Consider the following 64376-nt stretch of genomic DNA (forward strand, 5'->3'; position numbering starts at 1 on the left):
CCAAGGCGTTGACCTGACTCAACCCGTTAGTGCTCCAGCGCAACTTATAATGACACTTCTTTAACGCCTTTCGTCGAGCATTTTCTGGTCTTAATAAAGAGCACCGACAGATTGCTTCTCTTTCATGCAACACTTGTTAACGAAATGTTGGCCGTATACTGATCGAGCATAATACTTTACGGTAGAATGCAGTGACGTGCATGTTTTTTTTGTTTCCCCTGTGCGAGCTTTGCCTGCGTAAGTCAACGTGTTTCACCTCAGTCTGGCGATACCGTCTATCCTATCCTAAGAAATCGTGCTTAGAGTTTAATAAATTGCGCAAATCATGGCTCCTTTTCATACCCACCTCTGTACCTACATTTCGTGGTGCCATCATCAAATTTTCGCACCAGGAGCTCCAAATGCAGGAAGCACTCAATAAAACCTTTCGTAAGGACAAGTCGCTTGCTTTAAAATGCATTCTCTTTTCTTTTACAGTCGAAAAGAGCAAGCCTGTTTTTACGTTCCGACTGAGGATCTCACCACCGCTGAGTAACTCATGTGTCTCTCACGCGAATGCGACACCGCGCGCGAGGAAAACCTAAAGGAGATACGAGAGGTTTGGAGAAAAAAAAATGAGAGGAGATTTGCTTTGCGACGTCGCGTAAGACACACAGTGAGGTCATAGTCCTCAGAGCCGAGGTGAGGCGACGTCTAAAAAGCAGCTTAATGGATCAACGCGCCGTGGAGTGTTCCATTCCTTAGAAGGCAAAGCCAGTTCTAGCAGTCGACCATGCGATACGCCCGTCGCTCCGAATAGCCGGGCCGACTTCAAATAAATTAGGTAGAAGCAAGCGCGAAGATCTGGGAGGGAATGAAAGTACGGCTACACACACGGCGTCGCTTCGCAACAAGCAGCGAGTGAGGCGGTGTCTGAGCCGATTCTGCGCGTAGTTCTTTTCAGAGAATAAAGTCTCTCTATGTGCACGGTGAGTGGATTTGAAAGAGCTCTTTTCGCGATACCATTCAAGCCGCACCGACCCCGTTGTCTGCTCTCTTTCTGCTGCCGTCCTCGTATCTGTCATCAATGCTTGGCTACTCGGCCAGCTTTAGACTTAATGCCAAAGCAGCTCAAGTGTATAAAGAAACAAAAAATTATGTTGTACCCCTTCGAAGGTTTCAACGGGCTGCAAAGCAGCATTAAATGAGGAAGGAGTAGAATTGCGCAGCAACTGCAATCTTGTTTTCATTCCTTTTACTTTCTTTCTTTGTTTTCTTCTCTTTTTGTGTCCCTTCAAGGCTTACAATGTCGGAATCAGAAGCAAAAGCAATATCGGGTTCAAAAAATAACGAAACTGACAGTCCACTCGAGGAAATACGTGAAGTAGTGGGGAGTGCGTGTGTGAGGGCAAACTTTGCAGTTTTGAGAAGCTGACGACAAACTTCCAGAGTCACTGCTACACTTTAAGCGTCAAGCGAAGGTAAAAGCATACAATAGGAAACAGCCGAAGGGGTAGCAAGCGGAAATAATGAGAAGAGCGTCAGTCTGAATTGCGCGGTGTAATACGAAAGAGCGTCAAGGTTGCGCTTGAGGTCATGGCAGGCGGTGTATAGTTATAATGCGGACGCTACAAATGTGCTCATCCGAGGGAAACAACGTTCTCATTTTTTTATTTCACGCAGCGCTAGAAAAAAAAATTACAGACGATAAATGATTAAGCCGTCTTACGGCTCAAACTGTTTGGAAAGCATGCGAGATGAATTATTTCCAGTCTTCGGAGATATTGGCTGAATCTGACCTTTCTTCACATCGTGTTATCATCATTTGCGTCCACAGTATTTTTACGCGCTCAGTCAGCAGTTTACTTTATATAACCGAAATGTTCAGTTTCATCGTCCGCCCGAACTCACACCTGCCCTTTTTTTTCTTTTTTTTTTTGTCCGGTGACACGATCTGGCACGTTCATCTTTAGTCGCCAATGCCAAAATAGCTACTGGGCTGTAGAAACCGGGGTTCTGCCGCCAGCAATTCCCATTCTGGCGTGAGCTCCTCGGAACATTAGTGTTGCTCGCTGGGCATGGGCTCACTGGGCGTTAGCGCTGCAACACTTATGCTTCAAGACACGATTGTTAGTATTGTTCTTTATTCAAATTTTGTCCTGTTCACCGACAAGCCGCAGCGAGTTCTTCGAGGAAAGCACTTCGCCACTAACACCAGCGCAACACACTGAAGTTTGCGCAGATTCAGGAAATCCACGAAACCGTACAGGCGAGAAGCAATCGCTTCCACATTTTTTCGGCTGTAAACACACCTTCCAAAACGTCGTCACTTAGCTAAGCTTTTCATTTGCTATTTCAGGCTCAAGCCTATGGGCCTTCAGAATTAAATTCCTTACGTAAGCTTCAAGGCGACCACCGAAAAGGACCGCGACTCATTGGCGTGCCACTATAATATGTAAAGTGCAAGTTCACCTTTTGTTGAAGTGGTTCGCAAGAAGAGGGAAGTTTCAAGACCTCCTCATCCGCGATTGGAGAGCGATCATCATGCGTGGACCTTGTCAAAGAAAGCAACATTGTCTCTGAAGGAGGCACGTCCCCTTGTCGAAACGTTGTCTACAAGCTAACAGCTTCGCTATATACAGCTAATAAAACTCACCTTTAAATGACTTGTCTAAACTATCATCGGACACGGCTTCGTTCCGGTTGTGTTGGCCTCTGTCAACAGTTCACAGAGCGCTCTAGATCGCAATATTTGAGCGAGCCTAAAACTATGGTTCTCTTGCAAAGTGAATGTGTTTTGAAAGCAGCTTTCAAATCTTTACTTTTATTTCGACAGAAACAAGCACAAATGTCCACCGTAGTTGGATCACGACGCAAGTGAAACTCTTCGACGATGACTCTTAGGAGTGTGGTACATCATGCCTAAGTTTCTGTAAATAATGCCCCACAATACATCCTCCGCAGTGTGAGCTCCTCCGATGTCATTTAAGCGTTAGCAAAACCGCGCCAGGTTACGACAAGTTTACGCATGAACTTGTAGAACACGGAAACACTTTCTCGAAAAGTGTCGAAGCACGTCTTGCCATGTGCCTTTGTCTGCTTCATCCGACAGACAAAATGATAAGCGGGCAGTCGACACTGGACGAGTGTGAAGACTGCTACCAGGGTCACACGCAGTCACTTGAAGCGTTGACACCTCGTTGGCACCGCTCTGTCAAACATCCCCACAGTGGTGTCTCGTTGGCGCTGCAGAGTACCTGTGTACGTTCACGCCATGTTGGCGGTGATTTCGTTCATCTCGAACGGGCACCTTGTCCTCGAACCTTGATTCCACTATGCGCGAAAAACACGCATTTACCGACTGTCGCACGTTGCAACAACGCTTACTATGTGTCGTCTTCTTTGTTTTGGAAGTCCTCGGTGATGTGATGCTTGTCGTCATTGCCACCTGTAAAATATTCAAAAATATGAAGTTTTAATTTTTCCACGCATTCGAGACGTTGGCTCAGAAGAACTTTCGGGTTAACTTGTACTTCTACGGCTGTCTCTAAATACTCGTTTGTTCGAGGAAGGCAAAAAAAGCTTTAAAAATGCACGTCGTAGAGAACTGAAGCCTTAACAGGGCCAACAACAAAGAACCAAGAAAAGCGTTGAAGTGTCATGCATTATTTAAAGAAAAAAATTTAAATAATCCCTACGATATATTTAACATAATAATAAAAGTCAACAAGCAGCGACTCCTCTAGAACCAACAGCCGACATCAGTCATAAATGCCGCTATCACTGAATAAATGAGAGAAAAGGATTGCCAATGTCAAAGACAAAAGAAGTACTATGCCGGTAAAATCTTCATATCTAATGTTTTTACTGAAGAATGTACACGCATCTTTGGTTCTTGCAGCATGGTATGCATTCTTCTTCTTTCTTTATTATTTTGTTTTATTTTGCAAGACTGCTGCGTGTTCCTATACGCTGTGCTTCTATAGCGCAAATACACCGAAGAGGTACGCCGAGTGAGGGTGACGTTGAGCTGCCGCAAAAGAAAGAAATGTAACAAAATCGTAATTTGACCACTTGACAACACCTCCTTGCCCTGCAACAATAAGTTTACTTCATATTATTTTTATTCGGTGGGGCGGGGGGGGGGGGGGGATACGGAAACAAAAAAATGCACAGGAAGGAATGCGGCATTGACCACGAGCACGATTATACTTTGGGTGACTGATGCCGCGACCGAAGGACCAACAGAATAAGAAAAGAAAGTAAGATATACGCGTCACCATGTGGAAAAGGCAAGACGTAAAAAAAAACGGAAGTACGTTGTCCATCAGCCCACAAACCATGCACGCGGTAAACCATAAGATGTGGTAGACTTAATAAAACTCCATTCCATCGTGTTGTACGTCTTCTTCGCTTTTTATCCTATGACGGAACAAAGCGCAATCAGTCAATTACGCCACTTGAAAAGTGTACCGGGTCGCCGAGGTTGTCGAATGATACAGGTGCCGAGCTGAACGGCTGTGCTCATTTGCTAACGGCCGAACCATATATACCATTGCTAGTTTCAGCGCCACCTTTGTACCGCAACACGAAGTTAGTATTTTCCTCTCGAATATGCTCCCGCATGCGACCTTGTTAAGATTAAGGCTGACCAAGCCATGTCTTTATTTGATGCCCTGTGTTATAATGTGCACCATACTCCCTACGAAACCTTAAAAATGTCAGCACTTCTTCATACTTCTATAATTAATGGGCAGTAATAACGCAGTAATAAAATCACCGCCCTTCGTTCTGTGATAACAATAGGAAAGCCGAAATCAATGATTTACTGCACCGATCTTTACTTATGGAACTGCTTAGTAAACATTTGATATTACCAGTCATTTCATCCTACGGCTACTGCTACGGCCCTAGCAAAGGCCATCACTCAGGATGCAAGTTTGCTACCCAGTAAGACACAACAAAAGAATTAGTTACAAATATAACAAATTTTAGTTTACAGCAGAACTGAAGACTTTATGTTATTAGAAACGAGAAGACACACAATGGCTGTAGACACATAATAGGCACATCGATCAAGGTTAGCGCTCACCGTTTCTATGTGGCGTGGAAACGATATAGATGCTTAAGGTCAAGGCAACGAAGTATAGGGACAGTATGGGCACGCAAGACGCTCCAGAAGAACCTGCACACATTGCAATCCCATTGTCACACACCATTCTAGAGACTACAACCATAAATACGTTAAGAATGTCCATAGGTTCCTTTACGGCAAGTGTCAGGCACGCAATGCTCTCCAGCAGGATAGCGATAGCGATAGCCATCTTCCCAGCAGCAGCCGGGTGAGAGAAATTTTTCACCACAACCAAACTGATTTGGTTTTCAGAGTGATTCAGTTCGCGCTACACACGAACGTTCATTGTTGCGAAAGGGAGGGGAGGAGGGAAAGATATAAGTAGAAGGCAGGGAGGTTAACCAGAATAACACCCGGTTGGCTACCCTACACCGGGGGAATGGGAAAGAGGGAAAACAAAGATAACAGGGAGAGAGAGGAAGGAAGGAAAGAAGGGAATTGCGGTGAGTTCGCTGACATGTGTGGCCTTACAGAAATTGCATTAATAGTCACAGATGGTCGCACAAGCCCGTCGTCCTTAAGAAGCACAAAAGCGCCTTCACCGCTTTATGGGGCGATGGGCGATGGGGGCGGTGTTTCAGCAGCACCTGCATAGAAAGCGGCCGATTGTCCAGTTTTCGGAAAGCTTTGGCAAGTTCTTTACTCTCTGGGGTGTATCGTGGACAGTGGCACAGCAGGTGGTCGATCTTTTCTTCGGTGCCAGAGACCTCGCATGCTGCACTGTCAGTCACTCCAATTAATGTAGAGTATGCCTTTGTGAAGGCAACTCCTAACCAAAGACGACAGAGAAACGTAGCTTCACGTCGAGGAAGTCCGAGTGGAGGCCGGAGTTGCAGGTAGGGGTTTAGTCGATGCAGTCGTGTAAGTCGTAAGTTTGGCGAGTTCCACTCGGTCAGTGTGAGACTGCGTGCCAGGTTTGTTGCGAGAGTATGAAACATTAATCAAACAAGGTAATGTGGGACTGCGGTATGTGATGCCTCGGGGTTGTTTTGGCGCAGTTATGGTGGACAAAATAGAAACAATTGGCGGTGAACATCGAAAATCAAGCACAAAGGCAAGCTCTCGCGCACGGCACAAATCACGAAAGTCGACAGCGCAATGTGCGCTGTCACCTGTACGGATAGCATTCACCAGAGAGAAAGGAAAAGTGACGCACTATGGGGAGAGCGAAGGATAAGATAATCTTTTACATAGTCTCTTATTTCCGGTATCATAGCATAGAATTAGCAAAACGCACTCGAGCAGATACCGAAGTGAATTCATGTGATTTTCCTCGCAGTGAATGTATACCTATTTCAAGAAGAGGGAGGGGGGTAATTCTTAAGATTGTGATAGCTGCTAGCTGCAGTCTTCTGCGGGCGCTAGAAAGCAACTATCTGGTTGTACTTGCTTTAATGAATTGCATCTTATTATTAACCTTTCTCGCACTTTAGGACATAAAAGTAGGAAGCAGCCACCGAGCTAAGGTCGCGACTCATCGCTTCTTCCAAAATTAAAATTTTAAATGCCACTGGCAAACCAGACATCTGCTTACCAGGGCACTCTACGGACTGTTGCCACATGGCTAAGCACAACAGCGGCTCCATGAAACTTGTTGAGACTCCATAAAGCCACGATTGTTCAATAGTGGGACTCCATGGCGGGTGTTCTGGTATACCAGAAATGCTAAGCAGGCATCGCATGCTGTCAAGCACGACCACGCAGAAAAACTACGCCGGAACCCGAAGGGGTTCCCAAACGTCATTTTTGCATTTTTGACGTGGTCACTGACTGCATTTTTTTCTGTCCAACATGTTTCCTGGCCAAACGGATTTCCATCGAACGGTTGACTACAGTCATTGGCTGTTTATTATTTTTTTTCTTCGTATAAACACTGCAGAGGCGGCGCACAAGAAAGAAGGTTGGAAAGTTTAAAATCCTGTGAATTTTGAAGGTTTCGCTTTGCGAGTACGATTTATTTATACTTCCTAAGCATTCTGGTGGCCATAGGCTGGCGTTAGTACACTCGTCTTCCTGGCACAGTGAGCTCAGCAGAACTTGTCTTAGAACAGGGACCAATGTCTGCGCTGCTTTTGTTCTCAAGTTATGGGGAGTGCACCTTCAAATATTTCAAGAAGCAAACAGATTCTCTAACGTCAATAAAAACAAAGCGATAGCATCACACTCCTCAATTGCTTAGTCCCGAGGAACGCCACTTGTGTGGGGACATCTTAACACGGACGTTTTTCGCCGAAAACTGGATGTCCAAGTTGTTTACCCGCTAAGCTTGCAAGCGATGAAGTCCTATACAGCCCTACAGAAGCATAAAAATGGCGACTCACCGTAAGCTCCCCACGTGAGTTCTGCAAATGACAGAAGGAGTGTGAGACAATTGTGGCATGGCAACAAACATGTGCTGTTTTCAGTGAAATCAACAAAATATTGTATCAATTATTGCTCTAAGCACACACAGGCTCAGCATACGCAAGCAAAGAAGAAAGTAGTGGAAAGTCTGCAACCTCTTCAGCGCCTCAAGCAGTCGGCAAGCCTCCAAGAGCATTCACGAGATTAGAATTTATTCACAAAGAAATATAAAGAATTATTTTGACATTTAGTACAAATATATTGCTCCATGGCAAAGTGTTTTGCCGAACATTGTCATTTTTCTTTCTCCTCCATAATTAAAACAGAATTATGAAATCCGCAGTGATACAGAAAAATCCCGAACACCACAGAGCAATGTTTCACATGTGCAAGCATTATATTCAACTACTACTTCAGCATTGAATCTCGCCGAAGAGCCGAGTGCGTATTCACAAAACTGCGCTTATGTAAAAGGTCTTCCCAATTAACCGGCGTTCAGGCGTCCGCCACGCACAAGAGAGACCGGTGAGATAATCAGACGACGATTCGGTGACGGCAAATTCGCTTGGCCGCCACGGAATGGGTATATCATGCGGCATTTTGCCCTGCTACGGTACAACTATATTAAACTGGCCATATCAGTGGGCTGAAGTTCACAGCACTTTTCTTGGTAGAGTGAACTTTATTATCGACGTCGAATTCGTGGCCTGATCTTAAAGCCAAGAATGTATACACGTTTTATTCTACTTGTTTATAAATTCTGCGAAGCATAATTGGGCCCATGTGTATTATTCTGAATCAGGAAAATAAAGAACGCAACATTGCTACACCTAGAAAGAATAACGTACAATTTATTACTATTGCTGTATTGCTGTTATATAATTATAATGCACTCCCACATGCTGTATGAGTGGAATATAATTATTTCATGTTCTGTCAGGATATAGCCTGTACAAATAATTACTTCGCCGATTCGGTTTTAATGGTTTTCCAGCAGCACTGAAGACAGAATCTGTTGTTTCCAGCTGTCCACGAAAGTGTTGCCAAACTTTAAAAGGAATATTTAAGGTGGTTTTGATGGTCTGTAAATGCTACAATTAAATCCTAAGAAAGTGTGAACGTTGTTTACCCAGCTGGTACGCATACCAGCATAAAAATTCACTTCCTTTAATCAACACCCACTAGCCCATATAGGGACAGTGTAAAAAATACAAGGCACAGTTAGGGCATGTCAGCCCCGATAGAATGCAATGATAGTACACTTTTATTTTCAACGAGAGTGGTAAGCTGCCAGTCAGGATTTGGTATGCCTGCCGTATGCAGTCCAAATCACCCGTGTACTTAGATTTGAGATGTTTTAAATGAAGCCTAAGAAAGCCTGAACGTAGATTACTCAGCCAATGCGTAAACCAGCATAAAAATTCACTTCCATTAAAGGGACACTAAAGGCAAATGTTAAGTCAAGCTATAGTGATATATTAGTGCTCTAAAATCTCTAAGGCGTCAATATTATCCCGAACAAAGCCTTAATAATTGAGAAATTGAGGTAAGTGCAGGACATGATTAGAGACACCCCCGGAACATTCGAGTACTTGCCCGATGACGAAAGCACTCCTCAGTTTAATTCAGTCACTAGCACTGAAGCACTCGTTCCAACAACATCCTTGTATTGTATTGTAAACAAAATTCTAATTGCCCACTTCTATTTTTTTAGAAAAATAAGTCATTGAAATTACCCTTGACAAAGGCGCGGGTGGTCGAAAGGTTTCGTTTTCGCACGACTCCGCGTCGCCCACGCTTTCGCGTTTCAGCAGTTTCGTTGTCGCATAGTGCTGCGCTGGTTTTGCCGGCTCGCGAAACTCGCACAAACTGCAAGTAGCAGATAATCCAGCTTCCATGTGGTGTCGCGGTATACCCGCACGGTCTACGCCACTTGACCAAAAACCAGCCGCAGCGGCGGATCCACCGCTGTGTCTTGGCTCGGTACCGCCGTCTGTCGGGCGCCGTTTTACTCACCAGCGGCAATAAAGGATGCTGATGGCGCACGGAACGTCACCATTTCCCCGGTTAGGTGGTGGGAGATTTGAATTTCGAAAAAGGTGTTCGGACGTTTCGAATGCAATTTTCTCGTAAACTAAGTCTTTTCTTGGGAAGAAACAAGCGTTTCGAGATTTCTGGAATATTATTTAAACAGTCCACATCGACTTAGTATTTGCCTTTAGTGTCCCTTTAATCAGCACCCGCAAGCCCGTATGAGGACAGTGTAAAGAATACATGGAAATAAAAAAATACTCTCTGAGACCTCTGATTTTCTCACTGTTCTGTAGTCTTGCAGACATCATCAACAATTTCTTTACGGCTAAGCTGTTAACCTCTCGTTGGTCAGCATTTTTCGTGCCATTGTCTGTGGACAGAAGTGTGGGCACATCCTGGAGGTAGTGCAGTACTACTAGGCCGACCCGCGGCAGACGTGAAAAGCACTCAGCTAAGTGAAGCGAAAGTTCCTAGATTCTTTCGAATCACGCATACAACATACAGAACAGCATTCGTTCCAATAAGGAACAGGCGGAAAACAAGTATCCGAACCACATAATTCCTGACAAGGCGCTCATGATAAAAATGCGAAGCACGTAGCGCTCCCCGCATACGTTTCGCGGTAAAGGTTAGTATTGCGCAAGCAGCCGCGGCGACGACAGCTTGCGACTTGGGGAGTGACGTCACTAGCCTTTCCTATATAAAATAACCAGCCTAGCATCTGACTTCATTGTTGTTGCAGCGCTGCTATGAGCAGGCAACGCATAGCTAGGACTTCCGATGAGCAGCTTGAATACGAGGAGCGGCAAGAGGAACGATAAACGGCGATACTACGAGCGGTGGTGTGCTGTCAGAATTACCGTTAGTCCCATTACTACCATTACTCAATATTACCATTAATAGGATTACTCCAAGCATTAGAGCACTGCACAACCCGCTCAGCAGTTGTAGTGGTAGTTTTCAACAGCTTCGCTGGACATCCACATTCCGAGGGCCAGGATGGCGGGTCGCTAACTTCATTGTGCGAAATCGGCTGGCGTCCTTGCAAAGTGAGTGAAAAAGCCAAAGAAATGTATTGGTTTATTTATTGTCATCATCACCATCAGCCTATATTTAAGTCCACTGCAGGACGAAGGTATATATATCCCTGTGGTCTCGAATTACCCATGTCTTGCGCTAGTTGATTCCAACTTGCGCCTGCAAATTTCCTAATATCACTTACGCCCCCCCCCCCCTCTAGTTTTTTTGTCGCTCTCGACGGCGATTCTCTTCCCTTGACCCCCATTTTCTAACCCTAATGGTCTACCGGTTACCTGCCCTACGCATTACATAGCCTGCCCAGCTCCATTTTTTTCTCTTAACGTGAACTACAATATCGGCGATCCCGTTTGCTCTCTGATCCACAGCGCTCTCCTCCTCTTCCTTAATTTTACGCCTGACATATTTCGTTTCATCGCTCTTTGCGCGGTCCTTAACTTGTTCTATAGCTTTTATGTTAACCTCCAAGTTCCTACCCCATATGTCAGCACCGGTAGAATGCAATGATTGTACACTTTTCAACGAGAATTGTAAGCTCCCAGTCAGGATTCGGTAATGACTGCCGTATGCACTCCAAAGCATCCGTGTCCTTAGATTTAGGTGCACGTTAAGGAACCCCAAGTGGTCCGAATTTTCGGAGATCCCAATTACGGCGTGCCTCCTAATCAGATCGTGGTTTTGGCTCGTAAAATACCATAATTTCCTTTTAATTTAGGGCATTTTTATTCTTATATAAATTTCCTGCTCACGATCAAAGTCCCCTATAAGTAATTGTCCTATAGATAAAACACCTATGTACAGACCCTCGAGGCTGACGGGCGATCCTGAATTCTCCTTCCCTCGCCAGGCTACTGATCATATCTTTGTCTTCTGCATATTAATCGTCAATCCCACTCTTATACTTTTTCAGTGAAGGTCCTCATTCATATGTTGCAATTCGTCCCTGATGTTGCTGAACAAGGCAATGCCATCTGCAAACCGTAGCTCGCTGCGATATTCCCCGCCGATCCTCCCTCTCCTACCTCTCTCCACTCTAATAGCTTGAACATTGGTTTAATACAGTGTAGTAAAGATTGTACGCAGGCTCTCACCATGCGCGATGCTCATCCTGCGTGTCAGCGCGTAGTTGCTGTGCGGAATTTCCAGTATGCACTCAAAGAGATCCGCCAGCGAAGAAACCTGCGTGTCCGGCATGTCGGCATGCAGGACCACGTCGAACAGCCCCTCCTCGACTGTGGTTGTCGTGAAAGTTCGAAACCCCGCTTCGTCGGCCGACCTCCTCTTGGCTCCCTTGATCAGAAACAGGCTCAGCTCCGGCCTCGGGTAGGTGCCCCGTGCTACGCACAGCAGTCTTAAGGCGTTCTCCGCAGAGTGCGACCGGGACTGATGAGCAGAGCCTGGAGTCGAGCTGCTGTAGTTGAAGGAAAACGACTTGGTGGGCACTGCGGATTGTGGTACAGAGGCCAAGGGCGAAGGGACCGTGCAGATAGAAAAGAACATATTTTGCTTGCTGTATCCTTACGCAATAAATAAATAATATGGTGTGTCTCGGCCATATAGTAATTAATAATTACTGTTATACTAACCTGCTGTACGTAGCTTCGAAATATGTGATAAACAGATCTCTGCAGCCCCACTCCACACAAGGACGCGCCACTAAAATATAATTTAAGAAACAGTACGCAATCCCTAAAACGAGTAATGTATGCGAAAATTAAAAATTTTGATTCTAACGCGGTACTGATATCACGATTTACTTTATAACAACTTGTTTTTTATTTATTCTTGACATGCCCCACCAGCTGCGAAGCTGAAAGCAATGATTCGCCAGAGTATATATAGACTCCGGAAGACACCCGGACGAATTATAGCGAAGTACTTATGTTTAGCCCTATTGCGGCACCCTCCGCGAGCCATTAAACTAGACCGCGTTTTCCAGCACTGTTAACATTGCGGGTATATCGGGCGAGTGTTGTGTGAGCTCGGCTAAATTAGCGGAATCACTGCCTCAAAACGCACACACAAAAACCACCCGGCGTCATTCTCAACCTTAGGCCAAGCTCAGCAAGTTTTACCAATGCCACTAGGTTAAAAGCACATTGAAAATGTGCTTGCCCATGCAGTGTTACGTCATTACCACAAGCACGCCGGTCAAGAGGCGCGGGTCAGTGAATAGAAGAATAAACAGATGAGTGCAATGCGTAGCGAATATCTCAACAACATTGTCACGATTGACGGCGTTGTAGAGAAATTTTCACAGAACTGAACAACTACAGAAAGTCGCTTCAGCTACTTTCGGGAAACGAGCCCTACCGAAAGCCAGTACAAACTTTCTCTGCTCTCGTGTGCCGTGCATCGGTGCGCAGTAAAAAATCGCTGGCGGTGAAAGTTAATCCGGAGTCCCCCACTCCCATCCAACCCCAAAATTTAAACATTTTTTAGCTTTTAATGTTCTTTTTAGGCAGAACAAGTTACTTCACGGCTCGAGTGAAAATTTGGGCCTTTTATCGCGGCTAGCTCACCCATATGTGCGTCACGCACTTCTTATACGAACAACCTGTTTTTCATACGTTTGTCAAGCTTCCTCTTCCCTAGAGGTACTTGGCCGAGCTTGCGCCCTCCCTAACGGTACTACAGTTCATGCGCTTATAATTTCTGTAGCAAATGAAGAATAACAAAGAACGATGCTCAATATGCAAGAGAAGCCGGTTTCAGATACTATTTGCGGACCATCGTTGCAGGCCGCGCCTTATCCGGCTCGCAATAGAAGGACCCCTTGCCAATAAAGTGTAAAAGGCAATAACACCTTCCTTGTTCAATCTGTCTATTTCACGGTATTTAGTGAACCGCGATGGACATCTAGCCTACCCACGCAACTCGTCCGCGGGACGACGCTTGGCCCCGTAGCGGGCATGACAGGGACGCCGCTCACCAAAGATGGTCATGTCCTGATGGCGGACGTCCTGGCCGGCCAGCGAAGTAACCATGCAGGTGTACTTCCCGCTGAGCTCCCACGTGGGCCTGAGGATGCGGATGGCGCGATACTGGGAGTAGACGTCGCGCGAGTTCACGGAGAACGCTTCGTCCAGGCGACCCTGCAGCACACCGAACGCCTCCCGGAGCCTCATCTCGGGTATCCACTGGTACACGGGCTCGGGTCCGTCGTTGAAGAACCACTTGACCACCAGCTTCAAGTCGTTCTCGTTGTACACGTACTCGCAGTCCAGCACCGCGGGCGTCTCGGTTCCGTTCTGCACCCATCGCGGCACCAGCAGGCGTCGGATGGTCACGGCACAGCAGAAGCCTGCGCATAGTCCCGGAAAGATTTAAAAAATAAATAAATGAAATTGATTTTTCATTTCAATGTGCACCCCTGCCGACTACAAAGAGGAAGTATATTTCTGTAGAAGTGACGGTATTTGGGCAGCGTTTGTTGTTTCATTGCGCAACTTTGTAGAGAACACAGCTGGTGACCGGGCGCGTCTATTAGCGGTAGTACAGACGGCTGTATAAGTACATACGTCAACTCGCTACGGTGGACCAGTTGCCGGCAGCAACTGCAAGGCTAATCCCACCAGTAGCCTACAACCACTCAACTCAACTCAACTCAACTCAACTCAACTTGAGCCACGTCTGGTGAAGACGTTGTTTCCGTCAAACAGAAGCCGGCGGGAGACATCGAGGAAAATACTGCTTCTAAACTAAAAACTTTATTCACGACAACGCCTGGTTTGAGACGTTCATTTTATAGAATGAAACACTAGATCCTCCTATCCCGGAAGAGTCAGGTGGTTGTCGCGTGAAGAGGGGGACATAGCGACAAGTGCATTTCTATCATCTGTAAGCCAGGAAATGGGCGAACATGAAAGTGGTCTTTGTACGCATGAATAGCGTTAACTGTAGCTTTTATTATAAAAATGAATCAGATAGGTGATAACGTGGGAAATTTCGTACTATGCCGCTTCATCCCGCGCATTGTTGGAGCAATATAACTGCAAGTGGCCGCCAGCCTGCAGTATATTTAATTCTCTTCACTTAACAACTATATTTGTGCCAAGCAGTGGTCGCCTCTCCTGTTCGTATTTACAGAACGGGCGCCTTAATTTTGCGTAATATTTCATGTTTTTATTCTCAGATTATTAAGGACACAGAGAAGAAGGGAAATATACTAGAATTGCACTGTTCCTTTTCATAAGCTTACACCCGGAAATAGACTGGTGGGTAGTGTTGAATTTATTAATATTTGTTTTGAAAGCGTCTATAAGTTTGACTGGAAAGGGAAAGCGAGGCTTGCAGCTGCCACCGGAAGGAGCACAACGCCTGTCGAATTTTGCAAGCAATGTGAAAATAATACTTAGATTGCTTTCCTGCACGCTTACATGATGGCACCGAATAATTGCACATTGTTTTCCAAGGACAGTTTCTTTGTTCTGAAAAATCGTTCCTCAGCTAAGCGCGTCCTAAGAAGAAGCAGTTGGCGTTCAGTTGGCATCTTACTTTGGCACTAGAAAAAGATGTCATTTCAAGTTATTAACGCAAGTTCGTTTTAGTTTCCAAGGCCTGGAAATGACCCAGTGCTCTTGCTCTTACGTGCACCTACGTGCTTTGTCTGACTGATCCCGAAGACCATATAATTGGCTCCTTCGCTGGGTCAAGCTGCAATCGCGGTTTTAGCACAGCAGGTCATGCAATATACACATGGTCCATTAATTGATTGATTGATTGATTGATTGATTGATTGATTGATTGATTGATTGATTGATTGATTGATTGATTGATTGATTGATTGATTGATTGATTGAACTGAATTGTAAGGAATGAGTAAACTTTTACGGCACATCTGAACTCCGTAAACGTCCTCAAATCACCACAAAAGCTAATATAAGCAGAAAAAAGCACTTTACTGCAAGTAGTGTGTTTTTGTCCTTTAGTCTACATTCGCATCTAATTTTGACGGCTCAGCAATTTACCAGCTTTAAAATGCTATCTCTATCTCTATCTCTATCTCTCCTTTTTTTTCAGGCTTCCGATTGCCTTTCTCAAGGGCCTGTAGCCGGGATTCTGGGAGCAACTCAGAAAGGCCACGAGCGTTTCCGACAACAACGCGAGAAGGTAGGCTCTCGGCACCCACGCGTAAGGCGTGGAGCCATACATTGTCTCTCTTCGTTTCTTCCTTCATTTCTTTCTTTCTTTCTTTCTTTCTTTCTCCTCCTTTCTTGTTTTCCTGCGAGGTCGGGCCCAATATTCGCCACCCTTTTCGGCGAACGCGCGACAACGAAAGACAAACAACCCGGCACGACACCGCGGTCGTGCCTCCGCCCTGCCCGCGCCCGAAGCCCATTCAATATCCGCTCCCTCGGTGGCTTTTGTTGCGTTTGTGTTCGGAGCGGCCGTCTGCTTTTCGGCGTGCAGCGATCGCTACGCCGGCTCAGCTTCCTGTATTCGCACTTTGGTCCTCGCTCCGCATGCCTCAGGGTAAAAAGCCGTGCGAATGGAGAGTTTCAGCCTTGTCCGTAAACTAATGTGACCAGATCCTTCGGACGCCAAAGCGGGACGGCAGGAGTGGGGGGTCGTCGGAAATAGAAACGCTATTGAAAATTTATTCCTAGTTTTGTTCATTTCATATGGAGCATGGGCCGCGTTCTTGCAGTAGAGTGCACTTCTAACGGCCTGGGAATATTGCACAGCTGACTGTATCCTATTTACCACGTTTTTTTTTAATTTTTTCTAATATACGGGAAGCACTCCTCCTAGCACGTCATGTGCACATCTACTTTTTACATGAGCACTGTTTTCAGTGTCGCCAGTTAAAGCTGTGCCTTCTCTATGCCCATACATTCAGAAGCCCATCCGTATGGAAAAAAAAGTTCACCAAGGATTACGATACTCCCTAATGCGAAATTTAAGGGCAGCTCTTTACGTGTTTTCATTTCGCTTGCCAATATTTTGTACTATGATTACATAGGTACATGGTTTATATCAGGAGGAGAACGCTGTGAGTAGCGCAGATGGCGCAGACAATCTGCCTCGTACGGCACATTGCAAAGTGTGGGGCGACTGCCTCGCAATCAAGAGATCACGAGAGGTAGCGCGTGGTTGACGCGTGGGTGCGATTCACAGCAGCCACCGCAGACAGACCTCCGATAATGCAGCGCTTTGTTTCCGTAAAGTCGACGTGCGCTACTCTGGTGCCACATCGTAGCTATCCTCGCCGCACAGTTCGTCTTGCACGGAACTACGCTTTTCTTCTCAGGCTTTCGTTCCACCGACGACGAGAGCGGCCCTTCGTCGCAGGGAAATCGTGCCACCAGTGTCAGCGGCGACAAACCCAAGGGCTCGTCACATCGAGCCTTACTCGTAGCCGCTCACCATCGCCCCTTGCAGGAACAGTGACACCCGACACACGCTGGTACCGCGGATTGACCTCAGCAGCAGAGGCCGCGGACGAGCGTAGCCCTCCTCACCTCACGCCACCTTGCCCCCCTTCGGAAGCGCAGATGACATCGCCCACGAGTCTGCGGATGCTTTGGCCGCCGACAGCTGAGCGCATGCGCATGCGCACGCCGTTACCGGTCCCTCATCCTCCACTTTCCTTCTCGTGCTCTCTTCTTTCGTCTCCCCGCTGCGCTCCGCGTTCGCTTTCATCTTTCGCTGTGCTCGTTCGCTCGGTTACGAGGTACGACGCCGAGGCACGCCGACGCTCAACGCAGGAACGGGCGCCTAAGAGTTGCGCTCTAAAATGTGCAAGTCGCAAGTGGTCATACGTTTTAGGAGGCCAACGATGTCTGTTCGATCTCGAGATCGTTGTTCGGCGCGTTCGTAAGGTTACCGCCGCGCGCGATTGGCCTACTCCGCTCCGACGTCGCCAACCACGGAGAGCGGCCCCGTTTTTGGTGACGTCAAAATGACGATACTCTCCCGTCACTCATCTTGCAACGAAGCAAGTCGTCTGCTAGGCGCCAAACACGGCAGGAGTTGGGAAGTTTGGAGCGATCATACGCTCGTTAAGAGACCGGCTACGCAGAGTACGTCTGGTGGATTGGATCCGAAGGGCTGCTTCGGCCGCGGAATGGCACGTTCGTATCAAATCCCTTGTTTAATTCGGGAAAATGCCGCTTGCGATGGGAACTTCGATTGTTGTATTGGCGTTGCTTGAGAAGGAACGAGAGCAGTGGAGGTGCGAAACGCGTTTGAAGAAATGGGAGAAAGTTAATTCCGGCACCCCTTTCGTTCCTCGAAACAAATAGTCTGTTGGTTGTGCGGCGAACTCGACCCAATCATCGCTGCCAGCGAGCTACTGGAACGTTACTGTCTCTTGAGAAATGCGCCACTGTTCCCGTCGTTTCTTTATTATTTTATTTTTCTTCGCTGTGAGCGACACCACCTAGGTACGACGCAGAGAAGCTAATAGGTATAAATTGTAGTAGTCACACGTATTACTATTTGAAAACGTGTTTAAGCTTGAGAAGCAAAAATAGATTTTTAGATACAGACTTTATTCATTGAAAGACGAGAAACATTTCGTTTTCTAGTATACTGCCTGCAAGCAGACGACGAATGAGGGATGTAAACTTCGGTGGAGTTCACCAATTGCCGATTGGATGCTCTCTCCACCCCGTTCTCACAAATTTTGCATGCTGCCACTTTGTGAAGTTGCAGCAACCGGACAGAATGCGTATCGAACAAAGATCTCCGATTGCGCTCCAGGTACAGGTGACGCTGCCTGACTTCCGACATTGTTTTGCTTTGCCGCTATGCCTCTCGAGTCTCTTTGAAGAAGGCACCACCACAACCCAGAAACTGAAACGCCGATAGGGCACCACGTGGCAGGCATTTCGGTATAACTCTGGTTCCAGAAAGCCATATCGAGACAAAGCACCGACCCACATGTGCTTCGTAAAACACTGAGACCATGACGGTAAAAGCGGCGCGTGTCTCGGACGTCTGGTGACCTTACCGTGAACATATTGCAGTTTACGTATACTTGGTTACCGGAGGTGTTTGCGTGAGTGGCCGCGTGGGTGGAGCCATCTTGTGGTACAGATTTTAACCACAGATGGAGTTATTATTACAGTGACCAAGCGCATTCCAGTTAACTGTTGTTTTAAAACACGGCGGCGACGCAATGGTTAACTCGCAGTCTGTCCTTTTTTTTTTTTCAGTCAGAAAGAATAATCATGTAACAAACTTATTTCTAACACGTTGTGGTTCAACAAAACCTCACAAGATGTCGTAACCAGCGTTGATACTAGCGTTCACTGCTCCCATTATTATCATCGTAAACGGTGCCCAAAAGATCGTAAACACGAGCAAAGAACGACACAGCCACACTCGTAACAAACTTATTTCTAACACGTCGTGGTTCAACAAAACCTCACAATATGTCGTAACCAGCGTTGATACTAGCGTTCACTGCTCCCATTATTATCATCATAAACGGTGCTCAAAAGATCGCAAACACAAGCAAAGAACGACACAGCCACACTCACGTTCACAAGGACGTGTCCATGTTCTCTTTCTCATCGTCTATAATGAATATGTCCCGACTAGCCCAACTTGCAGTCGTTCTCCACAATTACGTACTCTGTAAACACAATGCGTTTGCCGACAAACTAAAGCTCTTTAATAATAGCACCAGTACGACAAGGGGTGTGTGACCACTTTGTTGTGTCTTGACATGAGATGATCACTTCGCGACTATGTTGTTGTTGTTGTTGTTGTTGTTGTTGTTGTTGTTGTTGTTGTTGTTGGTGGTGGTGGTGGTGGTGGTGGTGGTGGTGGTGGTGGTGGTGGTGGTGGTGGTGGTGGTGGTGGTGGTGGTGGTGTTTATTGAATTCGACAGTATGGCTGCTATTCACGAAACCGCTGTATTAGAATCACGTCGAATCACAATGGAAGGTAGTCCAGTATGCTGACCCTTAATTATTTCCACGCTATAAAACAGAAAAACTGAGCAAACATCGAGGCATACAGCGCACGGTCGGTTCAAACAAGCGCCTAGTTTTGCCTTTATTTCTTTAAGCACCAAATTTCATTACGTGCACGTGCTACCGCCCCTTTTCGCATGACAAATAGCAGCGGGCTACGTTTTCAGCAAACATGCGAGGCGCAGAAGCAAGAGAACACGCGCGTGCTACGAGGAACGGCACAGCGGGAGATTAATCACTTAGAGAGGGTCGCCAGCAGTCACGTAAAAGGCACGACCTAAATAATCTACATAACGTATCCCGCAGAAACAACACACTAAGTCGATAATGATAAAAACAATCACCAGTAATCAAAACGCGCCGGTCTTTCAGGCTTCTACCTGGTGGTGGGCACGCATAGAACTTCCTGTCAGTCACCGATTGCCGTTATTGTTTGTTTGCTTTCTTGTTAATATGCGGTCAAAATTTAGAAACCAAGGACAAAATTACTTCCTACAATGAAATTGTGAAATGGTACCGACTAGAGCGAAGGACTATGCCGCCACCTCATCCGGGCTTGACCCGTAAGGAGGCGGTTTTATATCGACAACTTCAAACAGGGTCGTTATTCACCCCTGTGCTGATGAGGCACGTGTGTCCAAGTGTTTATGAAAGTGATCTGTGTTGTGTGTGCCGAAAGGAAAGAGCCACTGCAGCTCACATCCTTTGGGACTGTGCTAAGAATCCGCATGAAGCTGCAACGATGACAACGATCCCGCCGCGGCTCGACGCCGCAACGAGGTGCTATGACCAAGATGTCCAAACCCAGGCCGTCCAGCAGATCTCGGCGGCCCTCGAAAGGCAACGACCGAGCGAAACGGGAGGGAGGCTGCCACCCCAAAAGAGGGGCAGGCGCGGTCGACCGAAGGGAGTAGTGCGGCCGCGGCCGAAGTAGAGGCGCCACACGCCGCGAAGACGTCATGGCCGCGTCACGGTAACGCCTCCCTAACAGGGGAAGGCTAACCGTTCTGCAGGCGTTCACAACAAAGTTTCTTCACTCACTCACTCACCGGTACACCCGGGAACGAAATCCTAGTGTCACGAAGTGTGTACAAAATAGCACAATTTCCACAATAAACAACAACAATCAAAAACCATTCGTATCGTAAGACGAGGCTCGTCAAGCCAGAAAAGAGCAAGAAACAAAAGGTGAGTGGCGACGCAGCCCTAAAGTTCGCGCACTATCTCCCCGTGACGTAACAGATTCTGACGGCATTCTGTTGGATTATTGATCCATACAAATTGACTGCGTTGTGTCATGAAAGAGCCACAGAGTGAATGTGGCAAGCTTCGAGAACTTTTACCGAGCCACAATCAAAGAGTCTCCTACAATAATAACTGTACGGAACTCTGGCGCCGCGACCCATTCAGCCATTAGGCAATGATTGTTAGTACGTAGAGTTACCTGATCTTCGTGCTTGTGACTCCAGACATTCTTGTGGCTTTGTTTGCTTTGCTTTACCTGCTTTTATTTTCGCAAATTTCTAAGCCATCTATACTTTAAATGCAGTATGCAATAAGACTACGTTCACGCATAATCACTGCTGATTGCAGTGGTTCAGCTTCTCCGAGAGGCCGTGGCGTGATGGTTTCAAAATTGGGATTCTGCGCTAGAGCTCCTGCGTTCAAAATTCCTGCCGTCGGACGATTGTAATAACATTTATTTCGTTATTTAAAACGTAATACCATCTCGAAACTGGTCAGTTTACAAAGTCACGATGCCATTTTACACCCGGAAGGACGAAGTTTAGGCAAATACATGCACCACCCATCATTGCCATGCTGGCTGAACCACCCTTCTTGCAGCTCTCGTAGACACTAGAGCCAAGGTTCCCTGTAGTAATTGTATGACACTGTACGGCCACAGTGACCCAAATGTGCGAAAATACATTGAAATTCAAGACCCCACGCTGACGCACAGGCGTTAGGGTTCCGGTACGAATTTCAATGCATGGAACCTTGGCCCTCACTTTATCTTCTCATAATCAACTCATTATGCCGAAATTAATAAGGAAGTAGAGTTTTTAAAGAATACTTTATTAGTCTAAACAAATTTAGCGCTCCTTTTCAGTGTCGCCTTGGGAACAAAGGCAGTGACGGCAACTCCTTTTCGCAAGAGTGAATACTCGTTCTGTAATTAGCTTTTTCGTTGCTTCTTTCTTTTTCTTGCTCGAAAATTCTCGTCTTTCCTCGTGCAGTAGATTCACTACACTTAGGCAGAAAAGCAAGTACGCATCACGGAGACACTGATGCAGGCCTGCAATTGCAACGACCGCAGCCGCATACGAAAATGCGATAAATGACGCTGCCGTAATGTGTTGCCCTCCTCGGAACACAAAGGGTAATTCCCTGGAATGACGCTCAAACTCTTGGAGTGCTCTTGCCGTCTTCCTCTTAAACATTTAGCAAAAAACTGAATGGCATAGGACTGAATCACGGTTCATCAGAATGGAAATATTTCCTCTTTCTTATTCTTCACGCTAGTTCAGGGTAAGCGGCAAGCGTTTCGGACCACGCGTACGCGACGAAGAAAATCAGATAATTTTTTTTTATGTTTTACACCAAAAAGTGAAAAAAAAACTGTTTTTCGAATGCGGAAAACGTAACAATTGACTCGGTCAAAAGAAGAGCGGGAACTGGTTGTCGTGGCTGGTTGTCTCCACCGTTTTGCCGAGTGTCGTGGAGCTCCGAGGAGCATTTTATTCAGCAGAAGTGTTTTTCTTCTGCTTCCTTTCTGGTGAATAAGCATATTAAACGCTATCTTTCACGAGAGAACTGTCTCCTACGACAGCGCCATGGCGACGAAAGAGTTAGAAATGAACTCAAGAGACAGAGTCGTCGCACTGCAGTCTCCCATCAGAATATTAAATTGATACTGCAAACCCTTTCTCGCCTGAAAAAGTCCTCGGCGGTTATTTTGTCTTCTCTGTGTATGTGCGAGAGAGAGAGAGGGAGGGTGTGTGCGTGCGTGCGTGCGTGCGTGCGTGCGTGCATGCGTGCGTGCGTGCGTGCGTGAGTGCGTGCGTGCGTGCGTGCGTGCGTGCGCGTACCAAACCAATCATGATAAGATTATCAATGCCGTACCCTCCGTGTCGGGCAATATTCTTTTTAATTGTCCTGATTTTCCTGATTTCACAAGAAAGTATTCCGAATCACAAATATTTAATGCGGTGGTGACGGTGCCCATCGTTCTGGTGAAGCATGGCCCAACAATCAAAAATTTTGTTGTTATGATCTTTATCTGTCGAGCGCTTCATTATAGCATCGACTCACAGAATAGTGCTGTAGACTTAGTTTCACTTGAATTTCTCATAAATTGTACGTCTATTAAAACGGCTCGTGCTTTACTATTGTCGAACAGCTACTAAGTGACAGTTCAGAGACGCCCTAGCGAGCATGGCTTTATTTGAATTAATGTTTGCTTGCTTCAAACGATACCTTCACAAATACGCTAATCGCAGCTTTTTTGACAAAAAGAAATATTTCGTAATATTTCTTTCTAATGAATTATTCCAGTATTCACTATTACAGATTTCGGAAAAATGAATATCATGCCTTAACATCTTTATGACAAGTATTGCCGCTGTGTTATTGCATTTCATCAACAATCTTAACAAATGGACAAAAGAAATGGAGATAGCAACATGGTGCCTGCCGAATTCCTGATTGCCGTCGAAAAACGGCATAAGTGAGTTGAAAGATTGATTTGATCCCGATCTATGCAATGATCAAAACTCGATCCTCGTCGATTTCATTACTCAGCACATGACGTTTGATTCCAAGCCGCCTACAGCTGTGGCTGCCAGACTACAGGCCGAATCGCCTTCCACGCTAATATATAAAATTCGAGGATTCAACATATTATGTTTGCTTATGAGGTTCAAGAGGCTGCCGGCCTAATGGCATGGATGCATGGATGCTGGCACGGAGCAACTATAACATAGGCCCGTGATTTCATTGTTTCGCGAACGAGTTCGAGCCTTGTCGGGCATTGAGGTAGTCTCGCAAATCCATCACACTTTAAATGTGTTTATATCCAGTTGATCAATCCTTTCTTGCTCCTTGGCACTCAGGTACCACGCCCAAGGAGCCGAATACACATAGATCTTTTTCTTATAAGTGCTCCTTGCCACTGGCCGACCATATTCGTGTAACAGTATGACCTTGATCACGATTGCCTGGCATTAGTTCTCATAAATAATTCTAGGGTGATTACGTTTTTCGAAATTCGGGCACAGGTGCTTACGTCGCCAGAATGAAGTAAAAAAAATTCAACTGAGAATGAATGCAATCGGAAACGCCTCATGTGTATAGCTTAATGGTTCCACTGCATGCACTGAGGATCTGAATAACAATTGTGGGCGTCTATCGCAGCCTAGGAGTGGTGATGGCAGGACGATGTGCTTTTCCTGACGACGTATAGAAAGGACATTGCCCTCTTAAACTTACATTTGCGAGTCAATTGGGAGACATCTAGTGGAGTGGGCGTCAGACTACGGTAAAACGATCGCTAGCCGAGAGACTTGCAGCTTACCCACCCATTAATTCAGGGACGTGAAATTTGTGTGATTTTATTTGTTCTAATCTCTGAGCGGGGAGCTTTGCCTTCAGTACTACCACTGTAACATGGACTTATTAACATGTCGACGCATCACGTTGGCTAGCTGGCAACAGCCCATATCTTCGACCATGGCCTCTTTTACAGCTACAGACTATCGGGCGTGAATATATATATATATATAAAAAAATCAATATATATATATATATATATATATATATAAATAAAAACAATCAGTGTCATTCCACTCTGTGACGGTGGATGACCAGCGAAGCTGTGTAGGTGAGCCCCTTAATGTCGAACAGTCCATTTCCGCGCTTCAAACGTCGTATGCACATAAATGGAAGGCGAGGCGCGACTAGTCGCTCCTCCACAATGCTGAGCCTCGGAGGATGACGAGGCACTGTGGGGCATACATACCCATGTATTGTTGCAAAACGCGGCGACAACACCTTTTAGGAACGAATACCTACCTGCACGTATAGAACAGACACGCTCCTCACCGCACTCCGAGGGCACACATATCTTCACCACAGCCAAAGCGATCATGCTTTGGTCGGCGTCCGGCATTGCTGCAATGGTTGTGAGGTCACTCGAAAAGCACAAGCGGTTACACACAGCACAGGCCACACAAAGTTGGTTCCCCACAGACTCCCTCTGAAACCTGGCCGTTGCTCCGGTGGAACATTTCAAGTTTACAGGATCGGGGCCACATGGACAGTTCGCATTTCTTTCCGCCTCGCGGCCCTGGCCGGCAGCACACCTACGGGACCGCTATCACGGCGGAGCGGAAGGAAAGGAGCGGAGATGCGCAAGCGCTTGGAACGCCGACAATGAGAGGGCCGTGTGGACGTAGACATGGCCGACACGGGTCTAAGTGTAGTATCTTTTTTTATCAGCTTAATATCTGATACGGGTTGTATTTGGACCTAAGATATTAAACTTATTTTTGCAAGTTGGCGGAGTGCTCAAAGCATGCTTCATCTCCGTCGCGGGTAAGCCCGGTATTGCACTATCTTCCGAATCGGCCCAAGTATGGGGAGAAATTCTGGATCTACACGATTCGATAGACGCACGCAATCTTTTCCAGAACCTAGACATATACAGTTTCGCCATAAAACTTATGCTGAATGTACATGACTTTAATGCGGGCGGTATTCAATATCAGAATTGCTACGCAAGGCATAAAAAAACTCATAAAAAAAACCACTGATGCAACCTCGGTAATTGACAAAGAGAACATTTCGATTTTTCGTACAACTTATGCCCGCCTCTTCAAGTAATCCAGGTGGTGAGGCAGGATCTCGCTACTTGCCACAGCCTATCTTCTTACGTTCGACGTAAAAACAAAACCTGGTACATGTTTATCGAGTATAAATCATTCATTAGTTTGTTCCTTCTTTCATTCTAGTTGCTCCTACTCGCAAGAGGCCCCTGTGCTGCGGTTACTTTCACTGCACTTCTGCAGATAACATTTTACTGGAAGGAATAAATAGGATATAGAAAAGCAATAACTTCGATTGGCAGAAAAGTGCACTCCACTTCTGTCCTTGGAGGTAAATAAAAACAGTAGGGCGAAATTATGCGGCACTTACCATTAGTCTTTCACATAGAACGTTGTTTAGCTCACACTACAAAAAGCTTCCCGGCTTGTGCATCCATCTTGTCATATACACAGATATATCTTAAAAATAACTAAAATCAAATTTCACAGCGCGATACCGAGAGCACGGTCACGGGCAATTTCGGGCAGCATTATTTACGTCTGCAGACAATGAGGGAAAAACATCAAGTTATGTTCAGCAGTGCGTAAAAAAAAAGAAAAGCGGACGTATTGTGCAACGGAATGGGCGAGGAATAAACTGCTAGCAAAGCGCCCAGATAAGGGAAACACGCACTAGGAAGTGGCACAGAGGGGAAACTCAATAACGCGGAAGAGAAATGTGTCTCAGTAATTCGTAAGAGTGGTGAAATCAAACGAAGAAGGAGTAAAAAATATACCGCATTTGCTCCATTATAACGCACCTTTGATTCTTCCACACAGCCCGATTTCCATTGATCCTGACTATGAATTGGTCACTTGAAATTACCTAAAATATCGAGAGGAGGAATTTGAAACTTCGAAAGAAGTGCGAAATGCACTACCCTTGATTGTTTCTGTGTCACATTTTTATTGTAAAAAAAATAAGAGAAATATCGATTTGTTATCGCTTGTAAACAAAAATGTATTATTGCATAAGAGCCACAGTAGACCTTGAATCACTCGTCGGGCGCCAGCTATAGGTAGTCTCCGATGATGACAAACTACCGGCGATAGCAGGAGCTTCTTCTCAAAGCTGCTGTACGACAAGACACGGCCTTCAAAATCGGATAGATTCGAGATAGGGGTATGGGATTTCAACGCCAACTATAGCAGTTTTCATTTCGTACTCGACTGTAATGCGCATGTCATATTTGAGTGAATCTCACCGGAAACAAAGTGAGTCTTAAAATCGAGCAAATACGGTACACAGTGAGCCGCAATTACAACTATCGATCAAAAAAAAAAAAAAAAAAAAGCTGCTAGGGAAAGACTAACCGTGGCAGGCTGCTCCACTTCTTTTTCTGGCTGCAATGTTCGTATAGTTTCGCGATGTGCTATTGTTGATCACATTACATTAAGACTGGTGACAGCTGATCTTTGTGCTCTAAAACAAAGCCATAAAGAAAGGACCCTCACGACGCCCAGCAATAGCTGAAACTCGTCACTCTAGCAAAGAACACACGATGAAATCGATTTCGTTATTGACTCTCCCTTTTCGTGCGATGTGCCAATTGTGTAAGTACATTATTTAACGGCAGAAGATTAGATATTTCTATTATGACCCACAGCGAAGAGTGCCGCGGAAGCCGGGAATCAGATATTCTTAAATGTGCATTACAGAAAGAGGGAGAAAAAGAAGCAATAGAAATGCAGGGAGGTTAAATAGACTCGCGTCCTTTTTTTGCTACCCTGGGTAAGAGGGAACAAATGGGTGAAAAAGAGAGAGAGAGAAGGGAAGAGAGGTAGAGAACACTATTAGCACGCACACTCGGAAGTGTACCCCAAGTTATGAATGACCTCAGATACCTGTTGACTTCAGGTACTATAGCTATGCCTTCTCTGCTTTCAGCACAAACGACGCGCACGGCCACACCTCAATAATCTTGGCTTCTAAAAACCGTTTTGAGTCCAGCCGGTTTAATGATGTTCGCAGACGATAGCGCTGCACGTTTTACGGAGAACAAAAGCACAGGACGCGTTCAGTGGTTTCTTCGGTCCCGCAGGAGTCGCACGCAGATCTGTCAGCACATTCAAATGCGGAACGAGTAAGTTTTCGTGGATGCCACCCCAGAGGGACATTGAATCTATTTAGATGGCTTGAGTATCCTTTCGAAGTTAGCCGTGTGGGTCGACGTGGAATGAATGACGCTCAGCCTGTTGCGCTCCATATCAAGTTCCTCGTGTCACCAAGTGCTATTGTGTTACCAGGCTAAATGTGGCGAGCTTTAAAACGCTACCGCGTTTGCTGGGTGGTGCTTGCGCGGAGGAAATTGGAAGCGATCGATGAACGACAGACAGCATCACAAGAGCCTAGGCAGGCAAAAAACGGCGCAGTTGCCGCAAGATAAGGTAGGTAGGAAATTGGAAATATACCGGGAGAACAAAATCTATGATTCATATACTGGTTCAAGCAAAGATTAAAGTTTTTAGTGGGACGCCTCGCACTGGGCGCTCATAGGAAGACTACAAATGTGCCTAGTTTGACAAGTATTGAAGTGAGGGAAACTCAGAATAAAATCGATTTCGAAGAACGACAAAGAAATGTGAAAGAAAGCAAGTGGGTTGCACGAGTGCTTAAGTATTTTTACAGGAAAAATATTGACTCACAGTGTAGGAAAAGAACTTGGACGCTTACCAAAAAGTATGCGACCGGTTTAGTAATCAGCATGGCAACAAAGAAAGTCAAACGCAAAGTCAGACAGGCTGACAAAATCTCCTGGATGGTGGCAATAGAAAAGAAACCTGCTATAGGCAGCCACCTAAATGGTAAAAACGAATTCAGGAAAAAAAACAAGTTGTGCTAACTCACATGGAAGCTCTTTATTTGTCGAAGCGAGATCAGGATGCCTTAGAACGGATAGTTATAAAGCGACGTACACCTAGAAAGAAGAAGAATGCGCTTGCTGCGACAAAGTTAAGGAAACTATGGAACATGTTTTATTTGAATGTTAAGATATCTAGCCAGCTGTCTGTTTAGGTTTCGCTCGTCTCCTTAGACCCATTGGTTTGGTGGCAGTAAAAGTAGGAAGACCACAACCAATGGAGATGTATGAAAAGAAAGTTCCTAATAGTGGTCCAGAAAGTTTCATGCTGGGAATTCTTGGTGCGTTTTAAAGAAGAAAAGATAGGTAGGACATTAGGCAAAATAAGAACAACAGCTTGGTGGTGCAACCCACCGCCCCATTTCAATGGGGACGCTCATAGCATCCATCCATCCATCCATGGCCTGTAGCAAGCAACACTTCTGCTCCTCTTCCACCTCCTTTCCGAAAGGTGTCTTAGGCGCCAAGAAAGAACACGTGCGAAGAGGGCCATCGTCAGTTTTATCATGTGCAGACCACGGCGAGAAAGTAGGCGCTCCCTTTTTGCAAAACTAACGTGTTTTTACTCGTTCATCTAGAAGACAGCTACTGATTGGAACCACCTGCCCACCTCTTTCATCAATGTCATTAATATTTCTTGTTTAAAAATGCCATTGATGACTTATGTACTATAGCTACTTCATCGTGTACCCATGTACTTTTGATCTTTAGTCACCACTAACTTCTGTAACGCCTTCCGGAACTGCAGGCATTTTAATAAGGTAAATAGGCAAATAAATAACTAAATAACTTCATGCTGCTCCGTTCTCATTCATGTCTCAGGTGTTCGTCCCAGTGGTCCGTGCTCTGCCTTCTAATAGAACGACTAACTTCGGCTTCTAATGTATTTTTCCTGGCAGCTGGACGCGATCCAATTTACGATTGAAAAGAGAAAACTAAACAATAAAAATCTAAGATGGTGTACATTTTGCGCATTCCTTCCTCCTTTTTTTGTTCTGCAGTAAGGGGACGGTCAATAGAACGACAGTGCCAGTCAGGCCCAAGCAAGGAGAGATGTCCTCCGGGGAATCACTGAGATTTCCCTCCGGTTCCCACTGTTTACACCTGTGTGCCAGAGCTATCGTAGCTGCAACACCGCATTAAAGCAGTGTGTTAGTTCTCTCGGCGCACGTTCGCTCTGTTCCGAGCAACTTAGAAATAGAGCTGCTCCCGGTGTTTCGAAGGAATTCGCAACGTGTTCCTCGTTTGTCACGATGTTCAGTAGAAAAAAGTGATCAAGCCATCGCAAATAGAAATAGTTTGCGCTAACTCCGTAATTTAGCAACCCTCTGTTGGAGTCGCGTAGCTCGCCTTTTTCTTGTTGTTTTGTTTGTTGGTTTATTTGTTCTTCTGTCCGTCTGTCTGTCTGTTTGTTTGTTTGTTTGTTTGTTTGTTTGTTTGTTTGTTTGTTTGTTTGTTTGTTTGTTTGTTTGTTTGTTTGTTTGTTTGTTTGTTTGTTTGTTTGTTTGTTTGCTTGTTTGTTTGTTCGGGAAGAACGAGGGAAAAACATTTAATACTTTCCTCAGAACTAAGGCCCCAGTCCCGACCTCATTTAAGCTTATGAATGCCGAAACGTTGCTGACCGTGGGCTGTGGTAGCGGTGCCTCTGCTGCTGGTGTCTTGCCTAATCGCTTAAACACAGGACAGCGCTCGAGGAAAATTGGCTTATATATATATATATATATATATAGTCATATCATAAGAAGCCAACAAACACTGACACCAAGGACAACATAGGGGAAATTACTTGTAATAAATGAAAATAAAGAAACGATAAATTAATGGAAAAAAAGTGGATGGAAAAACAACTTGCCGCAGATGGGAACCGAACACACAACCTTCGCATTTCGCGTGCGATGCTCTACCAATTTATCGTGTATTTATTTTCATTTATTACAAGCAATTTCCCCTATGTTGTCCTTGGTGTCAGTGTTTGTTGGCTTCTTATGATATGACTAATAAAAATCGGGCCCCTCGGTTAACCCCCTTTCTTCTCGTTGATATATATATATATATATATATATATATATATATATATATATATATATATATGTGTGTGTGTGTGTGTGTGTGTGTGTGTGTGTGTGTTATTGTACTACCGCTGAAAATGTGCTGTAGCCTGGCGTTGTCTTCTACGGAACGAAGCAGTAAAACAACAAACGGTATCTACTTAAATATTGTATCTGCGACAAATAAACGTACTGAAGCGCATCATTCCTTTATATATAAAAAAATATAAAGATGTTTTTCCGGCGTAGATTTGGTGCATCTGCTTGCTCGGCTTCTTGTTGGGCATAGTGGGCTGGACCTAGCGATTATGCAATAGTAAACAAGGCTGATCTCGAAAAATGCGTGATGAAAAGTGGGAATACTCTAGAGCCAGTGCAATCCGCGATCATGTGGAACCCGTAGGTCACGTGGTGCGGGTTTCCGCATCTCGCTGACTAGCGGGTAAGGGGGCGTAATCCCTAACGCTGTAACATGCCCTGCTGAATATTGTAACGCTTACAGTTTAAAACCGTCTACGTAATCCTTTCACGAAAGTATCGCGTCACACAGAATGCAAAATGTGCTTTTGATCTGTGTAATATGTTTTTAAATGTTCTGACAGCCATTCCTTTCATTTCTGCATGCGCAGCTTTCTTTCCCGAAGGCTTAGTGCAAGCTAGATGAAATCCTCGCCCACTCCTCCGAGTAATTCAATAGATTTTTACGGATCTCAAGCAGCGTTTTGTATCATGTACCTGATTTCTAGTCAAGCCTGCCGTATGGTTATTCCTTTTAAAACTCCAGTTCAGTTGAAGAACATAGTCACCTTTAATGAATCCCTGTATCTACACAACACGATGCAATGAATACTGGCGTTTGCCACCTCCTCGAACCAATTACGGCCCTCAATCCCTGTGTGTGTGTGTGTGTATGTGTGTGTGTGTGTGTGTGTGTGTGTGTGTGTGTGTGTGTGTGTGTGTGTGTGTGTGTGAGTGCGCGTGTGTGCGTGTGTGCGTGTGTGCGTGTGTGCGTGTGTGTGTGTGTGTGTGTGTGTGTGTGTGTGTGTGTGTGTGTGTGTGTGTGTGTGTGTGTGTGTGTGTGTGTGTGTGTGTGTGTGTGTGTGTGTGTGTGTGTGTGTGTGTGTGTGTGTGTGTGTGTGTGTGTGTCTCTCTCTGTGTGTGTATGTGTGGTTGGGTGGGTGAACGGATAAGCCCATATGAACACGATGGCTGTGTGTGTGTGTAGTCAAATAATGCTAATGCCACTAAGAAATGGAGCTGGGCAGGCCGTGCAATGAGTTGGACCGATAGCAGGTGGATAATTATAGAAGTTGTTTTGGTCAAATAAAGAAATAAAGAATAAATAAAGAGTAAGAATGGGTGACAAGGAAAGGGATGCGCGGTCGAGGACGGCACAAAATTACGACAGCATGACGAGAGGCGATCTACGAAGCTGTAACGATGATGTTGAAACGACCACACCGGAATCACCACCCCGAAAATATACCTAGTGACCCGAGCTATCAGACAACTTGTGCCACAGGGTCGCCATAGTAGGCGTGAAGACAACGGCATGACGAGAGACAGGTGACGAAGATGCAATTACAAGGGTGGATGACCATGACGCTATCACGACTACAAAGAAATACCTAGTAGTCGAAGCTGTTAGGCAACCTTGCCCACACGGTTGGCGTAGAAGGCGTGACGACGACGGTATGACGAGATTCAAGTGACAAAGCTCGAATGACGACATTGGAACGATCATGACGACCTCATAAGCACAGTGGGCCAAGCTGGTAGGTAGTTTGGGCCCCGAGGTCGGCGTAAGAGGCTAGACAGATAAATAGTATGGCTATAGATAGGTTCAAAACACCTCAAGTAGGCAAAGAATGCTAATGCCACTAAGAAATGGAGCTGGGCAGGCCGTGCAATGAGTTGGGCCGATAGCAGGTGGATAATTATAGTAGTTGTTTTGGTCAAATAAAGAAATAAAGAATAAATAAAGAATAAGAATGAGTGCCAAGGAAAGGGAAGCGCGGTCGAGGACGGCACAAAACTATGTCATCATCACCATCATCAGCCTATTTATGTCCACTACAGGTCGAAGGCTTCTCCCTTCAATCTCCAATTACCCCTGTCCTGCGCCAACCGATTCCAACTTGCACCTGCCAATTTCCTAATTTCACCACCCCACCTAGTTTTCTGCTATGCTCGACTGTACTTCCGTTCTTCCTGGCACCCATTCTGCAAGCATAATGGTCCACCGATTATCTAAGCTACGCATGACATGACCTGCCCAGCTCCATTTATTTCTCTTAATGGTCTGGTTGACCATCTGCCAGCAGCGATCGAGATATCAATGTACGCCGAAGACATATGTATAGGGACCTCAGGTGGGACACGTCCTCAGATACGTGCAAGACGACTTCAAAAAGCTGCTACTCTAACAGATATATACCTCCGCAACCAAGGTCTTGAAATCTCGTCAGACAAATGTGCACTGATGGCGTTCACTCGCAAACCAATGACACCCTACGCCATCTCAATAAATGGCCAGATAATTTCTTATGAGAAGACTCACAAATTTTTTGGCATAATCATTGATAGAGATCTCTCATGGAGCCCGCATGTGACCTACTTGAAACAGCGTCTGACAGCAATCTCCCAACTTTTCAAGTTTCTGGGAGGAAAGACTTGGGGAATGTCAGTGCATGCGATGTTGGAATTGTACAGGGCTCTTTTTCTGGGCTGCTTGACATACAGTTTGCCCGTACTGACCAACACCTGCCAGACAAATCTTCGTGCTCTACAGGCTATTCAAGCTCCGGCTCTCAGGGTTTGTCTTGGTTTGCCAAAATGCACATCGACAGCAGCGACTATTGCGATTGCCCGGGACCAACCTATACAAACACATATTGCGGTAGAAGTGTTGAGAGTGCATATTAGGCACGTTGCCCGTGCCCGTTCCCACCATCTGGCAACACTACCGTCAGAAAGGCCGCAGGCATCATTTTGTACTACGATTTCGGAGTGTTACACCTCCCTTCCATCAGGCTTCACCCCCGCAGCTAAGCCATCGATTCCTCCATGGTGTTGGCTCGACCCGCAGTGCACCTCACCGTACCAGGAATCAGGAAAAAATCTGAGCTGTCATCACCTGCTCTTAAACAACTAACTCTGCTCCTTTTGCACGAGAGGTACGCCGAGCACGTACATATCTATACTGATGGATCGGCAACTCTCCAGCGTTCCTCTGGAGCCGTGGTCTTCCCAACGAAAGCCACCACCATCAGTTTCAAGACATGTCACCCAACGACACCGATGGCTGCGGAACTTGCAACTCTTCGCGCTGCACTTCGTCTCGTCAGCCAAGAACAACCTCGAAGATGGTCAATATTCAGTGACTCGAAGACAGCAATGCAATCTTTGCTATCGGCCCTGCGGCGCGGACCACACGAACAACTGGTATTTGAGATTAGAGAAATAATTCATACCTTAACTGAGAAATAACACCACGTGACATTTCAGTGGCTTCCAAGTCACTGCGGAGTCATAGGGAACGAACACGCTGATAACGCTGCTTGGTCGGCTCTTCAAGGGGATGAAGAGGAGCCGATACCGTTATCAAGGACAGATGCCGCTAGAAAACTTCGAATGCTCAGCCGTGACATCACGTTCTCGTTGTGGAACGCTGGAAGTTGTCACGACTACCGACTCCACAATCTTGACTCCTCTCTACGCCTTTGCATTCCAGCTGGATTCTGCCGTCGCGAAGCTACCCTGCTTTGTCGATTATGGCTAGGAGTGGCTTTCACCAGGTCTTTTCCTTACCGAATTGGATGGGCCGACGACGCCTCGTGTGAGGACTGTGGTAATGAGGAGACTTTTCAACGCTTTCTTTGTGACTGTCCTCGCTATCATTTACAGAGACAATCACTCGCAATCGCGATAGCGCACTTTGACCGAAGACCTCTCACAGAGGAACGTATTTTAAAATGGCGCCATCACAAGCCATCGCAGCAGAGGGCGACGAGGGCACTGTTGCGGTTTTTGAGGCCAACAGGATTGGACAAGCGGCTGTAGCCTGAACATATGTTGATAGTGCTGCAAGTGTTACTGTGCTTTGCGTTGACAGTATGCGGTGGCAGTGACCGATTGTGATTGTGTGGCTATGCTCCTTTCTTTCTTTATCTCTACTTTGTTACCACTTTACCTCCCCCTCCCCTCTCTCCCCAGCGTAGGGTGGCAAACCGGATCTTTTTCTCTGGTTAACCTCTCTGCCTTTCCCCTTTTTTCTGTCTCTCTTAATGTCAATTAGAGTATCAGCTACCCCCTTGTGCACTCTTATCCACACCGCTCTCTTCCTGTCTCTTAACGTCACATCTAACAATTTTCGTTCCATAACCCTTTGCACGGTTGTTAAACTGTTCTCGAGCTTCTTTGTCAACATCCACGTTTCTTCCCCGTATGTAAACACTGGTAGAATGCAGTGATTGTACACTTTTCTTTTCAATGATAGTGGTAAGCTCCCAGTCAGGATCCCAATCAGGAGTGAGTAATTGGCCTAGCTGAACGTACTTCTTCACAGACTCGAGAGGCTGACTGGCGATCCTGAACTCTTGTTCCCTTGCCCGGCTATTCATCATTGTCTTTGTCTTCTGCATATTAATCTTTAACCCCACTCTTACACTCTCTGCTAAAGTCCTCAATCATTTGTTGTAACTCGTCCCCAATGTTGCTGAACAGCACAGTGTCATCTGCAAATCGAAGGTTGCTGAGATATTCGCTGTTTATCCTTACTCCTAAGCCTTCCCAATTTAGTTCCTTGAATACTTATTGCAAACACGCAATGAATATTATTGGAAGATTGTGTCTCCTTGTCTGACCCTTTTTTGATAGGTAACCTTCTACTTCTTTTGTGTAAAACCAAGGTCGCTGTGGAATTTTTCCAGTCATTTTCCGAGATATTCATGCATGTCTAATGTACTCCTTGATTACGTAAGGCCTCTATGACTGCTGGTATCTCTTACTGAATCAAGTGCCTTTTCATAATCTATGAAAAAGAATGTACATAGATTGTACTCTGCAGATTTCTCGATTACCTGATTCATGCCTTGGATTTGATCCATTGTAGAATATCTCTTCCTGAAGCCAGCCTGTTCTCTTGGTTCGCTGAAGTCAAGTGTTACTCTTATTCTATTGGAAATTATCTTGGTGAATATTTTATACAATGATGAAACCAAGCTAATGGGCCTATAATTTTACAGCGATGCTGGTAGCCTCTAGTTGGTCGGGATTTTTCGTATCCGGCAGCGAAAAAAGAATTTACCAAAAAAGGTGCATATCTCCTTTGCAAACAGGCATAGAACACACGGTTCAGTATTCATTTCAATAAAGAAAAGCACAAAACAAACATCAAAACCGCATGGTGAATGATAAGGAGCGTATGAACAATGCGAGGTACGTTCCTTCCCCCCGCGTGTGTTTCCCGATAAACATCACGGTTACATAAGCTGCTCCGGGGGGAAACGGGCAACAGCAGCATACGAATCAGGGAGTGACGTCACCAAACTTCATATATAACAGGGAGTGACTGCCTGCCTAGCAACTCATTACCGCTATGGGTAGACCATGCAAATACTCCCGAAGAGCAGCGCGAACACGATGAGCGTCGAAGAGTGCAAAATCGTAATGCTCAACAACGGTGTCATGCTGAGACTAGGCAGAACAGTAAAACGTTTCATATCTCCATCGACGGCATTTGAGTGGCTTTCTAATAGCTTCGCTTGCCATCCACTTTCACGAGGTCGGGATGGTGAGTCAATCTTTTTTAATTCTTTAACGTCTCTTTTCTTATGGATTAGTATATTGTTGGCATTATTCCAGTTCTCTTATACACTTGAAAGCGTGAAGCATTGTGTATAAAGGGCCGCAAGGTTTTCAAGCATGATATCTCCTCCATCTTTGATTAATTCGACTGTTATTCCACATTCTCCTACCGCCTTCCCCGGGTCATGTCTTGCAAGGCTCTTCTAACTACATTGTTATTTATAGAAGGACCTTCGGTATTCTGTTCATTACTACTTCGAATGAAGGTAGCGTGGCTGCTCTGAGTACTGCACAGGTTAATATAGAATTCTTCCGCTGCTTTTACTATATCTTCTAAATTTCTTATGGCACTACCATGCCTATCTTTCAGTGCATACATCTTGCCTTCTCCTATGCCTAGTTTTCTTCTCGCTGATTCCAAGCTGCGTGTATTTTTTACTGCTTCCCTTCATCACGTTATAATTTCAAATATCCCTTACTTCAAATTAAATTATGGGGTTTTACGTGCCAAAACTACGATTTGATTATGAATCACTCCGTAGTAGGGCCTCCGGAAATATGGACCACCTGGGGTTCTTTAACGTGCACATAAATCTAAGTACACGAGTATTTTCGCATTTCGCCCCCATCTAAATGCTGCCGCCGTGGCCGGAATTAATATCCCTTACTTTCTCCTTGCTGATCATTTTTGAAATTTCCGCGAACTTGATCTGATCTTTTGAATTGGACACTTTCATGCTTTGTCGTTTCTTTATTAGGCCCTTTGTTACATGGGAGCGCTTACCGACTGGTTGGCCTTGTGCCAAACCTCCCACTTCAAATGCTGCTTCTTAAACCAGCCTAGTTACGGTTTCATTCATTATCTCTAAGTCATCTTCATCTCTCTGTTCTAAAACTGCACATTTGTCTACAAGCACCAGCCTGAATTAGTCTGCTTTTACCTTTATTGCGTCTAATGTTGGACTGTTTCTTCGTAACTAATTTTGCTGTTTCGCTCTTCATATTGAGTGAAATCCTGCACTTCACTAACCTATGAAGAAGAAGAAGAAGTCCCTCCGAGCGGCCGCTGCTTCTTCGGTGAGATATTGTTTTCTGTTTTCTTCAAGAATTAGTGCTGTGTTGAGACTTCGCTGTTGTCTAGAGAGAACGGACATCCCGTGGGATACCTGTGTGCTGGAGATCGCGCACAGTATCGCGTGGTTTTGCTGCGCTCCGCAGCCCATCTACGCCTGCCACGGCGGTGGGTGGCAAAGAACACCGGCACGAGCCATATGTCTGACAGCGCATTCCTAGGCGCATGAGTGCCGCAGAATCGGCGCCGCACTCGGAAGTGCCACACCACGCGCCTAATGTCATCAAGCCGGTGACGCTAGTTTTCAACGCTGCCCTACCTTCCAGCGCACCTTCAGTGAATATGGCTGAGACAAGCGAAAGTGAAGCCAAGAAACCACGGGTTGACGACGACAAGACATCTACCTATGAGCTAAGTGAAGATGAAGACATAGACTGCGATGACACACCGTTCTCCTTGGTATCGTATAAAAAGAAGCGGCCTGAGGGAATTCCAGTTGTTTTTCGACCCTCACAGGAAGGGCGCAACTTCTGGCAAGTGAATCCAAACCGCGCTGCGTCGGAAATTGTCTCCACGGCAAAGGAAAAAGTACAGTCATTCCGTGTGAACAGAGATGGAAGTTTTGCTGTCAACGTTACTTCAATCTCATCTGCAAGACATCTTCTGTCGATGAGCGAAGTGGCTGGCTTGGGAGTCAAACCATTCATTCCGGCATCTTATACCAAGAATGTCGGCAAGATACGCCATGTGCCAGTTGAGTATACAGAAGAACAACTGGTTGACTTCCTGAAGGACTTTGGCGTGACATCTGCCCGTCGTCAGGCACGCTACAATCGCCAAGAAGATGGAGCGGTAGAATCACGCCGTCTGAGATCTGTCATTCTCCATTTCAGAGAAGATAAACCAATGCCGCAACGAGTGCATCTAGGTTTTACGAGTCATCCCGTAGAAGAATATCACGGCCCTGCTCTGAGATGCTACAACTGCCAGAGATTTGGACATCTATCGAAGAACTGCCGCAGTCCACGTCGCTGCAAGATATGCTCAGAAGACCACGACCATTCAGAGTGCAAGTCTGTGTGTCAGCCAAAGTGTGCCAACTGTGACGGAACCCATACAGCTTCCTTCTCCGGGTGCCCTCAGAGCAGAGCTGCCTCAAGGTTGCGCAGACATGAGTTGAAATACGGAAGGCTGCCTCCTCGAAATGCGCCCCCACCCAACCTTGATGCGGTAAGATGCGCGCCTACAACTGCCAACAAAGAGAAAGAGCAAGTGGTCAATATGAACTATTCTGCAGCTCTAAAGCACTCAGGTCGACAACATTCTGACAGCGAGCGACACGATCCACCTCCAGGGAACACTACTCATCTTGCCCAGGCTTCGAGTGAACTTAGCCGACCTTCTAAACAACGCCCTGTGCCATTGACACAGCAGCCTCACCTAACATCTGAGCGACTACCTCAACATTCGCCTCAACCACATCTGTCATCCCAGCGACCATCTCAGTCAGCTCTTCAGCGACCTGCTTCGAGCACACATGGAGCTTCAGCGTCGTTTGGTGATTACGCGTCTTTACCCGTGGCACAGATGATCCCGCCCGTGCTATTCACAGCTCTGCGTGCAATTCTCAGTGCCATTCCACACGCAAACAACCTTCCAGAGGTAAAAGCACTGCTTTCTATGGAATCGTTGGTGCTTCCACAACCACCAACAGCTCCACTGCAGGCTTACAATGAATAATCGTTATAACAATGTTTTCATATTTCAGTGGAATGCTAATAGCCTTCGAAATAAGTCAGCTGATTTTCGCAAACTACTAGCTCAACATAACTTTCCTGTTCTATGCATACAGGAAGCAGGCGTACGAGATGACTTTCGTCTTTCGAACTATGTTATATATAAATCATCGCGCATTGCTGGAAGTAGTAGAGCGATGTTATGCGTGAGAAAAGACCTGCCGTCCTATTTAATACAGTCGAGCGATTCAAACATACCAGAGTTCGTAGCATGCAAGATATCTTTTAGAAATACAAGCGTCACAGTGATCAGTATTTATCTACAATGTTCTAGCAAAATATCAGTAGACAGCTTGGTGAATGTGTTTGATATCGCAAACTCACATGTGCTGGTTTGTGGGGACTTCAACGCACATAACGTTATCTGGGGCAGTGAATATAATGATTCCCGTGGAAGCATTATAGAGTCTGCCGCAGAAAAAAGTAATCAGATTGTGTTAAATGACAGCTCTCCAACGTTCTTGCGGGGGTTTCGTTACTCAAGCTGTATAGATGTTACGCTCTGCTCCCAAGACCTTCTTGATGGTGTTGAATGGTCAACGGACATAGAAACGCACGGTAGTGATCATTTTCCGATCCTGGTTAAACATCGCCTCATACGGAGTGAAGGGACCCGCCGCTACTCAAAGTATACTAATTGGCAAAGTTTTCGGCACCATTTAAGTAATTCATTGGGTGAAAATCCGAACTTTCAAAGTTTTGAAAATACATTGTGTGAGTCCTACAAGAACTGCACAAAGCAAGTCATTGTTCCAAATGAATACGCTGCAGTCGACGGCGAATATGAATGCCTAAGAGCAATTAGAAGGCGCGCAGAACGGGCTTACCGCCGCAGTGGAAAGCTGGACGACTACAAAATGGCACAGAAAGTTCAGTCAACTTCGCGCAGACGCTTACGAAAATTAGGTACAAGAAAATGGCGAGAATACTGCGCGTCGTTGTCTCCGTTTACTCCAGTTCCCAGAATATGGTCCGTTGTCCGATCTTTTAGTGGTCCAGTTACCCAGAGCCATCCCTTTCGAGCCCTTGCCGTAGCTCGAAGCACTCCGGAAACATCTGTTGCTGATGAATTTTGTCAACTTATATCCAGACCAGGAATTCCGTTTACTTGCCTACAATTTGCAAGTTCGACAACACTAGCAGAACAGAAGCTTCGTGCGTGCTTTATGTCACAACATCCACAACTTGATTGTGAGTTTAGTTTAAATGAATTGAAAAGTGCTCTTTCGTCATGCCGTACAAAGACAACCGCAGGCCCAGATGGTGTTACGTATGTGATGTTAAAGAACCTAGGTCCAGTAGGAAGAATGACTCTTTTGGAGATATTTAATGATATCTGGATAAGAGAGACTCTACCGGATTCATGGAAATTAGCTCGGGTAACTCCAGTGCTAAAACCAGGAAAGACTCCACTTTGTCTTGACTCCTACCAACCCGTCAGTCTCACAAGCTGTTTTTCCAAGCTAATGGAGAAGATGATAGACAGTCGACTGCAATGGTGGTGTGAACACACACATGTGTTTTCCGACCACATGACCGGTTTTCGACAAAATCGTTGTACAATGGATGCAGTATTAGATATTGCCACATACGTCGAACATGAACGAAGCTGCGGAAATGTGACAGTAGCAGTATTCTTAGACATTCAAAGAGCATTCGACACTGTAAGTAACATACACGTCCTTGCTGGTATGTTAGAGCTTGGCCTACACGGTCGAACGCTGCGATGGGTGTCAAACTTCTTGAAAGATAGAAAAATATTTATGGAAACAATAGAAGGAGAAAGTAATTATCACAGCATCACGCAGGGCGTTCCGCAGGGCAGTGTTCTTAGTCCGTTTTTATTCAATTGTGTCATGGCAGCCTTGCCACAAAAGCTCCCGTCTGGTCTACGGTATTCTCTGTACGCAGATGACATCTGCATATGGGCCTCTGGTTCTAATATACAAGACATTCAAACAACGCTGCAAGAGGGCCTTGATAGCATCGACACCTTTTTAAAAGAAAGAGGCATGAGTCTTTCATACGCAAAGACAGCCGTACTTCCTTTCACTAGACGACAGTTGATTAATTTCCAACTTAGGCTTAACGGGCAAGCTTTGATGTTTGTGAAAGAGCATAAATTTCTTGGAGTTATTCTTGACCGCCAACTTACATGGGCTTCACACATCCGCGCAATTGAAAAACAGACTAATGCAGTAATAAACGTACTTCGGCGACTCGCAGGCACAACGTGGGGGGGATCAGTCTCTTCGCTACTACAAGTTCATAACGCACTCATAAAACAAAAAATTGCTTACTCGGCACCTATTCTCCATGGTTTATCGCAAACTTCCAAGGAACGTCTTCAACGTTTACTAGCAAGGGGGCTGCGAGTGTGTCTCGGGGTTCCGCAGGCTACCTCGAGTTCTTTAGTAATTGATGAAGCTCGTCACCCCCCATTTCCAGTTATACGAACGGTTGAAACATGCCGACATATTTATCGCATCTTAACCCAACACGAGAAGCATCCATTAAACCTCGCGCTCACCGAAAGAAACAAAAGCAAAATTCACGATGTTGTTCGAGAACATAAAACATTATTACCAAGATTTGAATTATGCAAAGTGGATGTTAGTTACCCTCCCTGGATGTTAACATACTCTAAATCAGAGTTATCGGTTGACGGGATTATATCTAAGAGAGACATGTTCATAGTAGCCGCACAGCAACTGGCACTCTACCAAATTTACTCATTATATCCCCAGTACATCCACGTTTATACAGATGGTTCGTGTCATAAAAATTCCTCGACTTCAGCATTCGTCATTCCACATTTAGCGCTAGAGCAAACATTTAAATTATCCCGGGAGACATCTTCCACCATGGCAGAACTATTTGCAATCCTGTGTGCTTTGCGTTTCATAACTTTAGAAAAACATTCGCATAAATGGGTTATCTTTAGCGATTCGCAAGCCGCTCTCACATTACTACAGAGCAATAAGAAAAATTCTTTGAACACTTCGATATTGTATGAGACGCTCAAAGAACTTACAAAAGCAAGCGCAATGAACCACGTAATTGCATTTCAGTGGATTCCTGGGCACTGCAATATTCCTGGTAATACTGCAGCGGACGCAGCTGCGAATCGAGCGCACAATAATGCAGAGACAACCAATCTTCCCCTATTGCGTAGTGAAGTCCGTCTGATCCTGAGACAGATTTCTTGTCGTCTCAGCCAAACTACGTGGTTTGACCAGCAAACTAAGAACTCGGAGTTATACTCAATAGACCCATATATAAACTTATCAATGCCGGAAACTCTAAGAGACAACAGAAAATTTGAAACTTTGGTACACCGGCTGCGTCTTGGTACTGCATTTACGAGACACTTCTTGTACAGAATAAAACGTGTCTCTAGTCCGCAGTGTTCTTGTGGCCATCCAGACGAAGATGTGCATCATCTTCTTCTCGAGTGCTCGAAATACGATACACAAAGAGCGGCACTGCAAGCTAATTTGTTTATATTAGACAGAAGACCATTCACTCTAAAAAAGATACTTGGCCCATGGCCAACTGCAAGCCTTCAAAAAAGAGCGCTTCTTCCTCTGAAAAAGTTTTTAGAGGAGACCAACATTTTGGGAAAATATTAAGTATTGGATGATCCGAATACGCTAAATGAGTTACATAAACGTTGTTCGTGGTGCATAGTTGGTTTATGTGGTGTTCGCAACTTTTACGCAATACGTATAATTCTGTCCTGTACTTTGAGTGTATTACAAGTGTTGTTGTGTATTTTGGCTGTTCAAAACATCGGACTTCATATATGCGTACGTGGACTGAACTCACGCACAGAACTTTGCGACTCATGTACTGTTGGACTGTATATTTTTTACTGATCCGGTGTTCTATATTTAGTGTCGCTATCTCCCTTTTTGCGCAAATTTGTTTCGTCTGCCAAGTGACAAGGAGTAGCCGGTGTCACCACATAAAGGCGCCAACCTCTCCTAACATTCACTTCAATAAAAAAAAAAAAACTATGATCACTGCACTTTACCCTAGCTAACACTTCTACATCCTACACTGTGCTGGGATTGGCAGAGAGTATGAAATCTATTTAATTTCTTGTTTCTCCATTATGGATTTTGCAGCTCTACTTCTTGTTGCTACGTTCACGCAAGAAGGTATTCATTATTCAGAGCTTATTCCTTTCCTCAAGTTCTACCGGCATCTCTCCTCTAGCGTTCCTAGAATCGATGCCGTAGTTGCGAATTGCTGGTTCACCAGCCTGCTTTTTCTCCATTTTTGCATTGAAGTCGGCAATAACTACAGTATACTAAGTTTTCACTTTTTTCATCCCTTATCCCTTATTAAACATCTTCATAAAACTGTTCTATTTCTTCACCGTCGTGACTGGAGGTTGGAGCGCTTGCTTTTACTGCCTTTATTCTGTACCTCCTATTCAGTTTTATTACGACTGCTGTTACGCTCTCATCAATGCTGCGCACAAGGTCGCGGGATCGAATCCCGGCCACGGCGGCCGCATTTCGATGGGGGTGAAATGCGAAAACACCCGTGTACTTAGATTTAGGTGCACGTTAAAGAACCCCAGGTGGTCGAAATTTCCGGAGTCCCCCACTACGGCGTGCCTCATAATCAGAAAGTGGTTTTGGCACGTAAAACCCCATATTTAAATTCTTTTCATCAATGCTGCAGAATTCGTCAATGTTGACCGCTATGCCCTTATGGATTAGAAGTCCTACTCCGTATTGACTCTTATCTGCAAGTCATCTTTAGCAGATGACGTGGCTGTTAGTCAATACTGTATAAGCCTCGCCAGTTTTTCTAACCTCGCTAAGGCCAATAATCTCCCACGCAGTGCCTGGAAATTCCTCCAAGAGTCCTGCTAAGCTAGCTTCACTTTAGAGGGTTCGTGTGTTGAACCTTGCCAGGTTCCGTTTCCAGTGATTTAGAGATTCTTAGCCCCCTTTTTCCACGTCGAAGGTCTAATTGCTGCCTTGTTTGCCTAGTTCAGGTGCTCCGCAGCCGCTGGAGACTGATGTCCATGGGTGAATTGCAGGGGTCGTGAGGGATGTATAGTGGCCGAATATTGCACAAGGAAGGTCAAATTCTAATCTGGTGAGGGAGTGTCTTTGTTGAACCTTAGTGGGCCTTCCTAATTTGGTTGCACCTAGTAGCCCAACTGGCTCTCGGCATTTTTGTTCCTTTTCCTTTTTTTTTTTTTCGGTGACAGGCGTCACTCCATGCCCCAAGGTCACGAGCCATGTACGCAGGGAGCCACATCCAGCTGCTTACCGGCGACGTGGTATCAATTCAACCGGGAGTCATACCCACAGTCAAGCAGTATAAATGCCTCGGCATATACATAAAGGTAGGGAATACTTACGCAAGATAATCTGGAGATAATCTGAAAATAATGGGGAAGCGGAATAGAGTCATAATCAAATACAGAGCACTTCGGGGCCACAGTAAATACGAAGTGGTGCGTGGATTCTCAAAACGAGTAATGATGCCAGCGCTAATGTACGCAAATGACATTATGTGCCTAAAATCGGATATATTGTCGGGGTTGGAAGTTAACCAAAGTTCGGTAGGCTGGTTGGCTTTAGAAACCCGCGGTAAAACCACAGCTGAGGCAGTGCAGGGGGACATGTGTTGGGCCCCTTTTGACGTCAGAGGAGCGCAGAGCAAAATTAGTTTTGAAGAAAGACTCAGGAACGTGGATGACAATAAATGGGCGGCTAAAGTGCTCAAGTATCTTTACCTGAAAAGCATGAACACAGAATGGAGGAAGAGTTCAACAAAGTTGGCAACTAAGTACAGGTTAAGTGAAAGGGCTAAAACTGTGACCTCGCGCTATTGCAATGTCGTCAGAACGACGCCGTCATACGGTCGTCGTCATTCCTTCGCGGTTATTAAGGCGGAATCCTTAGATGGTTCCTGGGTCGAAAAATCCGATGTCTGGCGTTACGGCGCGAAAATTGTTGGCCCATGAATTCATAGGCAGTCAAACCCTCGACCTTTGGTGGGAGCGGAACCCACGATCTTTGGTGATAATTAGGGCGAATTATGCGGCCGATTTCTTCGCAAGAAAGCGTGAAGCCTAGGCGAAGAAACGTCAGCACGACCTGTGGCGTTAATTAAAGCACAGGTAATTAAGATGTAGTTAAGGCACTCGAACCCACGACACTTTTGTGGGAAAGTCGAACCCACTTCCGAGATGTGGGCGAACCGGCCATATCTTCTATCTTGATACCCACTGACATCGTGAAGATCGAGAGTCGAACCTACTGCCTGTGGTATTAAGGCACAGTTAAGTTAGTTATGACACTCGAGCCCATGATCTTTGGTGGGCGAAAACAGATAATAGGGAGCGACAACGCATTCGAATGGAGGCGCTAACTAATGTAATGTATGTCACGCGAACGCCAAGGCTGCCGTGGACATACTGTTTATCGACGCTAAAGGGACTGTTGCGTTTTTTCCCCTTCGTCGTTATGCGTGGAATCCACATGTTCGAGTGTCACAGCTTTGTGCAGAGCTTGGCGTGTTCCGGTGAAAATGCAGCCAGCTTGATCGTGCGCCCTGTAGTTATACAATGTGGTCGTTAACCAAGAACGCCGTCTTTCGCAAACACCAATGAGAGCTTCGCTTATAAACGGATGCCCGCAGACGAGTGCGATTCGTAATGTCTTGCAAGTATATGACCCACGCATAACCCACAAGTAAGTACCGGCTTCATGGACGTCCAGTATCGAATACTTCCGATGCCATGAACGCGGGGAGGAGGTGGGTTCAAACCTAGCATAGATTGCAACGCCGTCGCCCCAACCTGGGGCGCAGTGAGCAGCGTGTTCGCACGAGCATGCTGGACAGCTCTCGCTAGGGTTTGACCTCACCACCGGTGGGACTGCGGGCCTCTGTGTCGTTGTGGGGCTGCACCCAGACGCTGGATTAGCTGTCCGGGAGGAAGGTGCAACAACGTCCCATCCCGTAGCTCTTTGTTTTTTTTCTGTTCAATATTTCTTTTTTTATCTGCGGATGTCTTGCGGCCAGTCCCGTAAAGCAAAGAACAAGGATAACTTTGTTGAGACTTGGTTGAAAACTAGCTAATTGCGAATGAGGTTATCTGGTGCTAATTTTAACAGCATAACTATTAAAAAAAATAGCACAGATAGACAAGAACTGCCTTTGTCTGCTCCTCTCTTTATCCCTTGTGCCAAGTCGCACTGCCGCATTTTGTGTCGTTCGTCGCAAATCGTTCGCTTGCAAATCGGTCGCCAATCGGTTCTGCGCTCTCCGCAATTTTTTTCTATTTTCTCTAGAATTTTGCACGAAAATCGAATTTTATGGTCCGGATTCATTGATAATTATAACATTTGTCTTTATGCTTGCCTGGCTTATTAAGAATGGAATGCGAAGATGCTTTCGTTGGCGACGCTCGCGGCATTCGATTGCGAGTCCGTGGTGGTTGTGACGTCACCTTGTCATTTCTGGCGTCGGGAGTGCGGCGAAACATGGCCTTCGAGAGTAAGGACGGTAAAATTTGAGGATACGATGCCAATTCCTTTTTTCTTTTTTTTCGCGCTTCGTCGATGGTGCGGGCTGTTCTCCGCGTGGGTGGTCACTGGGATTAGGGTGGTCGTGAGCGGTGATTGATAAAGGAACACAATCGAGAGAAATTAATCGCTGCATCGTACTGACCCAGCTTTCATTCGACGCCAACTGCAATGAAATTTTCACTTTGGATAAATTGGTAATGGAGAGCATACCGCCTTCTCACCTCAATTGCCTCAATTACCGACACTGACTTGTTTAAATTTGCTATTGAACATCTTGCTTATTTTCAGTAATCTGCATTTTGGTGCTACATAGAACTCTTGTTTCTTGTTTTTGTTTTCTGTATTGGCGCATTTCCTTGTTATATAAATTTGTTTTTCGTGCATTCCTCTCCCTTCTGTAATGCTCTCGGTCCCTGAAGGCATTCAAATAAATAAAAAAATACGCTACTGAAGAAATATTGGAAACTGTTTAATTTTCTTATTGGCAGCCTTTAAATACCACGTAAGCAGTCACATGCACCCTTGTGGTTAGCGGATATGACGTATACGCTCAAGTCCCAGGACGTTGCCTCCGATATTTTTTTCCAGCGCGCCGCGGGCAGCCGTAGGCGCCGCCACCAGTCTCGGAGGTCAAGCCGAGAAGCCGCGCGTTCTGAGTCGAGCGTCACTTCCGTCAAAATGTTTTGGCATCAAAAACGTTTACCTTTTTGCGAGGCTTTCTTGACGCGTCCTCTCATATACAGTCGATCGACTCTACTACGAACGCCTCTTGCAGCGAAGCACCGGTATAACGAAGGATTGATTGGGTTCCGACCGCTAAACTGGCACGCTTGACGTATTCGCCAGCTCGACTGCAGGCGAATACGTCGCTGGTGATGAAGACGTGATGATGTAATCGTAAGAGGCGACGGACAGTCTTCAAGGTCATCTATAGCGTGGAAAGGCGCAGCAAGTGTCAGTGAAGCAACAGTGACGAAGATAAGCAGTAATCGAACCAAGGATTTTCTTCTTTTTTTTTTTTTTTTTTTCTTTTTTTTTTTTTACGGCAAGGGAGACGATAGCGGCATTCGATCATCTGCAGCTGTGCCAAGCTCCAGCGTTTCGCCTGCGATAAGGTTGACGGCAGTCACAAATTCTGCCAGATGAGGTGCGAAAAAGAACTTTTCTTTGTAGATCATTTTCTCTTGAATTCATTTTAAATATGGATATTCTTTTGTTGGTAGTGCTTAGCCAGCTCTATTGTGAGGGGGTACGGTGCGCGATCTTTACAACGAAGTGACCTGTACATATAGCGAAGGATTTTGGAGGTGCCGAGCACTTCGTTGGAGAAGCGTTCGACTTTAATGCAGATGTAAAATATTCCGCTGGGACTACTCATCTGCGCTATCTAAAACTAGCATTTCTTACTCTGTCCAAAATTTTGTTGCAGTTGGCCTTCAGTCGCTATATTTGCGCGGTGCCGGACATCGAGAGGCGCAAACAAAAACAAATTCGAATTATTTATTATTTTCTGCACAAACCGGGCAAGTAACTGTGTCGGCATTCATTCTGGACGGGCTGCACCCTAAAGTGCGATTTTGGCGCTAAATTTGAGCAGAAAACAAAGCATCGCTAAGCGCAGTTTTTTCCTTAAGCTACGGGGAAGAAAACGGAAGTCTTGCTGTATTATGGAATTTGTCATTTATAGTCAGTCCTTGTTTGGAGTGCGCTAAAAACGGCAATACTGAGCAGTTTGCCGCGTACAGAATAGCGCTGCCCAGGCAGGGGTGCCGCGGTCGAGAAACAGCTCGAACGTATTTTCCTCGCACCGATAAAAAGCGTTATGTTCCCGCGCGCCGGCATTGCTTCCGCGCTTTGCTCGCGTCGCCGCCGTTTCCGCGGCTATTCCCTCTCTCTCTCTCTCTCTCTCTCTCTCTCTCTCTCATTTCAGTCTTCTCCCCTCATAGGTGACTCGAGGGCTCGCACGCTCTCCGTCTTATCTCGTCTCGCGTATCGCACGCCCTGTCCATGCGACAGCCATAAGTGTGCGCGTAGAGGTTCGGAGGCGTGGCGGGCCTCCTCTCCCCGCGACCGTTGCGGTCAGCGGCGAGTTCGTAGACCATGGTCCTCTCCGCTCGTTTTAGGGCGTATTGGTTGCCCAGGCGCACGTTCCGTACAGGGCCCTGACTACAATGCAAAGTGTATTGAGGCTTTATTGAGCTGCCTAAGAGGACCCAAGAGCTGCCTAAGAGGGGGTGCAGCGGTGGCGTAGAGGTAGCGCACCCGCCTCGCGTGCAAGAGGACCGTGGCTCGAATCTCGGTGCGGCGCAATTTCCCACCGGATTAAAAAAAATCGGCGTGTTGATAAAATTCCGTAAACAGGCCTGGAGTGCGGCCTGATCCCGGTGACCAGAACCGGTAACGCACTCCCTCACCAGAGCAGGATTGGCCACCCGGGTGCAGTACTTGGCCACAACGTCTTATATGAATACAACAATCAAACCCCGGCCCTCAGACCCCAGCAGCTGCCGAGCAACTGACCACGGCGGCGGTCAGACCTGTGATGCCGCAGAGGGTGCTAAGAATCCCTGGATCCGGACAGGCCGCCATTGGAATCTGAACCTGGCAACGTTTGACGCTAGAACGTTATCTAGTGAGGCGAGTCTAGCAGTGCTATTGGAGGAATTAGAGGGCAATAAATGGGACATAATAGGGCTCAGTGAAGTTAAGGGGACAAATGAAGCATATACAGTGCTAAAAAGCGGGCACGTCCTGTGCTACCGGGGCTTAGCGGAGAGACGAGAACTAGGAGTCGGATTCCTGATTAATAAGAATATAGCTGGTAACATGCCGGAATTCTGTAGCATTAACAAGAGGGTGGCAGGTCTTGTGGTGAAACGTAATAAGAGGTACAAATTGAAGGTCGTACAGGGCCGCTATTTTGTAGCGATGCCTTATGCCTTATTCTATGCTATTCTTATCATCCACCACACACGGCCGCCTGATCCCGTTGATAATGTGGGCAGACCGTCGCTCTGACCACTGGCCAAGCGCGAAAAGCCTGAAAAAGCATAGAATCGGAAAATGCATCGCTACAAAATACCGGCCCAAGTCTACGCCCCTACATCCAGTCGTGATGACCAGGAAGTCGAAAGCTTCTGTGAAGACGTGGAATCCGCGATGGGTAAAGTCAAAACAAAATACTCTATACTGATGGGCGACTTCAATGTCAAGGTAGGCAAGAAGCTGGTTGGAGACAAGTCAGTGGGGGAATATGGCATAGGCACTAGAAATAGCAGGGGAGAGTTATTAGTAAACTTTGCAGAACAGAATAATATGCGGATAATGAATACCTTCTTCCGCAAGGGGGATAGCTGAAAGTGGACGTGGAGGAGCCCGAAGGACGAGAATAAATAGATCTTATACTCTGCACTAATCCTGGCATCATACAAGATATGGACGTGCTCGGCAAGGTGCACTGCAGTTACCACAGGATGGTAAGAACTAGAATTAGCCTGGACTTGAGGAGGGAACAGAAAAAACTGGTACATAAGAAGCCGATCAATCAGTTAGCGGTAAGAGTGAAAATAGAGGAATTCCGGATCAAGCTACAGAACAGGTATTCGCCTGTAACTCAGGAAGAGGGCCTTAGTGCTGAAACAATGAACGACAATCTTATGGGCATCATTAAGGAGTGTGCAATAGAAGTCGGTGGTAACACCGTTAGACAGGATATCAGTAAGCTATCGCAGGAGACGAAAGATCTCATCAAGAAACGCCAATGTATGAAAGCCTCTAACCCTGCAGCTAGAATAGAACTGGCAGAACTTTCGAAGTTAATCAACAAGCGTAAGACAGCTGATATAAGGATGTATAATATGCATAGAATTGAGCATGCTCTCAGGAACGGAGGAAGCCTAAAAGCAGCGAAGGAGAAACTAGAAATAGGCAAGAATCAAATGTATGCGTTAAGAGACAAACCCGGCAATATCATTACTCATATGGATGAGATAGTTCAAGTGGCTGAGGAGTTCTACAGATATATATATAGTACCAGTGGCACCTACGACGATAATGGAAGAGAGAATAGTCTAGAGGAATTTGACATCCCAAAAGTAAGGTCGGAAGAAGTAAAGAAAGCCTTGGGAGCTATTCAAAGGGGGAAGGCAGCTGGGGAGGATCATGTAACAGCAGACTTGTTGAAGGATGGTGGGCAGATTGTTCTAGAAAAAAAAACTGGCCACCCTGCATACGCAAGGCCTCATGACCTCGAGCGTACCGGACTCTTGGAAGAACTCCAACATAATCCTAATCCATAAGAAAGGGGACGCCAAAGATTTGAAATATTGTAGACCGATCAGCTTACTGTCCGTTACCTAACAAGTATTTACTAAGCTAATCGCAAATAAAATCAGGAACACCTTAGACTTCTGTCAACCAAAGGACAAGGCAGGATTTCGTAAAGGCTACTCAACAATAGACCATATTCACACTATCAATCAGGTGAATAGAGAAATGTGCGGAATGTAACCAACCGTTATATATAGCTTTCATTGATTACGAGAAAGCGTTTGATTCAGTCGAAGCTTCAGCAGTCATGGAGACATTACTGAATCAGGGTGTAGACGAGCCGTATGTAAAAATACTGAAAGATATCTATAGCGGCTCCACAGCCACCGTAGTCCTCGATAAAGAAAGCAACAATATCCCAATAAAGAAAGGAGTCAGGCAGGGAGATACAATCTCTCCAATCCTATTCACAGCGTGTTTACAGGAGGTATTCAGAGACCTGGATTGGGAAGAATTGGGGAGAAGAGTTGATGGAGAATACCTTAGTAAGTGGCGATTTGCTGATGATATTGCCTTGCTTAGTAACTCAGGGGACCAATTGCAATGCATGCTCACTGATCTGGAGAGGCAAAGCAGAAGGGTGGGTCTAAAAATTAATGTGCAGAAAACGAAAGTAATGTTTAACAGTCTTGGAGCAGAACAACAATTTATGATAGGTAGCGAGGCACTGGAACTGGTAAGGGAATACATCTACTTAGGGCAGGTAGTGACCACGGATCCGGATCATGAGAGTGAAATAATCAGAAGAATAAGAATGGACTGGGGTGCGTTTAGCAAGCATTCCCAGATCATGAACAGCAGGTTGCCATTATTCCTCAAGAGAAAAGTGTATAACAGCTGTGTCTTACCAGTGCTCACGTACGGGGCAGAAACCTGGAGGCTTACGAAAAGGGTTCTACTTAAATTGAGGACGACGCAACAAGCTATGGAAAGAAGAATGATGGGTGTAACGTTAAGGGATAAGAAAAGAGCAGATTGGGTGACGGAACAAACGCGAGTTAATGACATCTTAGTTGAAATCAAGAAAAAGAATTGGGCATGGGCAGGACATGTAATAAGGAGGGAAGATAACCGATGGTCATTACGGGTTACGGACTGGATACCAAGGGAAGGGAAGCGTAGCAGGTGGCGGCAGAAAGTTAGGTGGGCGGATGAGAATAAGAAGTTTGCAGGGACGACATGGCAACAATTAGTACATGACCGGGGTAGTTGGAGAAGTATGGGCCTTTGCCCTGCAGTGGGCGTAACCAGAATGATGATGATGATGATGATGATGATGATGATGATGATGATTATGATGATGATGGTGGTGATGATGATGATGATGATGATGATGATGATGATGATGATGATGATGATGATGATGGTGATGATGATGATGATGATGATGATGATGATGATGATGATGATGATGATGATGATGATGATGATGATGATGATGATGATGATGATGATGATGATGATGATGATGATGATGATGATGATGATGATGATGATGATGATGAGTGAAAGTGTAAATATAGAACCAGGAGTCATCAAAAAGAAAGTCAGTGAAACAGCGATGAATGAAAACAATAGAAACAAAAAAAAGACCATGGAGGTTTACAAGAATGGGAAGAAAGAAATTAGAAGGGAACATTTTTAACACAAGGGGTACTGCCTTGCTCTTTGAGGCTCGAGCCGGTTGCCTAAGGATAAAAACAAACCGGAGAAAACATCCGCAACAAGAAAAGGCTTCTGTATGCTGCAGCGAAAATCCGGAGCAGGTCCTAATGGAATGCGAAGGGATTCACCCAGTGAGACCCGTAGGTAGCGTGCACGTTGCGGAAGCGCTTGGATTTATGGTGGACGGAAGCATCAACCACTCAGCAGTCGAGATAGCAAGAGAGGTTTAGAGTATTGATCGAAAAAAAAAGCATGGAGGAGATTGACACGACCAGATCAGTTACAGACATAGGTAGACATACAAAGAGAAAGAAGATTAAGATGTATACAAGAATGCTAGAACGAAATGCATGCATAGTATACCTAATTAAGTCAAACAAGCTATGTTACTATTTGTCACCAACCCGTTTCAAAGGCTGTGCCAATAAATCATAATTATCATCATCATGAAGCCAACGAACAGCTTCGAGTGAAGGCCTGTTTGCTAAAACGGGGGTTACACTTGAAAGGGGGAATTGTCATCCACGTGAGAGTATAGCGTGAAGCTATAGAAGAAATTCCTCTATGTGAGGTTCCAGTTTTGAAATCATGTCACCTCTTTCGCGAGTATATCCATCTACCACCATCGCGATTGCCTAGACGTTACCAATATATACGAATAATGAACTTTCACTCTGGCAGTCTCGAGAGAGATTTCCGCCGGTAACTTTTCAATGTTGCCTCTTCCTCCGCGGTCGGGACTCCGGCGCCACGTCATGTTTCTTTTCTTTTTTTTTTCTAGTCCTCTCGCCTTCGGCCGCTTCGTCCGGGTGTCCTCGGGGCAGAAAGAACACCCAAAAAAATCACCTGAGGCATTCGTGGTACTATCTGGGCTAACCAGGAGGATAGCAGGTCACCAGAACGAGACTGAATTAAACGACAACTACAAGCGCAGACACATTCAAAATGGCACATCAGTTTTATTCAACAACGAAGCTTTCTTTCTGAGGAACACGTATGGTCTTTTCATGTAGATCGCTTCTCTACTCACAGGTGGATGACAATTTTCCCTTACTTCTTCCTACTACTCATACAAACGTAAAAGTTAGGTGAGCTGATGAAACTAGAAAATTCAGACGTGCAACTTGGTATCGGCTAGCGCAAGAGACAGGTAATTGGAGATCGCTAGAGATGCCTTTGTCCGGCATTGGACATAAAAATAGGCTCATGACGATGATCATGATGATTTTCTACGTGTCTAACTCTTTTCCCGCCAACGTGGGTCCCTTGGTAGTCCGTAGTCTCACGTGTAGGGAGCATCGAGCTGCTGTGCTCAGGGAACCGTGTTCAAAGCCAAACGGTGGACCAACTTGGATCACTAAGCATTGGACACTGAGTCTCTCAACGAACGTTTTTCATGTCTACTTGGGTCACTGAATATGTGCCACTAGATTTGCGCAGCTCTTCAAGTAACCCCTCCGACGACAGCTTGGGTCTCTGAGTAAGTGCCATTGAGTACGTGCTGCTCTTCAATAAAAAAAATTATTTAAAACATCGGCGGTGCATGGCCGAATCGAACCCGCGTCATACATACACGCAGATATGGGGAAACGCGCGGACTTCGTGGCCGCGCCACTGGATGGCGCAGCGTGTCGCAGAGGAATGTGCGAGAGGAGCCCGGCTGCATACAGACCTCGTAGATGACGTGTTTCGGCATTGGCAATACGGTGTGTCGCTACTTCTACGCTAATCGCATTAGCGCCGATATTCATCGTGAGATGGGTTCCGCAGGAACTTTTTTTTTTTTTGCTTCGCCTCAAACATCTATATACATGAAACAAGAAACATTACCTCCAACTTAGACCCGTTAGTTATCCATAGTTTCCTTACAATGAAAGCGTAACCACCCACCATCGCACTGGTTACGCCTGTAACGGAGCCTCTCGGAGAAACGCAACATGTCGGAAAAACACCCTCGTGAAACATTAGTTATAAACCATAAATTTGTACTGTTTCCGCGGAAGTTTCTCACATTAACGATAGTAAGGAAAGCTGCCGCCTTACCTGTGATGTTCTGGCAGTTATAACCCTATAAATTGAAGAATAAAACTGAAGTTCGTCAAGGAAGCTTCACGCCTTTTTCTAAAATTTAGTGAAGCACTGAACTATTGAATAGAATGTAAATAACCCAGTGGCAGTGAAAGAGACGCTCAGGCGGTACAATTCCGGCCTCTATTGGCAGGCTAAACCGACCTGCAGCTACGACCCACCACCACTATCCTTGGCACACGTTGTCATAGGCCAGAATGCGGACAGCAAGAAGCAATTTATCAAGATATCACACGGCATCTTAGAGGCAAGTTCAGCAATGCTGTAGTAGTATAAATAAATATCCAGAAGTCCAATGCTTCTGGGAGCACTCGATGACAGATATTTGAAACATAAAAGCATTGGCCTAGTAACTAGTGCCATCGGTTGCGATGTCATTGCCTCACAAAAGAAAGAATTTGTACACTGCTGTCATTTCCCATCGGCTCATTTCAGAGAGATGAGCAGAAACAAGAAGTTGTAAGGGAACCTTAGGGTCTTTTTAATACGCTCACGCAATTGTCTTTCATTGTGCGATATATTCATGCGCCCGAAATTAAACTTCACAATTTTATTCAATGCTGTAAACCAAGCATTATGTTCGTTACGAGCTTTAACCTCGCATGTGTGCTTTTATTGCATTGGTTTAATTATTGAATAATGTTTCAGTCATTTGAACGTTCCAGAGCCCATGTGTTGTGGGAGATTGCATATCGCGTGCCTGATTAATTTTCACAATACGGGATTGTTCAAAGAGCTCAGAAAGCTCGGTAAACCAGCTTTTTGTTGTGTTCCTTCATCGGTTGGAATGCTGCCGTGATTGGTAATCTAACCTGCCGTCTCGCGTCATTTCTTTTTTTTTTTTTTGCAGTTCGAACAAGAAAAAGGCACAGAACAGACAAAAGAAAATTACGCTTTAATTTGGTGGGCCAAGAACGTCGAAGGCATGGAATGAGCACTTTCATTCAGAAAAGAAAAGAAAGAGCATAATTACCAGGGGAGGCTTGCGTGAACACTTAATAACCAAAATAATAATCAAGTTAAGAACGCGTTCCTAAATGTTCCATAGACAACGCGTAGTCCGCGCAAGATCGCGTTCTTAAACTTGTAATTATTTTCGTTATTAAATGTTCATGCAAGCTGCCCCAGGGCTCCCGCATCAGATGGACATATTGCCAATAAACGATACTAGCGAAAAAGAAAACATGTAGTTCATGAATGTGAGTCACTAGACGCAAAGTAATGGCAGCACGAAATATTTTTAATAAACGTGGAAGATCTCAGGTTATTAGTTAGTGAGCTTTATTTATTATGACCGCTATATCTACTGCTCTGAGTTTCGTCAAGAACACAGGCTAAAATATCAAGTGGATAAAACATGACCATGCATGAGGAGGACAATACATGCGTCACATCGCGGCGGTTCAGTCACCATAATATAGGCTTTTAAAATTGGTGGTAATCAATCAAGAAATATTGGCAAGCAAGTGTACGTTGCTTTAGGCATAACCTCAGAATACGGTTAAAGGAATCGGAGAAGTTGCCAACATTGAGGCGGGGTGCAAGGAACTCGTTAAAGAACCCCAGGTGGTCAAAATTAAATCCGGACTCCCTTACTACGGTGCGTTTCACGATCAGATCGCGGCTTCTGGCACGTAAAGCTCCCAAATTTAATTTTAGCATAAACTGCGCCTCAGAGATTTATTGTATATACTGTGTATACGTGCACAAAATTATTCCTAAACTGCGGTGCATGAAATCTGGACTAATTAACACTAAAAAATACATTTAAATCTAGCATTTTACGCGCCGAAATGCAGACACGATCTAATTATGGGGCACGCCGGATAGTGGGGAACTGCGGATTAATTTTATCCCGAAATATTCATTGCAGTGGTGTTGAAGATGTAATTAAGAAACCAAAGCTTTCCTCTTCATCCGGCTGCGATGAAATTGAAAGTTTTTGAAACCCACAACTGTGTATTCATCAATTATATTAACCCAGCTATTTCAACAATCATTAGACACTGGATTTCTCCCAGTTTAAGATCGGGAAGGTGATTCCACTTTTCAAGTCAGGTCACCGACAATCACCATTAAATTACCGGACCATTTCCCTCACAAGCCTTCCTTGCAAATATTTCAGCATATTTTGTTTTCGAACCTTGCCAACTTTCTCGAAAGAAATTCATTTGTTTTTCGACCATCACAACATAGTTTTCGCGAATCATATTCTAGCGAAAGCCAACCAATATCTCTCACTCACAAACTTAATGACATCCTTGATCGTCCTTCTCTAGTTGACTGCATTTTTCTAGATTTTGCTGAAGCATTTGACGAGGTATGCCACAAACTGCTTCTATACGCACGGCGGCAGGTTAACATAGACTCTAAAGTGCTCTTTTGGCTAGAAACCTTTCTTACTAACCGTTCCCAGCTTGTGTCTGCAAATAACATTAATTCAGAGTGCACTGCCGTTCAATCTGGGGCCCCTCGAGGGACGGTACTAGGCCCTTTACTCTTTCTTATTTACATTAATGACTTACCTTCGTATGTTTCCTCATACATTAACCTATTTGTCGACGATTGTGTAGTCTACCGAGAAATAACCTCCGCTGATGATACTAAGACCCTTCAATCTGACGTTGACGCTATTAAAAAATGGTGCAACATATGATGGAACCTAGCATAAGGAAACGCAAACATATGCGCATATCTAGAACATCATCTGTTTTTTTCCATTTACCGCATAACTAATACTTCTTCGGAGACTGCGTTCTCGTACAAATATATTGGCATTCACATTACATCAAATTTCTCTTGAGAAGACCACACTTCGGATATAATTAACAACGCTAATAGAATTTTGGGATCCCTCTGTTGTAACTTCGCAAAAGTACCTTCATCTATAAAATTAGTCATGTACAAAACGCTCATTCACTCGAAATTATAATATGCTTCTTCCGTCTGGGATCCAAGCCACGATAACCTAATTCGTTCAATAGAAATGGTTCAAAATAACTCTAAACGATTCATCCTTTCTAACTACGACAGAACAGCAAGCATATCCTCCATGAAATCAAGTCAACCTATCATCCTTTGCATCCCGTCGTAAGTTATTTCGTTCGGGCCTTTTTCACGCCATATTTCGCCATTCTCAGCTCCGCAAATAGTTTATATCACCTCCGCAATATGTTTCATCGCGCTTAGATTGCGTACTAAATGTGCCAGTTCCTCTCTGCAAAACTAGTGCAATTTTTTTCTGTCAATCTTACCACGGATATCAGAAAAGTGGAATCACCTACCTCCGTCCGTAACCTCCATCACAAATCACCGCCTGTTAAAGAACGCCTTAGCTAACATCGTATAATTCAATTTTGATGTGATCGCTCGTATATATATATATATATATATATATATATATATATATATATATATATATATATATATATATATATATATATATATATGTGTGTGTGTGTGTGTGTGTGTGTGTGTGTGTGTGTGTGTGTGTGTTGTTTCACGTGTGGTCCGTTCCCCTCTCTAATGCCTTTGGCCCTGAGGGTACGTTAAATAAATAAATAAAATTGGACCCCGTAGGGTTCTTTAATGTCTAACAAAATCTAAGTCCATCAACATTTTTGTGGCCACCTTCATCGAAATGTGGCCGCTGCAGGCAGGATCGAACCCGTGACTTCGAGCTCAGCAGCGCAGCCCCACAGCCGCTGGGCCACCGTGGCTGGTCGCCAATCAACATCGATAACGACCCTTAACACAGTGACAAACATCAAAAAAATACGTCAGAAAGCGTTTGCAAGCAATGAGGTTAAAATTAAAGAAAAAAGATAAAGTAGCGTGGCCGGAATGGGCTCCTATACGGATTCCGAGAAATAGTCAAATGCGATCTGCCCGTCCATCGAGAAACGTTGCTAGGACGTGGGAGAAGCATTGTTTGGTGAGCATTCAGATTAAGCGCACGTGAGCATAGTTTTGCAAGGATTAACAACAGTGAACTATCAACTTATTGCTAGTAACGATGCCGTGTTACAGCGCAGAAACGTTACAAGGCGTAGCTGTGCGCCGGCGGCTCTAGGCGACGCGAGTTGGTATGATGCGTGCGCAACTGCAATAACGCCAGTTCTAGCGCGTATGTGCCCCGTCGCTGTGTGTGAAGAAGGTCAGCGCAAATAGAGCTTCGGTGCGTAGCGCATTTGCTGAAGGTCATTCTCATCGCGCGTCATTGGACGCCAGCTTGGGAAGACTCTCGCAGCAGACGGACTCTGGTGCTCTTTCGCTCTCTCCTGCTTGGCCCCTACACTGTCCCTGGACCTATGTCTTCGGCGTAAGTGGCCCCACATAGCACTGCATGACAGTGCAGTTTCCCCCATCGTAGCTAAAACACTTAGCCACGACCACATTTGCCCCACTGAATTTACTTTGAAATTTAAGCGTAATCTGAAAAAAGTTACAAGAAAGGTCCCGACTTAAAACGGCTGAAGAACATCTTCATCTCTTTCAGTTTAACCGATTAGCTGCCTACTAACGTAATTCCCTGCTAGGACGTGAGAAACGGGCCTCCGTTCACGAAGTTCTCGTTCCCTCATTAACGATGCCGTCTAACAGTAATGCGCCCTAAGCGACTTGTCTGCCAAGACAGCTATAGCAAAGGTGCGGATAAGCGAAGAGACGACAGCCGATAGGCGATCGGCTAATCCGGCTGTGTGATAATTTCTTCGACCGAAGCACACGAGCAGCACTGCTACAGAGAAAGAAAGTAGGCCTTGGCAGGGTCCTTGTGAGACAGAGACACCCTCATACGCACACCGTTCGACGGTTATCATGGAGTGGGTGGAGTCTTTTAATGGGCGCACACGATGCAGCGCGGGCCAAGTGAGCAAAGTTCGAGTAAAACTCACCTCGAAGCAAGAACAGCATGACCAGGAACACGGTACACGCGTGGCACATCATCGCCCGGCTATGTTCGCAGGAAGCGTGTCTGTATCTCCTCAAAGGTGAAGTACGAGCCAAGGCCACTGCCCCGTCCAAATCCTCACAATCCACACGGCGCCTTCCATCGGATGTATCCGTGCCGGCAATGTGCGCTTGTCATGCTCATTCACAAGCTCGCAAACTAGGGGTCCACTTCACTCCCCGCGCATGTTAACATCATCACGCCTGGGTGAAACATGACATAAATCGGGCAGCTGCCATCCCGGAGTCTGAGGGAGGTACGTTGAGGCTCGTTGTCTCATGGTCGTAGGGACCAAACTAGCGTCGAGCGCGAAGCATCAACTGGGCAGCGCATCCGCGACCGCAGCCCCATCGGGCCTGATGTTCACTCAGGCTCGCGAGCCGTCGGCAGCTCCTTTTGAGAGCCCGCGCGAGGACACGCGGTCTGTCGAGCGGCGCGTGACGTCACAGCCGTTCGGCTGGGGCCCGGGTGCCCCCTCGCGGAGAGCTCGGCATTGGAAAGTCGCGAGCACTCGCGGGCCCTCAGTTCTCGCCGCGCGATTTGGCGGCTCGAGTGCCCAAAGTGCCGCCGCCGCTCAATAAGAGGGTCTCGCCGACAGGACGGCCTAATTCGTCGCCGAGAAGGAACGCTTCGCGCAGCGAGAAATTTTAGATCTCTCTTGGAGGCTGTTCGTGCGGCGGGACGTCTATCGATTAAGCCTCGAAGGTTGAGTGTACCCGAGTATTTTCGTCTGCGTTGCGGTTGTGGGCACTTTCCTGCGCGGGCGTGCTGTCGATGGTGCGGGTACTTAGCAAATGTCCTCAAGGACGGCACTCTTTAGTGAGCTTTTGTTTCGAAAGTTTCGAGACTTTCAGAACATGTCGCGCACGGGAACGTGCTGCGGCACCACGTAGAGCTTTCTTCTTTTCTTTTCCTTTTGCATTTCAGATCGACTTGTTTGGCACGACGTATTGCTTGGGGGCAGTACCATCACAATAATGAGGAGGGAGAGGGGTGTTGTTGCAACAGGCGGGGTTAGCCTAAATATTGGGCCAGCAATTGGTCCCCCTGAGCGTCTCTTTCCGTGTCACGAACACGTGTCCATTAAAGTCTATGAATCCAGTCTCTCTCAGAGAAGCGACGCAGGTCATGGTATTTTCGTATCTGCTTTCACCGCGCGCTTAAAGCCTTGCGAACTTGAAGCATTTATTTTTATCGAAAGAATGTTGCGCGTATGCTATGGCTTATCCAATCTTGGCTGCAGCTTATTTAAACCTAATAAAGCTCGCTTTATGGGTGCCCAACAAAGTTGTTTGTCTTTACCCAAGGTGAAGCGTCCTGCTAAAGCCCTGTTATGTTCCTTTTGTCGCACCGAGCATAGCTTGAGAAGAATAGGGGGAGCTCGACTCGATTTTGGCTAATCGCAATCATACGAAATTGCAAACAATGAAGCCAGATATATCCCTCTGTGCTTTATATGGCTTCATTGTATGCCGTTTCGAATGATCGAGCATAACTTCTAGTTGATGACATGTTTGCACAACTTGGCTGCAGACCTGCGTCATGAGTGTGAATTCCAGGCTATAGATTTTGTCACTAGGATTAGTAGAGAGAAATCCAATGCGTACAATATTTCTGCGGCTTCGCATGGTTTCCTCGATAAAACTTACCGCGGCATCGTTTACGGTTCGTCATGGTCCATCTTTGTTGCATGGTAACAGAAAAATGTTTCAATAGCGTATATTCTGAGTGTGTTTTGTTACCAACCACTTCAATCTGTCAAATAATTTCTAGGGAGGGAAACAAGTGAGCTCATTTATTTTAATGCGCGTGACAGTTAATACAACAGTACTATGCTACAAAAGAGAGTGGAAATGACAGTAATCATTGGCAAGCTGCGACCTTCAGATGACAGATTAGGCTTATATAAGCATGAAGGTTCTGAAAGCCAAAATATAGAAACTTAGATAAACAGTCTACTTGTATAGTTCATGCATTATTGCACGCGTAATGCCTCTACATATTGACGCATAGCCACCAGTGTCATATATTTATCGAATGGTACTGGCTTAAAACACTGTGCTCCGAAACAATATTCAATAGGAGCATTTGTGCAGCTTCCATTGCGCGTATCTGAGGAAGGGATTGTTTTCTATTTCGCATATGTCTTGGTGGGGCATATATCTGCGACCTATCATGGAGCCTATCTGTACGCTCCATGCTACAGTAATAAAATGCTTTGATTCTGGCATTATTACTGTACAGCCAGCCAGGGTTGTCCAATGCGCGCCAGTGTAGTGTTCACTCATTGGGAAGCATGCAGGGTCACGCGCTGCACACTTGTCTGGGACTACCTCGAAGTGCTTCAACTTCGGCAACAATTTTACTTGCCAGAGATCATCCAATCCAAACGCACATCGCTGCTGATTGTCTCAGTGCGCACATTCGACATCGTTCCCGCATTCCCAATCATCATCTGGCCCTCTTGCCTTCACAAGGACCTTCAACTACATGTTCATAACTTATCGCCACTCATCAAGACTCAAAGAAGAATTCAGTACTCCTAAGTCATCAAGACGGTATTCCATCAGGATATAAGCCAGCAGCATTACGTTCATCTCCCTTGCGGTGCCTCCACCAGGGACAGAGGCGCCTAACTATTCTGGGGATAACTAAGAAAGCCGATCACTCATAAATAGCTTTAAAACAAAATTCAGTGAGATTCATGGAGGACCGGACGCACATCTATAGATCGGTTTTCTCTACCAGCTCAACAAGAGCTGGTGCCATTCCGGCTACGCTGGTCACAATGAAATTTGAAATGTAGCGCATAGCAACATCTACGCGGCACAACTTGCTGCTCTGCTGCTACGTAACAGATCCAACAAAAGCAAGCGAACGCATGGGTCCTATTTTGTGACTCAAGGACAGCCCTTCAGAAAGAGAGAAAGAGATAGCAAATAGAGGAAAAGCAAGGAGGTCAACCAGAGTTAACAGTTTGCCTTATACGGCACAGGACTCACTATCAGTTGGCGCAGGAGATAAGTTAAATGCCAGCTTGTTTTCTCATAGTCAGTGTATACATGTTCTATGAAAAAAAAAAGGTGGCCGGTGCCGCTAAAGGATACCAACGTCTCTTGAATATCATGTACTTAAAGAAATTGACGCCATCAAACTGCAATTGCCACCCTAAATCTCCCGCTCCAGTGCAATATTGTTATGATGCCTCTCGATCGGGGTGGCATAATATTTCAGCGGCTGCCAGGACATACCGGTGTCATTGGTAATGACTTCGCCGACCAGGCGACCCGATCCACCCATGAAAGAACCCGAGCTGTTCCGATTCCACTATCCATAAACAAAGCTGGCGGGCTTGTTGCGGCACGGGCAAGGTTTTTGTAGAGTTGCGTAACGATAAACCAACTGCTGGCATCCGCGCCATCGGGAGTGCGAGTTGCTTCGGTATCCATGGTCATCAGTTAGGTACGCTCTCAAGCCGCCATGACCTCAGGAAAATGGCGGATGGTGCAGGCGCAGGAAAGTGGCTGGATTTCGAGGGGTCATTTGCAGACTGAGTTCGTACTGCATCCTTGGCTTAGGCAGCGCGAAAAAACATAGACTGAGGGGAAGAAAACTGCTTTGTGTCTGCATTTTCTTCCCCTCCATCTATGTTATTTCGCGCTGCCAAAGCCATGAATTCCGAGGTGGCGATCCGCAGCCGCCGAAAACGCGAGGCTGGGCGCGTCCCGGCAGCGTTTTTACAATCGCTAGTAGGTACAGCGGGGCGTGGCGCTTTTGACGGCGCTCGACGTTTCTGCGCAGGCGCGAGTAAGAGCGGGCGCGAGAGAGAAAATCTGGGGCCTTTCCTCCTTGAATATGTGACTCTGTCTAGGCACTACGGAGGAGGTTTCTTAGCGCGCGTTGTATTCGTTTGTCCCCTAGACATACGGGCATTGCGGAGTGTGGTCGAGTTAGCTTATACGATCCGCCGCTGGCTGCCCGCGCCGTGAGGCAGTGGGCGCGGACGCCGATTGGTGATCGCTGTGTCTGATGGGGCAATGTTCTGACTGGTGTTGTATAAGTCGCGGGTCGCTTTCTTCGTCGCGACGATAGATTGGATTTTTTACAAGCACTGCTCCAGAAGGGCACATGTAACCGGCAAACGGGGGCCTCAGGAGAGCACCTGAGGTTATATTAAAGCAGGCGGCGCAGCATCTCCGGGGCACCCAACTGGTAGCGGGGGGATCAAAGCTGGAAGCAGGGCGGCCCGTGGGTTGGGGCCGCAGAGGCCGAAGCGCGCCAGGGGGTGTTCGCATAAAAAATGGCTGTCCACGATAGCGGACAGCCGATCTTATACTCCCCTGGCACGCGCAGGCCTCTGCGAACCCCAACCCACGGACCAGTCCGGGTTCCAGCTTTGATGTCCCCGTTGCCGCTTTGGTGTCCTGGAGGCGCCGCCAATAATGCAAAATAATAACCCGTTGTTTTCATTAGTAAAAACATGATCGAATAAATATAATTGCGTCGAGCCGCCAACTTGCGATGGTAAGTTCAGCACTACCGCGCCCCCCGACTTCTTCCGGCATGCCTAGGGACAAGCGACTACCACGCGCGCCAAGAAACTCCTCCGTAGTACCTAGGCAGAGTTTTATTTTCAAAGAGCAGAAGTCCCCACATTTCCTCTCTCGCACCCGCTTTACTCGCGCATGCGCGCACACGTCTATCGTCTCGGAAAGTGCCAGGCCCCACTGTACCTACTATCAATTAGAAATACGCGTCCCGGCAGCAGAAGGACGCGTGGTCGAAAGGCCCCGTGCTGGGATCAGCCTAGGCTTCCGGTTTTCGGGAAAGACACGGAGCGGCGGTTCAAAGTCCGTCCGGTGGAGAAACGAGGCTCTGGT

The 64376-nt window shown here is 45.9% G+C and overlaps 1 protein-coding gene and 1 pseudogene across 1 annotated transcript; one reads left to right on the top strand and one right to left on the bottom strand.

Moving 5' to 3' along the window:
- Positions 1 to 1624: 1624 nt before the first annotated feature.
- LOC126530785 (uncharacterized) lies at positions 1625 to 59878 on the bottom strand. The gene is made up of 6 exons (XM_050178071.2): positions 59441 to 59878; positions 13461 to 13832; positions 11620 to 11970; positions 7435 to 7455; positions 5072 to 5164; positions 1625 to 3427 (listed from the first exon to the last, which is right to left on the bottom strand). The coding sequence occupies exons 1-6, from the start codon at positions 59490 to 59492 to the stop codon at positions 3366 to 3368; spliced, it is 951 nt and encodes a 316-aa protein (XP_050034028.1). The 5' UTR covers positions 59493 to 59878; the 3' UTR covers positions 1625 to 3365.
- On the top strand, positions 24911 to 25090 carry LOC126532584 (U2 spliceosomal RNA; annotated as a pseudogene).
- Positions 59879 to 64376: the final 4498 nt, after the last annotated feature.

This window comes from Dermacentor andersoni, chromosome 5 (genome assembly GCF_023375885.2).
Source record: "Dermacentor andersoni chromosome 5, qqDerAnde1_hic_scaffold, whole genome shotgun sequence".
Taxonomy (NCBI): Eukaryota; Metazoa; Arthropoda; class Arachnida; order Ixodida; family Ixodidae; genus Dermacentor; species Dermacentor andersoni.

Excerpts from the sequence above, each read along its gene's own strand:
- LOC126530785 (XM_050178071.2), bottom strand. The coding sequence starts at position 59,492 with ATGATGTGCCACGCGTGTACCGTGTTCCTGGTCATGCTGTTCTTGCTT. Across the intron at positions 11,971-13,460 it reads TCAGGACATGACCATCTTTG|TGCCCACCAAGTCGTTTTCC; the intron begins GTGAGCGGCGTC and ends CACAATCCGCAG. Across the intron at positions 5,165-7,434 it reads ACTCACGTGGGGAGCTTACG|GTTCTTCTGGAGCGTCTTGC; the intron begins GTGAGTCGCCAT and ends CAATGTGTGCAG.